Raw genomic sequence first — 72,089 nt, 5'->3', positions numbered from 1 at the left:
TGAGATAAGATTTGAACTCAAGTTTTCCTGACTCCAAGTCCAGTGCTTCATCCATCACATCATCAAGCTGCCTCTAAGATTTTTTTATACATGCGTTATCATAAATCATCAACGAACTTCCTTTTTTCTTGTTTGGGGTTCCAGGTTTCCTGGAAGTCTTTAGCATGTCCATTGGATGTTTCCTGTTTTCGTTGTTAGGTGCTTACCTTCTTTTCAGGCCATACATGTATTCTTAGTAGCATCTTTCATTTAATTTCTGATACCCAGTACCCTTTTCAATTTATTGTTTCACAATTTACTAAAATTTACATGTAAAAATCACAAACATTAATATTGAGTTCTAAGGTTTACTGAGAAGTTTGCAGTCATTATCTCATGTGAGGCTCACAAAAATCCTCTGGCATAAGTACTAGTTATTATTATTATTATTATTCCCATTTAATGGATGAAGAAACTGAGACTCAACAAGATTAATTGCTTTGTTCCTGGTCACAAGGCTAGGAAGTGCCTGAAGCAGAATTTGCACAGAGGTCTCCCTTGTTTTCTAATGCAAGAATCTACTCACCACCAGTGCAGTTTCACATTTGTCTCAGGCCTGAGAAGAATCCGAATGAGACATTTTACTGTATAATAAAGACCGAATTTTTAATCTTTTAGGTTAGACTATCAACGTCCCTTATTAGGGAAAGGAAAAAATATACGTGGATTTTTTATTCACACTTTTCAAAAGAGATTCCGATGAGCAGCATGTGCTAGAGGGACGTGCTGAATTTGAATGAATTTCTAAGGGATTCTCAGAAAACCATATGGTTGGTGAGGGAAACATTTGATGCTTTAAAAATGATGAATATGAAGAAGCCATAGAAATATGGGAAGAAACATAAATGGATGCCAAGGTAAACGTGTAAAAGAAACAATGGATGCTTTGGGAAGTCTCTTCCTAATCTAATGATTCTATGATATACACATGATTCTATAATATACTATACTATATACTATATATATATATATATATATATATATATACTGTATACTATAATATACACAATCAAACAAGGATAGTCTTTTATTAAGTGCCTACTATGTGCCGAGCACAATGATTGCAGTGATTTAAATAGAAAGAACAAAACATCAAAGCTGTAATTTGTGTAATTGTTATGGCCAAGTTTAGAACCAGAAAAGAAGTGAGAAAATAAACTTCCCTCTCTTTCGCGGAAGTGGGGAACAATGGGTGTGGAATATGTAGATATTGCCAGATGCAACTGATGGGATCCGTGGTTTTGCTGAACAGTTTTTCTCTTAGGTACACATTCTACAGAAGAATGCAAATAGAGTGGCATAGCGTTTGATAAATACAGAGAACTGTGTAAGATTGTAATATTTTTTAACACCTTATCTTCTGACTTATGATTGATACTGTGTATTGGCTCCAAGGCAGAAGAGCAGTAAAGGCTAGGAAATGGGGGTTAAGTGACCTTCCCAGGGTCACACAGCTGGGAAGTGTCTGAGACCAAATATGAACCCAGGATCTCCTGTCTCTCAGTCTCACTCTCAATCCACTGAACCATCTAGCTGCCTCAGAAACAAAAACTGCTTGGAAAAGCAGAAAAAATTCTGACAGAAATTAGTGTCAGGTTAACATCTCATACACAGAATACATCAAGACAAATTCCAAATGTATACATATCTTAGATTCATTATTCAACATGAATTTTTTCTGTTTTTTTTCCCCACACATATATGGAAGTTTTTTCTCTCTCTTTCTCTTTGACTCTGTCTCTCTATCTCTGTCCCTTTGTCTCTCATTCTCTCTTTCTCTCCCTCTCCCCTCTCTCTCTCTCTGTCTCTCTCCTTCGCTGTCTCTGTCTCTCTCTGTCTGTCTCTGTCTCTCTCTCTCTCTGTCTCTCTGTCTGTCTCTGTCTGTCTCTGTCTGTCTCTGTCTCTCTGTCTCTCTGTCTCTGTCTCTCTCTGTCTCTGTCTGTCTGTCTCTGTCTCTCTCTGTCTCTCTGTCTCTGTCTGTCTCTGTCTCTGTCTGTCTCTGTCTCTCTCTCTCTCTGTCTCTCTCTCTGTCTCTCTGTCTCTCTCTGTCTCTCTCTCTGTCTCTCTGTCTGTCTCTGTCTGTCTCTGTCTCTCTCTCTGTCTCTCTCTCTCTGTCTCTCTGTCTGTCTCTGTCTCTCTGTCTGTCTCTCTCTGTCTCTGTCTCTCTGTCTCTGTCTCTCTCTCTGTCTCTCTCTCTCTGTCTCTCTGTCTCTCTCTGTCTCTGTCTCTCTCTGTCTCTCTCTCTCTCTGTCTCTCTCTCTATCTCTCTGTCTCTCTCTGTCTCTCTCTCTGTCTCTGTCTCTCTCTCATTAGAATGAAAACAAAAGTATGAAATCCATGGTGTCATTAATGGTTGATTTGTTTAAATGGGATCAGGAGAGACAGTTGTGAATAGTAGATGTGATGCTTCTCCACACACCAGGATCATACATAACCCCTTGAGAACAAATAGTAACCACTGGTTTTGTGGCAGTGCCCAGTCCTCACCTGCTGGCATGGGAACAGATAGAATAAACTAGTCACCCTCAGCCTAGGACTAGATGAATGAATGAAGAACATTTACTAGCTCTTACCATATACCTGTCTTCAGGACTTCATATTCAAAGGAGGGACGCTACGCATAGAAGGTTTCAGCTGTAAGTCAGATGAAAAGATCCCATAGTCCTTAGGGTGCAGCAGTAAAACAGATCTTCGTTAATGATATTTACAGCAATAACAGCAGCCACAGAAGCAGTTACAAGGCACCTCTCTGCAGCATGGTGACTCAAAGGGCTGGGAAGGAAGCAGGACTGGTGGTCAGGGGCTGCTGTCATTTCCAGGGCTCCTGGTCTGATGTTTCAGGGTGACAGTTGGCCATCATTTGTTGTAGGTCATATTGAGAAAGGTGGAACCTCTTCTCCACAGTGAATTCTCCCTTCAGTGGCGGTTGGAGGGTAGGACCAGAAGTAGGAGGCTATGGATCTAGGGCTGGTTTGGAAGGCACCGCCATTCCCAGGGTTTGGAGGTTTAGGATCCTGAACTAGCTTGGCAGGATATGAAGGAAAGTGGTAGTCTGGGACTAATGGTGATACTTTGACTCGATTGGCACATGCTGCCTCCTCTCTTTTCCTCAGAGAAAGAGAGACTGGGGAGCACTGGGGTAAGTCCCTGCTAGCTCTCCAAATACCGACTGCACACATTTTTAAAAGCCTTTTCCTTCTGCCTTGGAATTGATACTAAGTATTGGTTCCAAGGCAGAAGAACCTCGTGTTAGGCAATTATAATTAAGTGACTTGCCCAAGGCCACAAAGCTAAGAAGTGTCTGAGGCCAGATTTGAATCTAGAACCTCCCATTTCTAGTTCTGGTTCTCTATCCACTGAACCACCTAGCTTCTCCCTGATCAATATATTTTTTAAAAGAACATAGAATGTCACCTGAATGGTTGACAACTCACCTGCTCAAAAAAAATCATCAAGTGGCTTCCTCTTCTCTTTAAGATATAATAATGATTCCTCAGCCCTGGTTCTAAAGTAGCTCCCACATACTTTTCCAAGCTTTCAAAATGTAATCCCTTTCATAAACTAAACATTTTAGTCAAATGGATCTACTACCTCTTCCCCTGAACTCAATTCCATCTCCCACTTCTGTTCCTTTGCATTGGCTTTCTCCCATGCCTGGAATTCATTCCCTCCTCACCTCTAACTTAGAATTCTTGGCTTCTCTCAAGGCTTAGCTCAGATCCCATCTATGTGAAGCCTCGCCAGTCACCACTGAGTACTCTCTCACTCCTCAGATTATCTTGTATTTGTTGATTGTGTGCAGAGTGGATGCTGCTGCTGAAGGAAGGCAAGCTCTCGGAGGGCAAAGTTTGTCTGGTTTTATTTTTGTAGCCCTAGGACCAGGAACAGCACCTTTGCCTACAGTAGGCTCTTAAATGCATTGACTAACACTGACATGAATTACTTCAATAGTGTCAGATAAAGAAGAAAAATGAAAGAGAATTATGAAGATGGAAGAATATTAAAATTGGATGTTATATGAGGAATAAAAGAAGACTAAATTCGTCCCTTTGTTGTTGTTCAGTCTTGCCCAATCTTGGTGATTCCATTTGGGAATTTCTTGGCAAAGATACTGGAGTGGTTTGCTATTTCCATCTTCATTTTACAGATGAGGAAACTGAGGCCAACAAGGTTAAAGATGACACAATAGTTAAAGTACCTGAATTTGAGTCAAGAAGACTCATCTTCCTGAGTTTAAATCTGGCCTCAGACACTTACTAGATGGGAGACCTTGGGCAGTTCACTTAAACCTGTTTGCCTCAGTTTCCTCTTCTGTAAAATGAGCTAGAGAAGGAAATACCAAACCACTCCAGGGTCTTTGCCAAGAAAACCCCAAATGGGGTCATGAATAATCAAGCATGACTAAAAAGACAACAAGAAATTCATCTCAACTAAACAGGGTCAATGTTAAATCATTGAGCTGTTGAGAAGAGTGAGATAATATCGAGATTCACATTGGATATCAAGCGTAAACAAAAAGTCAGAGGATGCTGGGATATTCCAGGGTACATCTGTCCAAACAAAGGAATAAAGGAGGCCCAAGCCATCCGGTGATCAGAGAAAAAGCTATCTCTTCTACTGCAGGTGCAGCAAATAAACATAATTAAAGTCATCCATGGGCCATGGCAAATGGACAGTGACCTTAGGCCATATTGAGTAACTGGATTAACCAGGGAAAAACAGTACTGGGAAAACCTTTATGTGACAAGAAGCAGGCCAAAAACAAATGTTCCCAATATGTAGCCATTTTAAAGTGGAAACAAGATTAGTTGTTCCTCATGAGATCTTAATATAATTTCCTTTGAATTCATTTCTAGCAGCAGTGATAAATTCTGCATGTAGGAAGATTTGATGATTTGGAACAAAGTGATGGATGAACTAAATGGATTTACTAGTACTTCTAACTATTATTATTAAATGAGAAGCAACTAGGGGGCAGAGTGGATAAGGCTTTGGAGTTCCATTCAGGAAGACTCCGAATCACATCATGCCTCGCACGCTTATCTGTTGTGTGACCCTGGACAGGTCTCTTAAACCTTGACCAATAATAACAATAATTGCTTTGTAGAATACACTAATAAGGCTTATAAAGAGCTCTGCTTTTATTTTCTCCTTTGACCCTCACACTGGTGGCCTATGGATGTGGTGAGAAGAGTATTATTCTACTTATCCTATCCCACTCTACCTGTGTGAATTGATATCCCTCACAGGGTGGTTTTAAGGTTCAAATGAAACAAAGCACTTAGTGGATTTTACAGAGGTCCTTAAAGAAGTTAAAATAAGTTTTTATCAGCTAATCTGTTTGTCTTTTTTGTTTATTTATTTTTGGTAAAACAATTGCCTCTCTCCACCTACCCTCATTACCTTCAATTTACTCTGAATATCTTGTATCTTGTATATTATACTTAGGTATGTACATGTTGTCCTTGATAAAATGTAAACTTCGTAGGGACAGGGATTGTTTCACTTTTTACTTTGTATCCCCAGGGACTATCATAATGCTTGTAACATGATGGGCGCCTAAGAATTGCTTGTCTATTGACTGTTGTAATTTAGAGGTTTAGAGAGTTGCCTGATGGCAGGGAGAGACTTTAAGAGTTGATACAGCCAGTACATAAACCAGCTAAGAAAAACCCAAGAGGCAGCTTCAAATCCAGATTCTGGCTGTCTCTAAATCAAAGGGTAGGGGGCAGCTGGGCAGCTCAGTGGATTGAAAGCCAGGCCTAGAGACAGGAGGCCCCAGGTTCAAATCTGATCTCAGACACTTCCCAGCTGTATGACCCTGGCCAAGTAATTTAACCCCCATTGCCTAGCCCTCGCCATTCTTCTGCCCTGGAACCAATACACAGTATTGATTCCAAAATGGAAGGTAAGGGTTTATTTAAAATAAATCAGTCAAAGAGTACCATACTGACTCTATATTCAATTCCACTCTCTATATAGTCTGATGAACTTCCTAAGAGCAAAGACTATCTTTTGCCTTTCTTTGTAGCCCTGGAACTTAGTACAGTGTCTGACACAGTGCTAAGCATTTTAATAATTTAATAAACATATTAGACATTTAATAAATATTGATGAAGATATTGTATATGATATATAACTGTATGGACAGGTCTTCCACAGCTAGACTGTAAGCTCTCTAAAAGCCAGAGGGTATTTTCGTTTATGGGTTTGTTTGGGTTTTTTGTATTCCCCTTGGGTAGCAAAGTGCCTGGCACTTCTAGCATTGATTGATGATCTATATATTATCATAGTACTTAAGGAAAATGATTTTTTTCTCAAATATTCAGATGGCTACAATCTAGTTCTGGACCCAAAGTCATACAGTCAGTATGCATTTGTAAATCTGTTATTATGTAGTAGTCACTGTGTTAAGCACAAGGAATGCCAAGTAAGAATAAAACACACACACACACACACACACACACACACACACACACACACACCAGTTTTTGCCTTCAAGGAATTCTCAGCCAAATGAGAGGAGACAGTAAGTAAGCAATTAAGTTCCTTCCAGGTAGATATAGGCTAAATGTGAGGTATAACAAGAAAGATCCAGGTAGGTGGGGAATGGGAGAAAACCAAGAAAAGAATTCTTACAGAAGGTGAGATCTCAGTTGAATCTGTATTTTTAAAAATTTTTATTTAATTAATCAATTTAGAACATTATTCCTTGGTTACAAAAATCATATTCTTTCCCTCCCCTCTGTATGATTGAAAATCTGTTACCCTAAAAGAGAACCACATGTCCCAAGAGCCAACTGACTTCCTATCATTATGTACTTCCTGTAGACAGAGGATAAAAGGTGTGGGCTTTGGAGGTTCCCTCTCTTGGATATAGAATCAGCATTGATGGTGGTGAGTGGGGATGACTAAAAAATGGCTAACCAGCCATGGGCATGTGGTCTTTATTTTGTATCTTCTTTATTCCTTGATTTCTAATGATCTTTAATAAATCTCTTAAAATATAATATTATTATTGAGATTTAATTTTAACTTTTATACCTCCCCCTACCCTTTCCTATAACCAACGTGCAATCCCACTGGGTTTTACATGTGTCCTTGGTCAAAACCTTTTTCCATGTTGTTGATGTTTACACTAGGATGATCATTTAGAGTCTACATCCCCAATCATATCCCCATCAACCCATGTGATCAGGCAGTTGTTTTTCTACTCCCATAGTTCTTCCTTTGGATGTGGATACTGTTCTTTCTTTTAAATCCCTCCGAGTTGTTCAGGATCACTGTACTGCCACTAATAGAGAAGTCCATTACATTCGATTGTGCCACAGGTATGAGTCTCTGTGTACAATGTTCTCCTGGTTCTGCTCCTTTCACTCTGCATCAGTTCCTAGAGGTTGTACCAGTTCACATGGAATTCCTCCAGTTCATTATTCTTTTGAGCACAATAGTATTCCATCATCAACAGATACCACAATTTGTTCAGCCATCCCCCAATTGGAGAGCAGCCTCTCGTTTCCCATTTTTTTTTGCCACCACATCTCAGTTGAATCTTGAAGGAATCCAGGGAAGCCAAATAGTCCAGATGAAGATAGATAGTATTCAAGGTAGGGGAGACAGTCAATGGAAGTCTACTCAGTATTCTGGGTTCAGCCAGCTTCACCTGAATTCCTTCACCAGAATAAGGAACCAGCTTTTCTGAGAAGATTGGAATCAATGTTGTCCTTGGAGACTGAGACCCAAGTCCAAGGAGAAAGGCAAAGTTCATGGGGACTCTTGTTGGTATGAAGGAATCCAGGATTTGAACAATAATGACTCTTTCAGGGACGCACATAAAAATAGTCATATTTAGGGAAGGGGAAGATACTAAAAAGCCAGGAAAGGCAGAGGTTTTGGAAAGCAGTCATGGTTTTGAAAGAGTAAAAGAGTTGATTAAATATAGGGTAGAATGGCATATGCCCATGTGAGAATTAAAATTAATATACAATAATTCAACTATTATATTTATAAGATTTATTAAAATTAAAACGAGTTAAAAGGGAGCTAACTAACTCCAGCGTCAGTCTCCATAAAAAGGAGAAAAAGGGAGGAATCCCAGAAAGTTATAAGCAGTTATAAATTATATGGAGAGAGGAGAGGAATTCTGGGAAATACTGAAGGACTTCTTGGAGATGAAGTCCAAGGGTTCAAAATTCTAATTAATGCACCAGCCTCCCCTGAAGCTGTAGACCAGGGGTCCCCAAACTGTTTACACAGGGGCCCAGTTCACTGTCCGTCAGTCTGTTGGAGGGAGGGACTATAAAAACCTAATCCTAACCCTAACTGTAACCCTAACTGGGCAGCAGTATACGCAGTGCAGAATCCCCTCCCCCAGATCACCGCTCACCATGCTGACATCTTTCATTGTGCCGCCACATAATCTTTTTGTTCTAAGGCACCATGCAAAGGATTATATCACCAGAAGTAGTACTGTACGTGAGCAACGCCCCACTTTGCAGTGCACTGACCACCAATGAAAGAGGTGCCCCTTCTGGAAGTGCAGTGGGGGCTGGATACATGGCCTCAGGGGGCCGCATGTGGCCCGAGAGCCATAGTTTGGAGACCCCTGCTGTAGACACTGATAAAGTGAAGGCAATGACTACCCAGTTGAAGAAGTAAAAACTATCCTTGCTAAGTTTTGCGAATGCTATGCAAATAAATTGTTTCTTTGAGAAAAGGAAAAAATGAAAAAATACACGGAGTTGAGAGGAGGAGGTGACAGAAAAAACAGGCTGATGGCTGATGTCACTGGTCACAGCTCATGGAGAGGAAGAAATAATAAGAAAATTGGAAAGGAAGGAAGGGCTTCAAAAGCCAAATGGAAGATTTTCTATTTGATCCTGAAGGTGAAAGGAAGCCACTGGCATTTGTTGAGTGAGGAAAGAGGGGTGGGGAGTCAGTGGTAAAGACAGATGTGAATTTTAGGAAGAGTAGAAAATATGCTGGAGCAGGGAGAGACTTGAGGCAGAAAGACCAACTGCAAACCTGCTGAAAGTGTTCAGAGGAGAGAAAAAAGGCTCAGAAGATGAAAATCCCTAAGAAGCAATTGTTGATTTGATGTAATGAAATATCTTAACATTCAGAGCTACCCAATCGTGAAATGGGCTGTCCCGGGAAGTAACCCATTGCTACTCATTAGAGGTCTACAAACAAAAATCAGATCACTATATGTTGGCTTGGTTGAAGTGGGGATCCTTATGTATTAGAATAGACAACCCTTGAATTAAAAAAAAATTTTTTTATAAATCCTTACCTTCTGCCAGAGTATTGGTTCCAAGGTAGAAGAGTGGTAAGGACTAGACTTGCCCAGGGTCACACAGCTAGGAAGTATCTGAGGCCAAATTTGAACCTGGGGCCTCCCGTCTCTAGACCTGGCTCTCAATCCACTGAGCCACCCAGCTGCCCGCCAGCCCTTGAAATTTTAGGATTCTATGATGCACAGGAAACAATCCTGAAGGTCTTTTCTGTGGGATTATGTTTTAGGTGAAACAATGTTAAAAAAAAAAAGGCTTTTTGGTAATAATGCCAGTGATAAAACATAGTGGGACCGGACAATCAGGTTCCAGAATGTTTTCATAGTTAAAAGGAATGTGAATTTATGGCAGCACTTTTATGGTAGCAAAAATCTAGGAACAAAGCAGATGCTTATCATTTGGGGAACAGCTGAATAAATTGTGGTACATGAATGCAATGAAACATTACTGTGCCTTAAGCAACTATGAATATGAAGAATAAAGAGAAGTATGAGAAAATCTACATGAATTGATGAAGAGTGAAGTAAGCAGATCCAGGAAAACAATATACACAAAGATTACCCCAATGTAAATGAAAAGAAGGGCAACCACAGAACCATCAAAGCTGAATGCCATAAACAACTTGTTTAAGTGTAGTCCCAAAGAATTATGAGATGATTCCAACTCTCAGCTTTTCTTCAGATGTGGGGGAACACATACCGCACACACAGTCACATTTTTTTGATTCATTGATAGATTTTTATGGAACCTTTTCCCTCTTATTTTTTAATTCATTTTTAGAAGAGACGATTCTCTGAGAGGGATAGTAAAAAGGGCTGTAGTGCCAAAAAAAAAAAGTAATATTAATGCAAAGATATCAATGAAAGTTTTATTTAACAACTAAAAGAAATGTGTTTTTTTGCATCATCATGAACTGCATTCTTCTAAGGAAAGGCATATTGAAAGAAAATATGTATTGAATCTTGCCCACTTAGGTATCCAATAAATGCCTGACAAATGAACAGGCATTGTTGTCCCTAGTAAACCACTGTAATTTAGTTGGGGGAAGGAAACTGGAGACATGCTAAATCCTAAGAAATCTGTCCATCTTTCAGAAAAAGCTGGAAAGACATACGTGAACAGATGCAAAGTGGAATAAGCAGAATCAGGAGAACACTGTACAAAGCAATAACAATATCATATAATGATCAACTGTGAAAGACTTTACTCTCAGCAATGCAGCGATCTGACAATTCTCAAGGACTTATGATGGGGAATGCTATCCACCTTCAGAGAAAGAACTGTGGGAGTCAGAATGCAGATCAAAGTATACTGTTTTTCACATTAGTTTATTTATGTCTTTATTTTGGAGTTTGGGCTTTATATAGATATTTCTCATAGCAATAACCAATATGGAAATGGGTTTTGCATGATAACATGTAATAACCCAGGTCAAATTACTTATGATCTCTGAGGGGGGAAGGAAGGGAGGCAATTTGGATCTTATAATTTTGAAAAATGTGTATTGAAAATTGTTGTTATATGTAATTGGGAAAATAAAATATCTTTTAAAAAAAGAAATCCATTCACTCTTTCTGAGTGATCACTACAACTTACTGGAGTCTATAAATCACCTCTAGTCTTTGAAATAACTAGCTTCAAATGTCCTCTGTTTACAAATTGGTTTTAGTTGGGGTTTTTTTTAATCCTTTTCCATCTTAAAATCAACACTGTAAATTGGTTCCAGGGCAGAAGAGCACTAGGGGCAAGACAATGGATGTTAAGTGACATGTCCAGGGTCACACAGCTAAGAAGTATTTGAGGTCATATTTGAACCTAGGACCTCCTGCCTCTAAGGCATGGCTCTCCATCCATTGAGCCACCTAGTGCCCCCAATTTTAGCTTTTTTTGACAGAGCCACAGATAGAGCTCTTCCATCTAGTGTTTAACTCTCCCAATCCCTCCAGACTCATTTCACATTGCTTCCCTTCACACATTTTATGCTCCAGCCAAGCTAGAGCAAGCTTGTAAAGCTGTTCCTTGATTTGGCATTCCATCCTCTTTGCCTTTGAAAAAGCTGTCCTCTCTGCCTGGAATGTATGCCCTCTTTATCTCTGCCTCCAAAAATTCTTATCTTCCTCCAAGTCTCAACTCAGATGCTATCCATTCTTCCAAGGAGCCTACCCTGACGTCCCAGATGGCAGATGCTCTCCCTCTCAAAGCCATCTTCTTGTACTTATTTGTCTACACTTGTATCTCCCCAGTAGGACCAGAGAGACTACTTTGTTTGTGTTGTTACATTCATATCACCTAGCACAGAACCTTAAGTCAATCAGCACGTTACTATTAAGTAACTTCTATGTACTCTGGGGATACAAATGCAAAGAACAAAACAATCCCTACCTCCAAGGAGCTCTTACGCTATTGGAGAGGGAAAGCAAGTACACATATAAGTATATAAGGAAAATAAAGGCAAAGTTGTTCAATGCAAGTTAACTTGGAAAGAAGGGAGGTGCTTAGAGTTGGGAGAAGCTACTGTTGAAGGAAGAGAAGGATTCTGTTAGGCAGGGGTAAGGGCATTCACTGGGGTGGCCAGTGCAAAATCTCAGAGATGGAGGACATGTCTTGTGTCACAAGAAAGAGAAAACCGTGTTCACTGGATTGCAAAGTACAGGAGGAAGAACAATATACAATGATGCTGGAAAGAGATTGAAGCTAGGTTAGGAAGGTCTTTGAAAGTAAAACAGAGTACATTTGTACATAGGGAGCACTTAGTCAATGTTTGTTCAGTTTAATTGAGTCTACTTTTTTTTGTAGATTTAAGGTGGCTCCATTTGGTAGACCAGTTTGGTCAATGACCTCTGTTACTTTTTTTAATTTGGAAATTTTTATTTAATTAATTAATTTAGAACATTTTTCCATGGTTACAAGATTCATGTTCTTTCCCTCCCTCCCCCATTCCTCTACCATAGCCGACAGGCAATTCCACTGGGTTTTACATGTATCATTGATCAAGACCATTTCCATATTATTGATATTTGCACAAGGGTGATTGTTTAGACCAGCGGTTCTAAACCTCTCAATTTGTAGCGATGAGAATACATAATAACATATCAGGTATTTACATTCCGAATCATAACTAGCAAAATTACAGTTTTGAAGTAACCACCAAAATGATTTTTTGGTTTGGGGTCACTGTAACATGAGGAACTGTATTGCGGGGTCACAGCATTAGAAAGGTTGAGAACCACTGGTCTAGAGTCTACATCCCCAATCATATCCCCATCGACCCATGTGATCTAGCAGTTGTCTCTCTTCTGTGTTTCTGCTCCCACGGTTCTTCCTCTGGATGTGCATAGTGTTCTTTCTTATAAGTCCCTCAGAATTGTCCTGGATCGTTGCATTGCTGCTAGTAGAGAAGTTCATTACATTAGACTGTACCACAGTGTATCAGTCTCTGTGTACAGTGTTCTCCTGGTCCTGCTCCTTTCACTTTGCATCAATTCCTGGAGGAATGACCTCCATTATTGAAATATTAGTCTAGTTGGAATCTTCTATTTATGAATATTTGTTGATCTATTCATTATTATGGTTGATCAATACAATTTTTAAAACTTTCTGTCTTTGTAACATCTCTAAGAGAGAAGGGAAAGGGCAAGACAAATGAGATTAAGTGTCTTACCTAAGATCATATAGCTAGGAAATATCTGAGGTCAGATTTGAACCCAGGTTCTTCTGACTTCAGGCCTGGCACTATATCCTCTATGCTATCTAGCTGTCCTCTTAAAATGCATTAAAAAACCCCAACAGTCTTAGAATTAATATTGTGTGTTGGTTCCAAGGAAATAGAATGGCAAGAGCTAGGCAACTGGGGTTAAATGACTTGTCCAGGGTCATGTTTGAACCCAGAACCTTCCATCTCTAGACCTAGCTCTCAATCAACTGAGACAATTAGCTGACCCCCATAATAGATTCTTAACAACTGTTTCTAAAATATTCTCAGGATCCTCATATTATTCTTGATTCATTTTCTAACATATTAATCAATCAGGCACATCTTAGACACATTATTATTTCTATTACTCTAATTTTATGTTAGGCAAGATGACCCGTTTCATTGCTAAACACGATGGTTGTTTTACAAAGTAATGTAAATACTTTATGAGCAGACCTGCCATAGAAGTAAGCCCTCAGCTTTGCAGTTGAGGAAAGAGAAGGGCTTTTCAGTCTTAGTGCTACAGCCTGAGCCCCAGACAGCTGTATTGAATGACTCAATCAATCAAAGGTGTTAACTGGCTGCAAACAAGACCTTAATGAATTTGGGAAGAGTGATCCCTGGATTATTGGGAGCTTTGATCATTGGATTAAGACAGATGATGCAACACAGGAAATGTAAGTGGCTGAAGGAAGCAGCTAGGCCACTGGGACTGTGTTTAACAGCAAGCCAATTGGGAATCATACATTCTAGCAGCAATAAAATGAGCTTTGGTTGAACCCATTGGTGAAAGTCTCTTGAGAAGGAACTGAACTGGTTTGGGGGAAACGCCTGAGATTTCCTCCTGTCCTCCGTCCCATCTCTGACCTGGTTACCTTGTGAACTTCAAAAGAGAAGAAGTTCTGAGCTATCCACTAGATGGAGGAGTAGCAAAGAGAAGAGTCAGGAGCTGAGGACAACCTAGATGTCTAAGGAGTAGCAGCTGCATCAAAGGGGAACTTCACTAAGGGAAGACAAGACTACCAGTAACCAAGAGCTGTAAATTGATCCTTCTTTACGCCATGTACATTCTCTGATCTTGAACCCCACTCACCAAGGATTTTAGGTGGGCAAAGAAAAGAATGTGCCCCTGTTTTGAGAAAATGTTTCTGTAACAACTGTGTTTGCTATTCCTGCTTAATAAATACCTTTCCTAAAAGCTTATTAACTGTGGCTAATAATCTATAGATGAGGTTGTGACAGCACTAGAAACTAATCCCTTGGGTTATTCCTAGTATGGGAAGGGAGAAGTGGTTACCCACATCCTAGGGTCTTGGAGTAGGGTATTATAGGTGCAGCATGGATTATTCCCTTTATCTTACATTCTGCCATCTCATACAGTGGGAGGGCCTTTTCTTAACATGGTATTTAATTTAAAAAAAAATTATCACCTACTATGTGCCAGGCATTTTGCTAGACAAAGAGAAATAGTCCCTCTGATCAAAGAGCTTAAGTTCAAGTTGCGGTAAAACTGTAGTGGTTTGGGAAACATGTTGGATGCCTTTATTGTTAAATTTCTGGTGTCATATTGAATAAGTTAGCAATTTTGGGCTCTTTTGTCTAGAGCTGGAATATCCCTTGGAGGTTACTTAATCAATCAATCAATCAATCCATTAATAAAAATAATTCTTTAAGTCCTTACTATGTGCCAGGCAATGAGCCATATTCTTTTTGTTTTTTAAACCCTTACCTTCCATCTTAGAATATCAATACTGGGTATTAGTTCTAAAGCAGAAGAGTGGTAAGGGCGAGGCAATGGGGGTTAAGCGACTTGCCCAGGGTCACACAGCTGGGAAATGTCTGAGGCCAGATTTGAACCCAGGACCTCCCTTCTCTGGGCCTGATTCCCAATCCACTGAGCCACTCAGCTGCCCCCGCCATATTATTTTAATAAAAAGACAAGAATGAAATAGTGTGTCTTCCAGGACTTTCCAGGCCCAGAAAGGTTAAATGTCTAAGGTCACATAGGTAATGCTATCTTTCTGAGTTCAAATCTGGCCTCATACACTTACTAGATGGGTGATCCTGGGCAAGTCCCTTATCTCTATTTGCCTCAGTTTCCTCATCGATAAAATGATCTGGAGAAGGAAATGGCAAACCATTCCAGTATCTCTGCCAAGAAAAGCTCAAAAGATGTCAAGGAAGAGTCCGACACACCTGAAAATGTCTTGAAGCATCAGAGACAGAAGCTTAATCCCATCCCACTCCCACCCAGATGCAGAGCCAGTGCCATTTCTGCTCTACTACAAGAGTCTAACTATGCTTCATGCTTCTACGAGGCCAGATGAATGTTGGAATCAGGACCCACAAAACAGCAAATACATTTATTGCCTTTATGTTTCTGCCTGCATTGAGATATGACTTTAATATTTTCTCTGCCTGAACTTTAATGGTTTTGTTAGTTCTTTTTTAAAAATTTCTATCTGGCTGATGCTTCTCAAATGTAGGAAGATGCATATTTATGGGCTGCCCAGTTTATACTCTATTTGACATTTATTGATTATTAAATAATCCATGCAGAGTAGGCATACTACTTATATTTGGCCCCTTTATATACAATATATGATATGATGTCATATAGAGAGATCATATCATGTTAGTGTCTATTTGTATATCTTCACTCTGATTTTTGGTAATTGTCAATGTTTATATCCTTTGGAGCTGGCAAGGGCCAGGGGAGCTACTGGCCCAAAGAGTAGGTCTCATCCTGGGCCAGACTATTTTCTTTATTTTTTTTTTAACTTTACCTTCTGTCTTGGAGTCAATACTGTGTATTGGCTCCAAGGCAGAAGAATGGTAAGGGCTAGGCAATGGGGGTCAAGTGACTTGCCCAGGGTCACACAACTGGGAAGTGTCTGAGGCCAGATTTGAACCCAGGACCTCCTGTCTCTAGGCCTGACTATCAATCCACTGAGACAACCAGCTGCCCCCCTAACCTATTTTCTTAGCTTGAAGGTCTTATAAAAACAGGCCATGGACTGGATTTGACCCACAGCTAGCGATATACACAGCATCCTATCATATATGATATGTAAAGGAACCAAATACAAGTAGTAGAAGGTCATTTCCGCCATTGCACCATGCTAGATAGAGTGCTGGAGCCAGAGTCAGGAAGACACAAGTTCAAAGCCAATGACTTCTACTTGTTAGATATGCCACTATAGGAAAATCAGACCTTCAGTCTCCACCTCTGTAAAATGGGAATAACATCTGTGATCTCTATCATAGACTTCTTATAAGGTTCAAGTGCTATAAAGACCATCGAAAACTTTCAAGTCATGTACTTGTCAATTATCATTGTATCCAGGAACAGTAATACTATACGGTTATCCATAGAGAAGGTCTTAGCTCTTCTCAGCAATAAAATGATCTAAGACAATTCCTAAGGACTAAAGATGACAAATGCTACCCACCTCCAGAGAAAGAACTGATGGTGGCTGAAAGCAGATGGAAGTATACTTTTTTACTTCGCTTTTCTTGTTTCGTGGTGGTGGTTTTTAATGGGGGGTTGCTCTATGTTTTCAGTCACATGACATCTGCTTTGCATGACTGCACATGTATGACCTATATCAACTTGCTAGTGGGAAGGAGAATTTGGAACGCCAACATTTTTGAATTGTTATCATCATCATAATTTTCTGAAGGTCACTTTCTCCTACTAGCTAGAGTCACAAATACAATTGGGTATGCCTGAAAGAATGACCCTGAGGAGAAGATCCAGGTCCCAACATCAGAAACAGGGAGAGCATTATTGGCCCAGAAATTCACTCTTGTCCAGTCAGTCCAGCGCTAGGTGGACGGCAAGGGCTCAGGTCCCAGGGGATCTGGTCAGAGGAGAGTCTGGGGAGGATTGCTGGGCAAGTCATTCAACCCCAGATGCCTAGCCCTTACCACTCTTCTGAATTACAAAGAATGGTATCAATTCTAAGACAGAAGGTAAGAGTTAAAAAACAAAAAACAAATATTATCTCACTTTGCTATTATTATTCTCATTTTATGATTGAGAAACTGAGGCAAAAGGGGTTGACAGGACTTGCCCAAGGTCACCTAGATAGTATCTGAGGCAGGATTTGAACTTAGCACTGAACCCAGACTCATAAGTCTAGCCACTGTGCCCCTTAATAGCTGCCTTTAACATATACTTTATGTGACTATGAAAAGTCATAACCTCTTAGTTCCCTGAGCAAACAGAGAGGACTCCATCAGCAAAACAGGTGCTTATTTGTCTTGAAACAGGAAGTTTGACACCAGGAATTCTCTAAAGCACTGATATCTCAGGTTCAATTACAAAAACAAACAAACAAACAAACAAACAAACAAACAAAAAACCACCCTCAAGAGACAGCTAACTGGCTCTGTGGATTGAGAGCCAGTCACAAAGACAAGGGGACGTGGGTTCAAATCTGGCCTCAGCCACTTCCCAGCTGTGTGACCCTGGGCAAGCCACTTGACCCCCATTGCCTTGCCCTTACCACGCTTCTGCCTTGGAACCAATACACAGTATTGACTCTACAACAGAAGGTAAGGGTTGTTGTTTTAATCCTTGAACTCATGGCATTTTGCCTAGTGGGTTCCCAGATTGGTTTTCTTTTTCTTTGGTATCAGTAGCCTTTCACTGACTGTCCCCACCAAGACTTAGAAACTCCCACATCTCTTTAGAGGACATGGTTAGTAGCCACTCCTCCTCACAGCTTTTCATAAAGACCTTGTTGCATCATTTGATGAAAAAATGAATTAAATCCCAGTCTGGACCAGAGAGGATTACTAAGCAGATGGGTCAGAAGTAGTCTTTGCTCTATATTTATTACTTGTTGTAATCTGAGTTTCATTAGGAGGGAAGAACTGCACTGTGACATGGATACCTTTCCATTTAACCATCCAACAAACATTTTTTATGGATCAACTCATATACAGTAGGCATGGTAGAAACAAAATAGTTCTACTTAAGGGGTTTACATTCTATTAGGGGGAGACAAAATGTATCCAGAAAATTACATGAAAATGTATATATGCAATAATTGTTGGATTGCAGTCAATTCCATGGAGCTTGCAACTTAGGAACCCTGATTGCTTCTGGCAAGCCTCTGTCCTTGCTTGGGGTGATGAATCAAACCCTTTATTGGTTCTTTGGTCCCTTGATGGCAGCAAAGATGTCTAGAATTAAGACATTTGGTTACTGAGCCAGGAAGAGCTTTCCATTCAACTTTAGAAAGACACCTTCCATTCTTTCCTCTTCTCTCCAGAGCAAGAAGCATGAAAGACTTTCTCTCCTAGAAGTCCCATGAGGGGGTAGATGGGTAGGTGCTATACTCCTGGCAGTATTGGGGATATGATCCATGAACCAAGCATGTGTCTTACCTAAACAAGTCTGATCCTAGATCTTGGCATTCTGACTGCCTCTTGTAATCCTTAAAATTTCTTAGACTTATGAATGTTGGAAATTTCCCCATTGGGAAATTTCATACTTGAAAAAATTTTCTACTGATAGTAAGAACTCTATTGAAATATGAAACTCCTTGGCATGGGAGGATCCTTCTCCTCCCTACTTATGACTACTTTAGGACAGAAACCTTTTGCTAAACAATGGAAAGGGCTTTGACCTATGCTTAAACATAGAACAGGAAGCTCTTTGAGTCATGATTGATTTTAGAATTGATACAACAGAGATACTTGGAATGACAGAACCAGGTCTTGGAAACTACAATCTCCACCCTACTCAGAGTAACAGGATTTAGGAAGGGCTGCAGCAAAGACCAAGATTTAATTATTTGAGAATATGACCTTCAACAGACATGTGCAAAGGTGACAGACCTCTGGGTGGTCCTGGGTTAAGCTAGAGCCACCATTGGCACAGGGGAGACATCGACAGTGATTGGTAGATGTGAGAACTGAGGGGAGGGAACTTAGATTGTTTGCTTAAAGATAGAGGAGAGTTTTTGCTCTGAAGGAGGTCTGAGAGGAGAGAGGTCCTGGAGGGAGAGTTCCTGGAGAGGTCTGGAAGGAGGCTGTGGAAGGAGAACTCAGGAGGAGTCAGGAGGAGGATTCTCTGGAAACATTTCTTGAAAGGAGGCTCTCTTGAAGGTGGAGCCTGAGGTTGGCATGAGAAGCCTTACCTAGAAAGATCTTGGGTGAGTGATGAAACTAACTGACTGATTTATCTCTTAGGACTGAGGTCTAGGCCTTATTGGCTTGAGGTCCTTCATTTTTATTCCTTTCTTACTTTCTCTCTTTTTCTATTGATTAATCAGTGTATTATAAATTAAATTTCTCTATAAAACCCAGTTGGCTTGGGCATATTTGTAAAATGGGAATACATTCCCTGGTGACCATCTTATATTTATATAAACCCAAGACATAGTAGAAAACATATTTCAGCGGTCATAATTGATATATATATATATATTTCCCTTGCTCCCAAACATTTCAATTATCACAGTTTATGGCTCTCACTCTCTTATCTACAACTATTTAATGCTGAAAACTATTTTAAATCTAACACTCTTGAAATAAACATTTCTAGCTGTAGAGGCAGTCTTTTTTTTTTAAACCCTTATCTTCTTCCTTAGAATCAATACTATCCAAGGCAGAAGAATGGTAAGGACTAGGTCAGTGATGGGCAACCTTTTGAGCTTGGTGTGTCAAAATTCACCAAAAAAACGAGCATAACTCAGGTGGTGTGTCACTTCAAGAAAAAAACCATAATTTTGCAATATTTGTCATTTAAATAACAAAAATGTATAATTGTAACATATAACTGTATTTAATAAACAAAAACCTAATTATTTAACTTACCTGCTTAGTGACTTCTTTGTTCATCTGTCAGTAGTTTTCTTTTGTTAGTCTTGATAGTATTTAACTTGTGTGGGATGAGAGGGAGGGAGAAATTCTTTAACCAACCTGCCTATTAGTGACTTTCTTGTTGCTATATTTCATTGACTAAGTCTTCAATTGAAGGTTGGTATTTTGTACACTTCAAGCCCAAGCAAGCGCTGCTAACTTCATCTGTCAATCTGTTCCTTTTGTTGGTTTTGATATTATTTAACTTTGAGAATAAGGTCTCACTAAAGTACATAGAGGGGAAAATTGTGAGTAAATCCATTGCTGTATTTTTCAGGGTGCTAAAAGTGTCTGGTAATTGGTGCCAGACACTCCTCCATTGCATGTGAGCTGGATCCCTGCCCAGTCTTCCTCTGGCCTGGCCCCGCCCCACCCCTCCCCAGCTAGCTGGCCCAGGGCACCTCAAGAGCAGCGGCTGCCTCCTGCCAGCCTGCCTGCTCACAAGCTCCTCCTCCCCACCCCCAAGGAAGCCCCATGTGCCCCAACCACCTGGTGCATACTGCCCACCACTCACCCCCACCCCCTGGTCAGGGTGTGGAGCAGCCCTTCCCCCAAGGCAGGGTTGGGGCCAGGGCCACAGCTATGGGTATGTGGCTCCCTGGGCAGCTCCCAGGCCTGGAGGTGCACTGAGCCCACATGAAGCCGCGTATTATCGAAAATGGCTTTGTGTAACAGTGCTGACACACATGTCATAGGTTCACCATCACGGGGCCAGGCAATAGGGGTTAAATGACTTACCCAGGGTCGGTCACAAAGCTAGGAAGTATGTGAGACCAGATTCAATCCTAGTACCTTCCATCTCTAGGCCTTGTTAGGGTTAGGGTTACTGAGCTACCCGGCTGCCCCCCTTAGTGGCAGTCTTGAGAGTTCAAGAGGTCCTTCTGCTAGATCTAATTGGCAGTGAGAGCAGTGTTCTTCAATTATATCTTTCTCAAAGAAGATAACCAAACCCTGACCAGAAGACATGGACCTGGCAGAAAACGTTAAGACAATGCAGAGCCCAGATAAAGGTGAAAGGCCAGTTCAACAGTTCCACCAAATGCTTGATTGCTTGATGTTTGAAGTTAGCCTCCTGGGAAAATATAATATAACAGTCATTATTAGTTATTGCTGATTGTTTAAATCTGTTTATATATGGCTGTGAATCTCTAGTACTAAGCATTTCTTTTTTAAAAATTTTATTTAATTGATTAATTAAGAAAATTTTCTAAGCATTTCTTTTGTGTGGAAGGAATAAATAGCTGTCCTCTATCTGATTTACACTGTGTTGACTACCTTTATTCTCCCCTGTTTGGAGAGACTAGTGTGAAAAGGAAATAAGACTGACAGTTTGTGGGGGAATATTATACTAGACATGAACCAAATCCAAGCTTTGAGTAACTTTTTCCTGGGTCTCAGGAGTGAGGCTATAAAGAACCAGAGAGTTCCATAAAACAAAACAAAACAAAAACAAACAAGCCTAAACTCTCCCTTGAGAAGCTGGGATTCCCCAGGAATGAACCTTGCCTGTTCCAGGAATTTGACATATTCATCGATCCATTGCTAAAGAGGGGCCTCTGAGCAGAGGAGCAAGTAATCACAACAGTAGATACTTATTTGTTTTGTTACAAATACGAGATACTATGAAGTTATTTCAAGACAGAGAGCCTGAATTGTGTTTTGAAGGAAACCAGGGAGTCTATGAAATAGAGGTGACAAAGGGTGTATATTCCAACCACGGAGGACAGCTTTTGAAAATCATGGAGGTGAGAGAATGCTATCAGTGGGGAACAGCAAATTGTCTGGTTTAATGAGAATAGGGAGTACATGAATAACAACAACAATCATAGTAATATTTGAATCTAGAAAGAGAAATGAAAGCCAGATTATGGAGGTTCTCAATTCCTGACTGAAGAATTCCTTTTACTTTATCATAGAAGCAATAGGGAGTCACTGAGTCTTTTGGGTAGAAAAATCACTTGGACAAATCTATGTTTTAGGATTATCAGCTTGTCCATTGTATATAATTCTGGTTTGTAGCCTAAAGATGACCAGTGCACAACTGGAATTCTGGAAGATCTATGTCCTCCTGAAAAACTGGAGAATCAAGAAAATTAAATAATAATGATGATGTAGATGGTCTTTGTGAGCTAGGAGTTAATGACCCTTTTTTTAAAGATGGAGGAGCAGAAAAACTAGCTATTTGTCCCAGGAGATAATTGTTGATTAATCAAAATCTAAATGCAGCATCCACTACTTTTAACCTCATCTAAAGAGCAGGATCATTACTCTAGACCTAGAAGGGATTCTAGAGTTCAGGATCTCTACTCCAAACTTTTTACTTTGCAGAAAAAGGAATTGGAACACACAGATCAGATCCCTTATTCAGCTCCATACAAGGAATCAATAATAGAGCCCAAAACTCAACTTGGGCCTTCTTTTGCTTGTTTTTTACATTTACGTTTATCTATTTCTGTGTTTGTTTGTTTCATTAAAATAACCAATTAACTCCCTCCTACTCCTCCCCTCATTAGAGAAGGCATCATTTGAACTGATGCATAGGAAATGAAGCAGATCCATAAAAACAATATGTACAATGACTATAATAATGAAGATGAAAGGAACACAACTTGGAATGCAAGAATTGTGATTGTCCTTGACACCTTAACTCTGGAAAAGGAATGGCTAAACCTTCTCCTCAAAGAGAAGGGAGAATCCAGATGTGGAATGTTGGGTATATTTGTGGCCCACATAGGTTAGGTTCATGTCCAAATAGGAGGGCAGTTGGGTAGCTCAGTAGATTGAGAGCCAGGCCTAGAGATGGGAGGTCCTGGGTTCAAGTCTAGCCTCAGACACTTCCCAGCTGTGTGACCCTGGGCAAGTCACTTGACCCCCATTGTCTAATCCTTACTATTCTTCTGCTTTAGTACCAAAACATAGTATTGATTCTAAGACAGAAGGTAGGGGTTTAAAAAAAATAGGATAGACCAAAAGGGGCTCTCAATAATCTCAACTTCACCTAGAGAGGGTGTGATATTGCCCAGTATCTCCAGTGTGGCAGGCAAGAAATCAGGGATTTAACAAGTCCCCTTAATAGATCTGTTTCTTCTCGCCGTCTTTCCCTCTCTCCCAAGTCCTTTCCTTCAAGATAGTCTGGAATCACAGCTGGTGACTCTCAAATCTGAAAGCCAGAAGAATATTTCTTTTCCCAAGTATTTCCCAACTCTGTCCCTTACACAGTCAGAGCGTCAAGTACACATTCTCTGTCCCGGGGAGGGGAGCTTCCACACATCAACCAGGCTTTAACCACAGGTTGCAGGAATGGTGCTGATGCTATCAGAAGTGGTTGCTAGGTTGGATGAATCAAGTGTGTCCAAAGGAAGGGTCACGGAATGGGGGAAGAGGGAGCATTTAGTGTATACCCCCAATGGCTCTGAAATCAAAATGAAAGGCACCAGTTACTATTTTAAAAGAGCAAGAACCCCGATAAGAGAGAAAAATCATTCTATATGAACTTACGTCATTCTCTTAAGTAATTGAGCTGAGAAAGAAAAAAGCTGCTGCCAGAAGAATTAACCAAGAAATTTTGAGAAATCTTTCTGAGAAACGCTTCTAGAAAATGAAATAAACATCACCAATATGAATCGAATCTGCCCAGGAGTGAACTAAAAGATAATTAAAATGCATTCCTGTTCATTTCAGAGAAATATTCCAGCTAGTGAAAGAAGCATCAGGACTTTGTCACTTCCATTTCTAAACTGCTCTCCCTTTTATCCAACTTGAATACAGCAACAGTGACAGGTGAGAGCAAAGAGGAAATTACTTACTGAGTAATAGAGGCAGCATGAAACGGAGAGTCAGAAGACATGCTTTTGGGTATCAGTTCCACTTTACTACATGTCCTTGGACAAGTCACTTCTCCCTGACCTCCAGTTAAACCTTCCTTTATTTGTAAAATGAGGAAGTTGGGCCATATTGTCTCTAAGCTCCCTGCCAACTTTAAATCTATGATACTCCTATACAGAAATATGATGGTAAACATTTAACAATCAGATATCAAAAATAAAAAACCCGAAACATATACAATTTTAAGTTCAATTTGCATTATTAATAACATTTTCTGTATTACTTTCCTTAGCCTAGACAATCAATAAAATAATAAATCAAATCCAGATTTGTAACATTTGGCTCTTTCCAAGGTATTAAATGCTCACACTGAAAATTTAACAACTGGAACTCACCAGCTGATTGTAATGGGCTCCAGAATATCCCTGCAAGCGTGAAATGTTCTAATTCACTGGGATAGTGTAAGAAAATCTGCTTCATAAAGTATTATATAAATGTGGATGTGAATAGGCTAAAGATTTACAAAAGAAGAATTTGTACTCAAAAAGCAATGATATCAGAAAAGAGTATGACCCGAAGGAAAAAAAGATGGAAAAATTAGGTAACAAGAGCAGAGAACATCAGGTGAATAGTCTGTGTGTTCCTTTAGTGTTAAGAGAACATAAAGAAAGCCTCTGGCACATTGGATGAGCCCCTCTGTGATCAGTTTATGGGAGAATATGGGCAATATTTACATAGGATAGATGTGCTTTGTACCTTTCTCTAAGACTCTGATAAAAATCTTAACTAGCCCTGGGCCAAGAGAGACCCTAGAAAGGAATTCCACTGGAAATATCCTGCCAAGTCAGCATGAAGGAAATGAAGGAAATACATAAGTGAAATCACAAATTCATTGGAAAATTTTTTACTAGTCAATCAACCAACATGTTTTCAGAGCCAAACACAGAGCTAACTCTGGGAATAAGGTGAGAAAGCAAAGGTGAAACAATTCCTGCTTTCAGGGAGTTTATAGTCTAACCAAATAAGACAACATCTTCATGTATAAGTATATAAATAATAATGTTGTTCATCCTTTGTTTTGAAAGCAGTCCAATGGCACCATCTTGACTGGCTCATGAAAATTAAATTCAAGGGAAGCAGGGTTGCATAAAGTAGCCTCCCTCTCTCTTCCAGAATCATCCAAGTCCAGTGGCAAGACAAAAGTCAGGAAGACTGGCAATGGCCCTGGATACAGTAGCTGACCTCTCCGTCTTAGAGGTCTAACCAAACTCCAGTGCTCCCCAGCGCTTATTTCTGCTACCTTCGTGGCCATTGGAACAAATTGTTCTCCTCTGCCCATTCCATTGGGAGAAGTCTTCAATGGTGGGGAAAGCCATCCGCCTAACTCACCACTGGGTTAAAGGCTTGTTGGTTATCCTCAACCTGGTTTAGCCCATGTGCCAAGATGGCTTTACTGAGGGGTGGGGGATGTGGCCACTCTGCGTGAGTGCCAGGGCTTCTCGGAGCTCTGGGTGAGAGTTGAGTGAAGGGTGGACACCAAAGGCAGATAAGCAGCCCTGAAAGGGGCTCAGCAAGTCCTTCCACCAGAGGCGTTAGTCCTTCTGGAATGCTCCATATACCAGGCATGTGTCACATGTGCAAATAATATGTACAAATGAATCAAAGGTAGCTATGAGGGGAAGAGCTTTCATGCCTGGGGGGATTAGGAAAGGCTTCGGGCAAAACTTTCTCCTTTTAATAAGTAATTTTAACATTCAAAAGTGGACAACCATCAACAGATATGAACATTTCCTGATGCGAAGGACGGGAAAAAAGATTGCACTTAAAATGAAGAACCTACCGCATATGGCTTCTAGTTATTTATCAATTAAGTTCAGCGTCTTATATGGGTGAGCCTTCTGGTGGTCCCCAATCATTTACAATAGCAACATCAAAAATCACTGATCACAGATCACTATAACAAATATAATAGGGGGAAACTAGATTGAGAACCAGGCCTAGAGATGGGAGGTTCAAATGTGGCCTTGGACACTTTCTAGCTGTGTGACCCTGGGCAAGTCACTTAACCCCCATTGCCTAGCCCTACTGCTCTTTTGTCTTGGATTCAATATTTAGTACTGATTCTAAGACAGAAGGTAAGGGCTATAAATGTATATATGTTAATTATTATAATATATATATAATAATGAAAAGGCTTGAAATATTGTGAGAATGACCAAAATGTCACATGGAGCATGTGCTGTTGGAAAAATGGCGCCAAAGAGACTCACTTAATGCCGGGTTGCCACAAACCTTCAAAATATAAAAAACAGTATCTGTAAAGTGCAATAAAATAAAGGTCAATAAAATGAGGTGTGCTGTACACAGCAGAGGCAACATGATGGGTGTAGTGGACAGTCACACGCCTTATAGCCAGGGATACTTGGGTTGTAGTCCCACTTCTGACACATACTGTCTATATGACCCTGGGCAAGTCATTGAATTTCTCTGTTCTCTGCATCAGGAGAATTTCTTCATCTGGAAGTTCTCTGTTCAATGAAATCACATATGCAGATCATACCCTGATTCAAGATAAATGCACAGGGATGGAGACTGGGAAGGGGCATTAACAGTTAGAATCCAGCAATGCCTTTTGTAGGAAGTGGCATTTAAGACACTCTATGACAGGAGTGAAGGGTTCCAAGAAACAAAGGTAAGAAGGGATAGCATTCCAGGAGTGAAGGGGAGAGAGAGAGAGAGACAGAGACAGAGAGAGACAGAGAGAGACAGAGAGACAGAGACACAGACACAGACAGAGACAGAGAGAGACAGAGACATAGACAGAGACAGACAGAGACAGAGACAGAGAGAGACAGAGACACAGACAGAGAGACAGAGACACAGACAGAGACAGAGTCAGAGACAGAGAAAGAGAGAGAGACAGAGAGAGGAGAGAGAGACAGAGAGACAGAGACACAAGCAGAGACAGAGACAGAGAGAGACAGAGACAGAGACAGAGAGAGACAGAGAAAGAGAGAGAGACAGAGACAGAGACAGAAAGACAGAGACAGAGACAGAGAGAGACAGAGAAAGAGAGAGAGAGACAGAGAGGAAGAGAGAGACAGAGACAGAGAGAGGAGAGAGAGACAGAGAGAGACAGAGACAAGAGACAGAGAGAGAACAAGGTAGATTCCCAATGACAGTGAAGATACCATTTGACTAGAATCTCCTTTAAATACTATCCAGTATAAAGTTTTTCCTTTAGTATGTTATTGTAGCATTTTTTCCTGAATGTTCTCCACATTTGAGGGATAAAAACATTTAGCCACTTTTTAAAAAAGACTTCTGAAAAATGACAAGACTCCACTTAAATGGCACTTCTTTCAAATGAAGCACCATAGCCTCCATTCTGTAATTGCCTAGATGCTCCATTGCAATTAAACATGCAAATCCCTTGCCCTTTGTTTCCCATCATCCCTGGTAAGGATGAGCTTTTCCAATCTGCTGCCTTTGCATCCATTTAGGCTAATGATGATGATGCTTATAAACCCTTCCTGTTCCACACCGCCTTTCATTCAGAAGAATCAGACCCCAAGGTGCTTTTCGGGCCCATGTTTGTAGTTTAATTCCATCTTTATGGAACTGTGACCATTGTGGGAGTCAAGGAAACCCATATTAACTTTTGCCAACTCTGGGGCATAAACAATACATTAAGAAAGCAAATGGCAAGTAATTCACCCAACTGAAAAAATGAAGGGAATTTATGAAAACCAAAACATTCAAAGAAAAACAGTTCTGACTGGAGCTGGTTTAGCTAAAGGTTTCGATGAATAAAAGTCGACCCAACCCAGTGCTGATTGCTGGGACCTCTGATGTCTGTGCATAGTGTTTGGGTAGTGACTCAACAGGAAGAGAGGATGAGTATAGCCCACTCAGTTACTGGCACCAGCTCCTCTTATCTTTCAGTAATCCCACAGGACATGAAAATCAACACCCTGTACTCTTAAACTTGAACCACCTTCCCCTTGGGGTCAAATCCTTGCCATTTTCAGCTGCTCTTGTGCTGTAATGGAGCCACTCCCATTGGCTTCCTGCCCTGGAAATGCCAGCCAATCTAGGGTCTGATCATCCATCTGCTTTGATGTGTCTCTACAGTGGGCATTTCCCCAGGCTGCCTCTGTGGTATAAGAGAGAACTCCATGGCAACTTCTCTCCAGTATTATTTTTTATGACTACAAGGGAGAACAGAAAATGGGCCTCAGTTTCCTCATTTATAAATTGATGAGGTTGAACTAAATGGTCCATTCCAGCTCCAACAGTCTACTAGGAAAACATCAGGAAGATTGGAAACATATGCCAAGTTTGCCTGGTATTGAGGGCCTGACACAATGTGAAATCATTTCTTGCTGCTGCTACTGTGTGAATACAATCAGCCAGCTAAGGTAGTTTTCATTCCCCTTTAGGAACCCTATGAAAATTTAGTATAGTTTAGATCATCATAGTATCTGTGAGAGGCGCTGTAGCATCATCATCCTTTTCATTGCTAACATTTATATATCATTGTTTTATTGTTACCCCAATTTTACAGATGCAGAAACTGAAGTTGGCAGAATTTACCTGACTACTAAGTGTCTGGAACAGGATTCAAACTCAAATTTCCTGGCCTCCAAGTCCACTAAGTCAATCTCCATGAGATTTCCCCTCTTGGCTGTGCTTCTGACTTACCAGTCTTCCACACTATGCCTCATCTGCAGTCTCACCCATGCATCCATTATCCCCTTTAACCTTCACACCCTAGAGCTATGTTGGCAAACCTATGGCATGAGTGCCAGAGAAGGATGCTCCTCTCCCCCTCTCCATGCATGCCTGAGGACATTTTTCACTTCACCCACCCCTCTGCCCAGCAGCCTAATGGGAGTACTTCATCTTAATCCCTCCCCTGCCTGGAGAAAGGGGATGGCTCACATGTGGTATGAGAGTACAGTTTGGGCATTCAGTCTCTAAAGGTTAGCCATCACTGCCCTAGAGCATATTTTGCTGTGCCATTCCTTTTTTTTCCCCCACTTAAGCTTCTTCTGGTGTCTCCATTTTGAGGAGGGATCCAGATTGCCTGACCTTCATTCCTCTCCCAGCTGTGCATCTAATTTTCTGCACATACACACTGCATCCCTACACTGATCACTCTTGACTTCCATTCCCTTCCTCCTTTCCATTTGTGTGTTTCTTTCCCTCCTTAGATGGTAAGCTCCTTGAAGACAGGAACTGCCCTTCTTTTTCCCTATACTTTTATTCCTACCACTTAGTGCAGGGCATAGCTTAATGTTTGTTGTCTTGTCAGAGTCAAGAAGACCTCAGTTCAAATATTACCTCTTATACATGAGGCTGTGTGATTCTGGGCAAGACATAATCTCTCAGTGCCCCCAAGTGATCATTTAAGACAGTGGTTCACTTTTTGGCATCATGTATGTCCAAACTGGGCATCATATCCTGGGAAAAACACTGGTCAACTAAAGAATAGTGAAGTGACATTTGAGGGTAACTTTGAAGGAATTAGGAGTATTTAGGCTAGAGAAAAAAGGCAGGAGAATATCATAGAGGTTCCACAAGGACAGATTTGGGTACTGAGTGACAAAAAGCTTCCCAATAATAAGTGCTATCCCAAAAAGGAATGGGTAGACAGCCCTAGAAATGAGCAGATTCCACCATTGCAAAGTTCTTGGAACAAAGAATGGGTGATCGCTCACTAGATATTTTGGAGAAGGGAATGTTTTCCAAGTAGAAGTTGGGCTAGATTGCCACTCACCTCTCCCCCAATCTGGAAACTGAGCTCTAGATGATGGTACCTTGTGCATCCCAGAGGAGCTGTTAAAGAGATCAAAGTCTTATTTTGGTGACTGGGAATTTCCACACTGTGCATACCTTGTACAATAATTCACAGAAAGCAACCAAGCAGAAAGGTCAACCTAATTCTTTCTGCGTTAAAACTGACCCCAAAAGGAAAGACTTCTGTGCTTCCCCTTTTCATCACACCCCAGTTGCTGAGGCTGACAGGTGGCAAAGATTTCCCACTCCCGGTTTCCACCCACTACTACCGGAGTGAGGAGGTGAGGGAATCTTCTCTTGTGGTCTGACCCCTGCTTCAGAGGCAGCAGTGGCAGGGGCCAGGGTTCAAGGGAATCAGCTGCCAAGGATACCCCAGTCCAACCTGAGTTAAGATATGTTTTCACCTTAAAGGATTGACTTAAATATTATAGTATATAACAGATTTGAACTTACAACAAAAACCACACATTTATATATTAACTCTTTATTTTAGGTTAAACTCCAATTTACATGGAATGCCCCTAGCTCTGAGGGGCACAGAATATGAGAATCCCAGAACTTTCAAGATGGAAGGGAGCTCAACCATTCTGAATGGCAATTTGGAACTATGCCCAAAGGGTGCTAAAAGATTGTCCGTCCTTTGATCTAGCTGCTGGGTTTATACCTCAAAGATATCATAGGGGGAAAGACTTGTACAAAAATATTTTTAGCCACACTGTTTGTGGTGGAAAAATTGGAAAATGAGGGGCTGCCCTCTAATTGGAGAATGACTGAACAAATTGTGGTATTTGTTGGTGATGGAATACTATTGTGCTAAAAGGAATAATGAACTGGAGGGATTCCCTGTGAACTGGAACGACCTCCAGGAAGTGATGCAGAGTGAAAAGAGCAGAACCAGGAGAACATTCTACACAGAGACAGATACACTGTGGCACAATTGAATGTAATGGACTTTTCTCTTCATCATTCTGTATTCATCAGTGCAATGATCCAGGACAATTCTGAGGGACTTATGAGAAATTCACATCCAGAGAAAGAACTGTGGAAGTAGAAACACAGAAGAAAAACAACTGCTTGATCACATGGTTCAATGGGGACATGACTGGGAATGTAGACTCTAAAAGATAATCCTAGGGTAAATATCAACAATATGGAACTAGGTCTCTATCAGTGCCGCATGTAAAACCTGGTGGAATTGAGTTTTGGCTACAAGAGGGGGGTGAGAGGAGGGGAGGGAAAGAACATGAATCTTGTAACCATGGGAAAATATTCTAAATTAATTAATTAAATAAAATTTCCCAAATTAAAACAAAAGGAAGGGAGTTCAAAATAGTGCAATCCAACTTATACCAGAAAGGAAATCCTTGCCCAATGAAATAATCATTCAACTAGCTTTTGTTAAGTACCTATGATGGAAGAGCCACTGTGCTAAGCTCTGAAGATACAGAGAAAAAAGTGAAATGTTTCCTGCCCACAAGGAGCTTATATACCTATAGGATCTAGTCTTTATTTAAACTTCTTGGAAGAGGAGGAATCCACCACCTCTGAAATGAATCTCTACCCCTTTTTGGATAGCTCTAATTGTTAAGTTTTTCCTCAAGTCAAGACTTATTTTTCCTCTTTGCAGCTTCCACACATTGGTTGCTGGTTCTGCCTTCTGAGGTCAAATTGAACAAGTTAAAATTTTCCCATGTCAGCCTTTCAAACATCTGAACACAGATAGTCTTCTCTTCTCCATGTTAAATCTATGGTGCCTTCAACAAATCCCCAACCAATTCAATGCTGACTTGGCAGGATAATTCCAGTGGAGTTCCTCCCTAGGGTCTATCTTGGCCCAGGGCTATTTAACATTTTTATCAGAGACTTAGAGAAGGGTACAAAGCACACGCTCATTAAAATTTCAGATGATACATAGGAAGAAGTAACTCCTTCTAGCCTCTTATGTCATGGAATCAAGGCCTTTCACCATCTTGATTGCTCTCTTCCAGACATTCTCCAACTTATCAATTTCATTCCAAAACAATGGTGCCCAGAATGGTCTGTCAATAAACATAAATTAAGTATCTCCCCTGTTAGGCACTGTGTCAGAATTGAGAATACAAAAAGAAGCAAAACAAAACAAAGCAAAACAGTCCTTGCCCTCAAGGTGCTCAAAATCTAATAAAGATAGTAAGAAGAAGAAAAAAAGCTATGTACAAATAAGCTCTATGCAAGATAAATAGGAAGAAAATAAGAAAAACACTAGAATTATGCGGGGTTAGAAAAGGCTTCTTGTAGGAAGTGAGATTTTCCTTGAGACATAAAGGAAGCCAGGAATGCCAGGAAGTAGAAATAAAGAAAAAGAACACACCAGTCATGAGGGAGAGCCAGAGACAATGCCCAGGAATATAGAGATGGAGTGCCTTGTTTGTGAGACTATTGTCACAGGATGGAGGAGTTCATGACAGGAAGTAAAGTATAAGATGCCTAGAAAGTTTTGTGGGGGGTTGATTATGAATAGAACCCAATACTCCAGATGTATTATATCCAAGGCAAAGTACACTCTGCTTCTCTTAATGGAACTCAAGGTTACATTACTATTTTGACTTCCACAATATACTGTTTACTCATGTTGAGCTCACTCTAAGTTTGTTTTTAGAATTCTACACCTCAACCATATTATGATCATGAAGTTGAATTTTTGCACCCAAGTGTAAGATTTTACATTTATCCCTATTGCATTCCATCTTACTGTAATCAACCTAAAGATTTAGTTTGTCAAAAACTTTTTGGATCCTTATTTATCCATCTGGTTAGCCATCCCTTCCAGTCCTAAGTCAACTGCAAATTCAATTAGCATGTCATTTGTGTGAGCTTTTACCTGAGTCATTGATAAAAAGGTTAGTAGCACAGGGCTAGAACAGACCTGAGAGGCATTTCATTGGAGATCTCTTGCCATGTTACCATTGACTTTTTTTAAAAAAAATATTTACTTTCTCTCTTAGAAGTGAAAACAAGTATCGGTTCCAATGCAATGGGAGTTAAGTGACTTGCCCAGGATCACACAGCTAGGAAGATTTGAACCCAGGACCTTCTGTCTCCAGGCCTGGCTCTTAACCCACTAAGCTCCCTAGCTGCCCCCATTACCATTGACTCTGCATCTAGTCATTCCATCTGTTCCTCAACTCTCTTATCTTTTCCAAAAAGGTATGTGATCATTTACCAAATGTTTCATTAAAATCCAAGTTTACCACATCTACAGAACTCTGTTTATTTAGCAATTTAGTAACTCCATCAAAAAGGGAAATGAGATTATCTGGCATCACTTGTTCTGGGTGAGACCTTGGCAGCTCTTTGAAATCACATCTCTTTTCTGATGTTCACTATCTATCGATTAATAAATGTTCACTAGCCATCTCTTTATCTAATTTCTGCCAATTTAGATTTTTCTCAACGATTAAAGTCGAGTTCACTGCACTATACAGTGGCTAGTTAATTCTCTTTTTTTTATGTTTTAACCAAGCCAATTTTGAAAAAGAAAGGGTGTTTTAGGTCTTTTTTGAAGGGGCAGGGTACCAATATTAGTAAGTTCCTATCGAATTGCTCTCTTATAATGGTGTCTCAGTTCCTCCATTTCTGCTGATGTGTTAGAAGGTCTAGAAAGCACTGGAGCCAACACTGGGAGCTTAATTGAGATTGCTGCTGTGATAATTTACCAACTCTCTGGACAAGTGACCATTAGCTTCTTGGGTCAATGATAAAGAGCGAAGGGGTCGTGGGAAATGTTTGTCAATGGGCACAAGCTCTAGCTAGACATGCTGGAAATGCTAGAATAGCTAAATTGATCTGGATAAAAAATGATGGATAAATGATGAATAAATCAGTGAAGACCAATCCACATTACTAGGTAAACAATTTAAATAACAGTAAGCCCCAAACAATAGATCCATAATATTCTGTTTTGAAGGGCCATAAATCTCTATCCTATCCTTGTCATTTACCCACTGTATGGTTTGGGGCAAATGACAGGGAGGTAAAATGGGGCAATTGGATTTAGAATCTGTAGAGACTTATAATCATAAAAAATGTGCTCAACTTCCCTGGACACCAATGCTACCTTGAAGCTGGTTCAAGGACCTCGAGTTTGAATCCTTCTGTCTATGCTTAACTGCATAACTGGGGATGAGTCACCTAGCCTCTTCAATCCTCAATCTCTACATCTATAAACAGGGACATTATGTAGAGGGCTTAGTTTATAGGGTTTTCATGAGAGGATGGAATAGGATATGGTATAGAATCATTCCGTAAACATTACAGCCCCCATGTAAACATTGGCTACTATTTTTTTTAACCTCTCTCCACCTCAGTTTTCTATGCTATATAATAAAGAGAGGCCTTGCTCACCCAGCATGTGAAGACTGCTTCGGCTGAACAGACAGAAGAAACCAATAAGAAGGTTCAACGGCTAGGGGGCAGCTGGGTAGCCCAGTGTGTTGAGAGCTAGGCCTAGAGACGGGAGGTCCTAGGTTCAAATCTGACCTCAGCCACTTCCTAGCTGTGTGACCCTGGGCAAGTCACTTGACCCCCATTGCCTAGCCCTTACCATTCTTCTGCCTCGGAGCCAATACACAGTATTGACTCCAAGATGGAAGGTAAGGGTTTAAAAAAAAAAAGAAGGTTCAACGGCTGAGATGGCAACGCAGCAAAGCACTGTGGAGTGCTCAGGGCGTGTTGGAGCACAAAAGACAACACAGCCATCCAATGCAGCTGAGGAAGTCTCCAGGTGTAATGACTTTTCGTGCCACTGGACCCAGGCTTCCAACGCCGAGAGAGTGGGACTGTCTCTGTGCATCGATTTTTCCACTTAAATCTCCTTTACGCACAAGTGTCTTTGTGCACACTCATCTATCATAGATGAAAGAGCACAAAGACAATCGTCATCCTCAGTTACCGAGAGACTACTACTATAATGAAGAGATATGACTAAATTATCTCTAGGGTCCCTCTGACTCTAATACCGTTAGTCATCAAAGGAATTTAAAGTAGCACCAAATTCTCTACCCTTTTTACCTTAAACTATGGCTGACTTCTAGGACCATAGAGGAAATGGTGTAGAGGATAGAGATATAGACTTGGAGTTAGAAAATGTTGGGACTGAATCCCATGTCAGACACTTTCTACTGTATGACCTTAGACAAATCACTTGAACTCTCTTTGCCTCCCTTTCCTCATTTGTAAAATGAGGGGGTTGGGCTTGACCTCTAAAATCCCTTCCAGTTCTACATCTACAATAGATAAGGAAATCTCAAAGACCATCTACTTCAAACCTAGAGGACTCCCTAGAGGACGTTGACTTTTCAAGGCACCTTCACATCAGTGTTTTTCACTTGGTGTCCTAGCTATAGTAGCAACATAGCATCAGAAATTTCTTGGTTTACCTATCTGGAAAATGGGGCTAATAACATTTACCTTCCTTAACTCAATGAATCACATGTAACAATACATGGGTAAGAATGGTTAATCATTAAATGATTAAGAATTAAAATAATTATTCCTACCTTCAAAAGTAAGGTATGATTAATAACTCCATGAGAGAGGCAGGACCAAGGATTCTTTTCCCCATGTTCTATATTCCTCCACTTACTGCCTGTATAAGCTTCAGCATATCAATTCACCTCTATGGGCCTCAGTTTCTTCACTTGAAAAATAAAAGGGTTGGACTCAATAGACTCTAAAGACCTCTAGCTCTATATAAGTGCTACTTTGATCTTAAAATGAGGAACCTGATTTATCTAACATTGACTATTTGGTCAGTAACAGAAATAGGTCTAGAACTCAGATCTCCTCACCTCCTCCCTCTAGGCTCTGTAAACCTCAAAATTTCCTCAGACTTATGAATGTTGGACATTTTCCCCATTGGGGAATCTTCTACTTAAAAAAATTCCCTAGCAGATAGTGAGAATTCTACTTGAATGTGAGGGCTCCTTGCCTTGGGAATATCCCTACTCCACCCTACCTAGGACTGCTTTAGGACAGAAAGCTCCTTGAGAACAATGAAAAGTGCTTTGACCCATGCTTATGGAAGGGACAGGAAGTTCTTTGAGTCATGACTATTTTAGAATTGATACAATGGGATACTAAGTACCTATAAAGATGGGGCAACTTGTAAATTACTTAAACCTAAAAGGGTGATAACTTATTCAGAGGTTTTTTCTTAATGAAATTTGTCGACACAGCAGCATTTTTTTCTGACTTACTAAAGAGATTAAAACCACTCAGCTGTGAATTTAAAATGGGCGGTCCTTTAGAAACATCTACAGTGATTGGTAGATGTAAGGACTTAGGGGAGGTGACATAGGAGATTTTGCCCTTAAAAATAAGAGCTCAGAGAAGAGCTGGTGCTGATTCTGAGGGAGCTCATTTTGAGAAGACTCATTCTGAGGTTCTCGATTTCTGACTCATTCTGAAGGAGAGTTCCTTGAGGAGCTCCTCTGAGGGGCTCTGTCCCTCTGGGGTAGGAGCTCTGGAGACTCTTGAGAGAGGCCCTCACCAAACAATCTCTGGCTGGAAGACTCTTTGAGGAAGGACGCTGGCCTGGTGTCATTAGAATTCCTTACTTAGACAGATCTTATGTTGAGTTATAAAAAACTGACTGATTTCTCTTTTAAGACTCAGGTCTAGGCCATATTGGCTTGAGGCTCTTCATACTTATTCCTTTCTTACTCTCTCTCTCTTTCTTTGATTACTCATTGTATTGTTAATTAAAATCTCTATAAAACCCAATTGACTTGGGTATTTGAATAATTGGGAATATTTCCCTGGAGACCACCTTATATTTGATTTTAAACCCAAGACACTGTAGTGAAACATATTTCTGCGGTCAAATTTACTCACCCTCTCTTATATCTATCACAATTTATATCTTCTACTATTTTAATAACTACAGTTTAAGACCTCAACCATTTTAAATCTCACAGCTCTTCCCACTTTGCCATACTACCCCATTCAGAAAGTAAATGCACCAAATCCTTTCCCAAATGGAAACTTATGTTGTCCTTGTATCAGAGCAAATGTTATCTGAGGAGTAAAGATTAGACTCCCTAATATCCATCCCTCTGGTTTTGCTAGTGGTAACACCTTCAATGAGAGTCGACTTGGCATGGTAGATAGAGAGCTGGCCTTGAAGTCAGGAGGAGCTGGTTGTGTCATCTAACCTCTCAGTTCTCTAAGCAACTCTAAAGCAAAGAAAGTGCAGATCGGGGTGGATAGAGGGGCTTTCCTCACTTGGGAACTGCCTATACTGATGAAGCCATAAGTCTAGTCCCTATTTATTTTCCTCAGTGCATAGGCATGTGGTACAGTGAACAGCAGATTGGCTTTGAAATCAGGAATATCTGGGTTCAAGTCCCATCTTCATGAGTCTGTAAGTGATCCTCCAAAACAAGGAACAACCTTTCTTGTGTTCTAGATACTCTTGGCAATCTGTCGAAGCCTGCAGACTCTCTTCTCAGCATAATATTTTTATTTTTTTCCCCAAATTACATGTAAAATTTTTTTATGTTTATTTTTTTTGGAAAATTTTATTTAGTCAATTTAGAACATTATTCCTTGGTTACAAGAATCATATTCTTTCTACTGGGTTTTACATGTGTCCTTAGTCAAAACCTATTTCCATGATGTTGATGTTCACACTAGGGTGATCATTTAGAGTCTCCATTCCCAATCATATCCCCCTCTACCCATGTGATGGAGCAGTTGTTTTTCTTCTGTGTTTCTGCTCCCACTGTTCTTTCTCTGGATGTGGAGAGCTTCTTTCTCATAAGTCCCTCATAATTATCCTGGGTCATTGCATCACTGTTAGCAGAGAAGTTCATTACATTCAATTGTACCACAGTGTATCAATCTCTGTATTTATTGTTCTCCTGGTTCTGCTCCTTTCGCTCTGCATCACTTCCTGGAGGTTGTTCCAGTCTCCATGGAATTCCTCCACTTTATTATTCCTTTGAGCACAATAGTATTCCATCACCAACATAGACCACAATTTGTTCAGCCATTCCCCAACTGGAGGGCATCCCCTCATTTCCAATTTTTCAGCATAATATGTTTAAAGAATTGAAAGAAATATAATTTCACCTAGAGAATGGTGAACATAAAATTATAAATTTTTTCTCCACCCAATTTCATGGACACCCTGGAAATGATCCCTGGTAAGAATATATGTTCTAAGAATATCAGTCACAAATCTGCATCAATGGAGGAAATTTTCATGATGGGAATTCCCCACACTTATGAAGCCATTCAAATGCCCCCAATAAGAATGGTTTGGGGAGGGGTAAATATTCCAATTCTTTTTTATTTGAAGTAAAGTGAGAAGATTTTACCAAGCATTAAAACATCAGATATTGCCACGGGACAGTCTACTTCTCTCTCCTAATGGTGTTCTGGGGGAATTCAGTTCAGATTGCATTTTCTTCTCTCTTCCCAGTTTCTGCCACAGGAGGGAACGACAGTTTGCTTTTTGGATTAGCCCACCTGCCTCGCTTTGGCCTGTACTGCCTCCAGCCCCTGCAGAGGCTCCAGCTGGGATGCCAGGGTTGTCCAGCTCACAAGATCAAGTTACAGTCAAGACAAAAAACCACTGGCTGACTGATGACATTTAAAACTAAAAAAAAAAAAAATCTCTCCTCATTGCTGCTAGTAAAGGGCCCCACATAGCTTTGTTGTGTATTTTGTCTCCAGGAAGGGTTGGTCCTTTATTCTCCACCGTATGGGTTGCAAAGACAGAATGAGAAATAAACTTTCTATTGCCCTCTTTGCAGCAGATCAGTCCAGACCTTTCCAAGTAAAGGTTCAGCTTTTAAAGTCTTCTAGCCTATATTAAAGGATAGAGGTGGGAAGGAGGAAGGCAGCATCCACAAAATCCCAGGGTGTGAATGATGCTGGGACCCTCAAATTAAATCTCTCTTGCTGAAACATCTTCTTGTTTTATTTATTCAGCCCAGAGTACACAAGCTACATTCCCATCCATTTTCTGCTGTGACATAGCATGCAGGCCAGATGTAGCCTAGACACACGGGCAGCAGCAATTTTTATTTGGTGTGCATTGTCTCATTGCATTTTAATTACATTCACCCTTTGGTGACTAAGCACGAGTAGAATATTAATGTCCTTCCAAAGGTTCCAAAAGAGATGGGGGGGATTGTAATCTCCCAATCCCTTCTGTTTTCCTAAAAGATTAATTCAACTGTTTGGCATCCTACAACACACTGATAGATTCCTGATTTGTCTCTTTAAAAAATTCAAAAGACACCCCATTTGGAGTATTTACAAATTTTCGTCTTTTGGAACGGTGCCATGAAATATATATTTTGTTTCCTGGCAGCTTCCCCCGGAGAATTACACAATTGACTTCTGTATGAATGCAAACAACAAAGGCAGGAGTAAAAGAATAAAGCAGGGGGTGATCATGAAAACTCTTTGCTCTGACGAAGCAATGAGGATCCAATCCACTCCCATTTCAGAAGAGATTTCCAGTGAATTGTCCTAAAACAGGTTCTCGTCAAGTGTTTCTACTCGACATGGTCGCACCCTTGACCCGGAGAGTTGAGGAATAGGAAAGACTTCCCCTCCTTCCCTTCCTTCTCCAGCTCCTGGAGGAGACTCTATTTATGCTTCTTCTTGCAGGACAGCCCATTCCTGATGGGGAAATATCTTCTCTGTACTCGAGTCAATTGCCCATTATCCTGTTACTCGACCACAATGAGATACTTTACATTTAAGACGCGTTCTTTTTCAGAAAAGAGGCAATTAGTGGAGTAATTCTACACAAATTAAGTGACAAGTTCTATTATGTGGATATTGACAGGGGAAAAAAACCAGCAAAATGCTCTGAAGAATGTCTTTGTTCGAACAGCAGGTCACATTTTGGAAGAGCGCATCCCACTGCGATATTCTTATGGCTTTCTTGCTGACGTGGCGTGTTTGTTGTAGGAAGGCAGCCGTGTTCGTGTATCCATTTCTTCATGTTATGCGCTTGTTTTAAACACTTTAATAAGTCTAATAAATCAAATTCCCTTCTAGAGAATTCCCTAAAAGCTTTTGCTTCCCCTTTACCTTCCTTCTTATTCACAGGATTATTGCCAAGGCTCAGACTAGATCGTGTATGGGAAACAGCTTTGAAAACTTCAGACTGTACCTTGTTGATCATAAAGTGTTATTTCATTTCAGGTGATTAACTGAGAAACAAAGCATTCCCTCTCTCTGCTATTGTTAGTGCCTAATAAGTGCTCTGATGGGAGGCTTCAGGCTTCCCTGGGAGAAAACCCGCTAAGGAACATCTCCATTTAAAAGATGGATCGGAAGAGGAAGGTTGCCCTTTGGGTCCTCTTTGGCACTTATCATTTGAACTCCATCTTGGCGGTTCTCTAGTTTAGCTATTATTTAATTCATCCAAACAGTTCTGGGAAGATTCCACTCCCCCCCTTCCTGGGAATGTGTCTGCGACAGTGAAAATTCTCTCGCTTCTGTCAGTTGGAGCGAGTTTGGCTAGACAAAGCAGAGTAACTTCAGCTCCCTTTACTAGAAAACAGGACGCCTAGAAAGCTATAGTTCAGTAGTACCCAAAATGTCCCAGAAGCCTCCGCCTGCTGCTCTCCATTGCAAATCTTTTATGAAGCTAAGTTTCCATTCAGGCTTCATTCCATTGACAACACTTAATTAACTGCCATATCCTGTCTGGCATAAATCTAGAATGCTCATGATAGAATACAAAGACAAACATCAATTTCCTTTGTAAAATGTTACCCAAAAAATTCTTGTTAAGAATAGCAGTAGATTCTAAATCCAACGCCATCAACAGAACCGACACAAAGAACATTACGAAAAAACAAAAGTGCTTGACAAGTTGGTGCTCTGTGAGATACTAAAAATGGATCACATTTCAAACAACATTCCCGTTTTTCAAAGGAAGTGTGCATGCACACTCTTCATAACACACTTAACAGAAGAGCAGACAACTAACGTTTCTTTGCTACGAATACAACAGCCATTTGAATAGATCTGCCCATTCCTTGAAAGCCTCTATGGTGTCATATCAACATGTCTTATTTTTTAAAGTCAAATCTTGATTTTCCACATTAATAGAGAGAAAATAATGTGGACGATTCAAAGGCAATTTCATTATCTTGGGATTGGAGGGGGAGGAGGGGTTGCTCTCTTCTGAAGCTATGGGTATGTCTGACTTTCTGGATGTCAGACTAAAAAATGAAGCCACACGAGGGAGACCAGACTCGACAGGTCTGGAAGCTGCCCACTTTTCCAGTATGCCAACTCTCATTTATTTGTTTCCCATCATCTAGTCTGGTTTGGGATCAGATGTCTCTTAGGATGATGCGATGCATCCGCGTAAGGAAAGGGGCACTTTCTAAGGGTTTCCCTGGAGCATGGATGGCAATCAAATGTTTGGAGCAGAGATTGAATGGAGAACAAATGGACCATAGGTCTAATGCATGAATGGTCCTTAGTGGCCAACGAGTCCAACCGCTGCATTTTACAGATAAGGGAACAGAGGTCCAGAGAGGTGATGTCTTGTCTAAGGTCATACAGAGAAAGGGAACACAAAGCCAGAATTCAGACTCAAGGTCTCTACACAGCCTGCTCTTTCCACTGTACCATGTAGCTTCTCGATCAACAGCTATTGATACTAGTAGTCAAGAATCAGAATTAAAAACAACAACAAATAACTCTCCCCACCCACACACCCAGGGAAAGCCCAAGTGAGTGAATTAATATGATCATAAACTTTTTTTCAAAAAATATGGTAATCAGCTACTCTAGTTCCTTCTTCCTAAGATATAAAGCACAAAGAAATAAGCTTTTCTAGGACCACAGATTTAGAGCTATAAGGAATCTCAAGGGTCATCTAGACAACAGCAGTCATTTAATAGATAAGGAAACTGAAGACCACACATATAGAAAGCAGCCGAGTTGGAATACTGAATTGGTGTCTGATGTAGGAAGGAAATTCTTCGAGTGTCCAGCGCCTTTGGAAATCAGGAAGTTTACCAAACTGGATTTGGGAGCTCTTTACCTGGATGCCTCTAAGGCTGAATCTGTGCACCCAGCAGCAAAATCATTATAGAACCATAACTTTTGATTGAACCAATCAGCCACCATCTGCCTACCCAACTGTGGGATTGGCAGGGCCCCAGAAGGAATATTCCTGCTCCAATCAAACAGAGAGGAGGCCGCCAGTATGTAAGGGTTTGATTGAAAGGCAGAAATGGACCTCGCCAGCAATAAATCAGTCCCCAAAGGTGTAGACAGCGTTAGAATAGTCAGTCTGGGATGATTTAGAGGGAATTCTTCCCAAAGACAAACACATGAATTTAAGGCCACTGTGTGGTTTCTTTGTGCCCAGTGGCTTTAAACTAGCTGATGCAGAAGAGAACCAGACTAAGAGATGAATAAATATCCCAGCTGTAGCTTTGGTGGCATTTATGCCTAATCTGATTCTGTCCTTGAGGAGGTAGAAACCTTTGCCTAAATTTCTCCATGTGCCAGATAAATAGAACAATATGATTCCTGCCCCGCCCCACCCCACCCCACCCCCCAACCTAGATGTCTTTTTTCCCCTTTGTCCCCCTAACTGTAATGAGTAATCAATAATGATTACATTAATGGTCCCTTTGGATAAGCAAATCATTCACAATTCATCAACTGTCTGCCATTTGAGTCTGGATTTTGAAAGAAAATTAGGTCTAATTGTATTTCCTCTCTTAAAATCTCCCAAATGAGAAAAATATTGAGAATGGAAAGCCACATGAATTCCAAACTGAAATCCATATGGTTACTAGAGATCTCTCCCCTCTCACAATTTCTCCCTCCTCCCTGCTACCAGTCTTTACCATAACGCTACAATTTCATCATCAGTGTAAATGTCAGAAGATCGCTTTGTAGGAAGCCAGGGCAATTGAAATGAGTTCCTGATGGCTTTTTCACATGAAGAAGCAATCTATTGGCTCCTGCCTGACAATATTCTACATCTGCATGTTGTAGACTTATTATATCTGTACTTTTCAAGACATTTACAAGAGAACTTGAAATTTGCCTGACATACATTATGTGATTAAACAGGAACTTTTCCAAGAGCCAATGGGCAGTGAGAAGGGCTCTGAATGTTAGACCCGGAACCAGATCCAAGGGATCGGATTAGACAACTGATCCTTACTGCCTTATCAATTCAGGCTAGTCTCTTGGCCTCAGCTTCTCCAGGTTAAAAAAATGACAAAGGGCACCTAGAATTCAGTTATCAATGATTTGTACCAACTCCCAGTTTCATTCACTCTGAAGGAGGAAGTCTAGCCTGCCATTTGTTGTAGTGGACTGGGGCTGAATGTTCATTGGTCCTAAATTGGGGCTCCCAAAGAGACTTTCTGAAGCTCACCTATCCAAATACTTTGGTTCTTCTCTACTATCGAGACTGGTCATATAACTAGTTCAATTCAACAAACATTTAGTAAACAGTTACTATATATAAAGTCAAAGATAGCATGATATAGTAGACATGACTTTGAAGTCTCACTTTTTAAATTTAACTCTTACCTTCTATCTTAGAGTCAATACTGTGTATTGGTTCCAAGGCAGAAGAGTGATAATGAAAAAGAAAGTGACTTTCCCAGGGTCATACGGCTAGAGTATCTGAGATCAAATTTGAATTCAGAACCTCCCATCTCTAGGTCTGGCTCTCAATCCACTGAACCATCTAGCTGCCTCCGGGAGTCCCATATCTAATATCTACCAGCTAAGAGACTACTCCCTATGACTAAATTGCAGAGACTGTTCTTCATAAGGGAGAGGAAGAGTTCTTCATTGGGAGCCACCTAAACTGATAAAATCACAGATCCAGGACTCAGTCACATCAAAAATATTACAAGACATTGTAGAAGGTTCTGGAGATTAAAAAGCAAAAACAAAATAATAACTAACAACATTTCTATTTTGTTAGTTTCGATTTTGCAAAGTACTGTTGATATGTTTTTCTCATTTTTTAATCCTTATATCAACCCTAAGAACTAGGAATCAAATTAGTAAGTATCCATTTTTTTTTAAACCCTTACCTTCTGTCTTGGAATCAATACTATATATTGATTAGGCAATAAGGGTTAAGTGATTTGCCCAGGGTCACACAGCTAGGAGGTGTTTGAGATCAGATTTGAACCCAGGACCTCCCATCTCTGAACCTGACTCTCAATCCACTGAGCCACCTAGCTGCCCCCATAAACATCTTTAAATTTATAAATATAATTTTATATTATTTATAATATTTACAATTTATTATTTATTTGTTACATTAAAGTTCCCAGTTACCTTCCTCTCTCCCTCCCTTTCCCACATTAGAGAAAGCAGCATTTGACAAAAAGATATATGTGTATATAAAACTATAACTTACTTGTTTTTAGTTATCAGTTCTCTGGAAGTGAACATATATACATTATTTTTCAATCAATATTTCTGTTGCCTTAGATAATGTTCTCTGGGTTCTGTTCATGTTCCTCTTCATCATTTTATGGAGGTCTTTCCATAAAAAATTAACCCATTCATTTTTTCTTACATCATAGTAGTATTCCATCACAATCATATGCCACGACTTGAAACACCATCTATTTAGTAAACTCTAGTTTTAGTAAACTTTAGTAAACACCATCTATGTGCCAGGCACTGTGCTAAGTGTTGGGGATACAAAAGAAGCAAGAGACAATCCTTGCCCTCAAGGAGCTTATAATCTAATGCAGTAGACAACATACAAGCAAACAGGCTAGATGGAGGGTAAATTAGAAATAATCAACAGAAGGAAGGCACTGGAACTGAAGGGGATCAGGAAAGGCTTCTCTCTGCCCCACAAAGCACTCCAATCTCATCCCTCCATCATTTTCCTAAGACTGCTCCTGATACCTAGCATGCCATTCTTCCCTCTCTATCCCTGTTTCATTCCTATCCATCTTTTTCTTTGTTTTATTCCTACCCATCTTTTAAACTCCAACTCAAGTATACCCTCTTCAATTAAAGTTTTAATCCTCAAATTCATCTGTATTTTAGAACTTTCTAATGTATTCATTCTGTGATATTTTAAACCATAGTTACCTTTGTTTCTGTCTCATCCCCTTAATAGATTGCTTGTGGAAAGAGACAGTGTCATCTTAAAATTGTTTTTCCCACAGTGCTCAGCAAAGTGTTCTGCACAGAGTTGGTTTTAGAGGTGGTAGTGATTAAGGGAACCCCTCTTTATTTGGGTGGAAGTTCCAAAGAAAAATGGATCCCCTTCTTTAGATAATTCCCAGGCAGAGTAGCTATGGGATACCACACAACTAGATACAATCTCTAATGCACTTAGCTGAGCAAGTCACTTAAGGCTGTTTGGATCCCATCACCATCATCATCATCATCTTATATGCTTTCTCTCAGTTCAATAGCACCAACAAAACAAAACTAGAATGGGACAAATGGGGCTTTGTCACAGGGCATAGACAATCAAGATGTTAGGATAACTGAATCATAGATATAGAGCTGAAAGAGAGCTCTACAAGGCTACCACCCAAGGTGGGGGGATAGACACATTCTTCTCCATGGAGACCATTGTGCCAGAGCCCCTTGGGATCCTTCACTAGCTTCAGTTACCATGTGGCATTTTTGGTTTAACTGGACCCATCTCTTGAGGAAAGAGGTGACCCATCTCCTAACAAGATGGTACCCATGGACTATATTCTTTTTTTTTTCCCCAAACCCTTACTTTTCATCTTAGAGTCAATATTGTGTATTAGTTCTAAAGAAGAGTGATAAAGGCTAGGATATAGGAGTTAAGTGACTTGCCCAGAGTTACACAGCTAGGAAGTGTCTGAGGCCAGATTTGAACCCAGGACCTCCCATCTCTAGACCTGATTATCTACTGAGCCACTTACTGCCCCCCCCACCCCAGATTATACGCTTTAGCTACTATCCTAAGCTCTCCAATTGTTTTTGTTCTAGGGGAAAAAAAAGTTATCTGAGGCAGTTGGGTGAAATAGTGGATAGATGACTAGAATGTTGGACTTGGAGTCAGGAAGACCTGCGTTTGAACTGGCTTAGACCCTTATTAGTTATGATTTAATTTCTCTCAACCTCAGCTTTATCATTTCTAAAATGGGAATAATGATATTATTTGTCTCCCTAGGTTATTGTAAGGATCATTGAGTCAGTATAGGAAAGCACTTCACAAAACTTAAAACACTATGTAATTATTAGCTATTATTACTAATTGTTGTTATTTTTTACAGCTGTGGCCCAGGCTGCCAGACCATTTGGGGAATTCAAAGAAAGTCGTGACTGCATTACGGCTGCCAGAGTCCCACATTGGATCCAAGGGAAAAAAGATGGCTCCTTAGCAGAAGAATCGGACTCCCTAGAGTCTTTCTTCGCTATCATTCTTCAGTGCCTTTCCCCGGCATATCCTTCCTTTCTTTATCTGAAAGGGGCGGCTGGGATGTGGGCTCTACAGCCTGTGACTGCCAGTACTGGCAGGTGGTCAGGGCTTGTGCCGCCCCAAATTGGCAACCCATTAAAAAACACCACCACACGGCCCGGGGGCAGCCGCCCCCTTTGATGGCATTTCAGTGGGGAGGTAGAGCTGGCCCCACCACCACCACCTGCTTCCCTCCAGTGGAGCTGGCCATCATTTTGGGAAAGCCATGGGAGGAAATGGTCTTTGTCTCATTGGCCTTCTCTGCAAGTTCAGCGACAGCTGAGAAATGTCTCCTGGGCAGCAGCAGCTGGAGCCACTGACCGAAAGAGAGATGATGCATCTGAGCAGCCCCGAAGGAATGGCAGGCCATTGGTCTTCATGGCCCCGTGTGTACAGAGACGGGGAAACACCAGGAGAGATAAATGGCCTCGGTGTGTACTGACCAGGGAGGAAGAAAATGAGAGGAACGAAATGGCTAAGAAACAGGGGGACGGGTACAGTAGCTCCACCTGGCATTCTGGTCCTTTGGTGGGTTCTGGACCTCTTTGGCAGGATGTGGAAGCCTATAGACCCCTTCCCCAAATTGTGTGTGTGGGGGGTTTAAACTCTTCCCTTCCCTTCCATTTTAGAATAAAGACAGAGACTCCTTCCCCAAATTGTGGGGAGGGGGGTTAAACTCTTCCCTTCCCTTCCATTTTAGAATAAAGACAGTTATTGGTGCCAAGGCAGAAGAGCGATAAAGGCTGGGAAATGGGGATTAAGTGATTTGTCCAAGTGCACATAGCTATGAAGTGTCTGAGGTCAGATTTGAACCCAGGACTTCCCATCTCTACCACTGGCTCTCAATCCACTGAACCATCCAGTATCCCCCCCCCCCCATCATGTTTTAAATTCATAAGACAACGTTCAGAAGATTACAAAGGAAGCCAATTATATTGAAATACAGTGATAAAATATTTTATATAACAAGTCTGAAGACTGCAGGTCTACACTTACCTATTTCTCAATTTCAGAATTCTAGAACAGGAAGGAACATCAGAGGTCACCTACTTCAACCATCATTTTATAGGAGAGTTAATGAAAGCCTAAATAGATTAAGTGACCTGGACCAGGCAGGAAACATCAGAGGTGGGATTTGAACCAAGACTCTGGGGCCATTAATCTTTCCACACTAAGCTAAATTCATTCCAGCTCTGAATCAATAAGTTTTTGACTTTCTGAGGATCTCACCAGCAATATGTGTCATTAATATGTGAACTCAGGTCTTCTTAGTGCTAATCAATCAAAAGGAATTTTTATTAAGCACCTAATATACAATCAAATGCTGACACCTATTCCCCTCAACCCAGCCAATCCTTTAAGAAATTTGGGGGTGGGGAAGTCCTTGGGTGACTCTGTAGATAGAGAGCTAGGCCTGGAGATGGGAAGTCCTAGGTTCAAATCTGACCTCAGACACTTCCTAGATGTATGACCTTGGGCAAGTCACTTTACCCCAGTTGCCCAGCCCTTATAGTTCTATCTTGGAACCCCTGTTTCATATTGACTCTAAAACAGAAGGTAAGGGTTTAAAAAGAAAGAAAGAATTTGTGTGTTTTCAAGCAAAGTTTCAAAATGAAGAACTTGTAGTTTTTTTTATGTTATTGGCAAAGAAAATAGCACCCTGATGTACCTCAAGCCATCCTATAACATATAAAAAATGTATCCACAGCCCACTTTGTGCCTGGAAAAAGCAAGAAGTAATGGGTCCCAGGATAATCCTGAGGGATTTATGAGAAAGAATGCTATCCACATCCAGAGAAAGAACTGTGGGAACAGAAAAGCAGAAGAAAAACATGATCGATCAAGTGCTTCAATGGCCATGATTGTGGATTTTGGCTTTAAATGACCACTCTATTGCAAATATTAATAATATGGAAATAGGTTTTGAATAATGATACATGTATAATGTGGTGGAATTGCTCGTCAGCTCTGGGAGGGAGAGGGAAGAGGGAAGGGAAAGAACATGAATCATGTAACCATGGAAAAATATTTTAATAAATAATTTTTAATGCAAAAAAATGTATCCACCCTCCTAACTCAAGGATTGTTGTTATTGGGTCATTTCAGTTGTGTCTGACTCTTTGTAATACTATTTACAGTTTTCTTTGCAGAGATACTGGAGTGCTTTGCTATTTCCTTTTCCAGTTCATTTTACAGATGAGCAAACTGAGGTAGATAGGGTTTAGTGACTTGCCCAGGGTCACACAGCTAGGAAGAGTCTGAGGCCAAATTTGAACTCATAAAGTTGAGTCTTCCTGATTCTAGATCTGTCACTTTTTCCATTGTACCACCTAGCTGTCATAGCTCAGGGATGATGTATCATCAGACCTTGGAATGAGTTGTCTTTCCTTGAATTTTGTAAGGATCTACACATAAGAGTGTATGGATTGTTTGGGCTTCCAATGGGAAACAAGCTAGTGGTCAAGTCGTCTTTGTCATCCTCTTGGCTGCTCGCTGCTTCTTCTGCTTGTTTATCCCCCTCCTCCTTGGGACACACAGTAATCCCAGTTGGCCTTCTGCGGATTTGTTCAGGATCCTGCAACAAATTCTCCTGAGAGTTATGCAGTGGGAAAGGGAGATTCTTTAGGTCCAGCCCACTAGCTCACCCAGTGGGGAGATGGTAGCCTCCTATTAATGTGTCTTCTTACATAGGATCATAGCTTTAGAGATGGATGGAACCTTAGAGGCCATTGAGTTCAGTCCCTTCATTTTACAGATGAGAAAAGTGAGGGCTGGAAAGAGTAATTGATTTTGTCAGATTCAAGCAACTAGCAAGTGTCTGAGACTGAACTTGAATCCACACCTTCCTGATTCCAAGTTCTGAACACTCTCTGCTATTCCATGATGCCATATTTATAAAGAGAAATGTCAAACTGAAAGGGAATCACCTGGGCCAACCTTCTCATTTTATAGATCATAAAACTGAGTCCTGGGAAGGAGAGAGAGAGTGGCATGACTTGCCCAGGGTCATGCAATAAATATAAAATCAAATTGAGATAATATATATAAAGTACTTGGCAAATATTAAAGCACCGTATAAATACTAGCTATTATCATCATCACCAGTGTCATCAGCATCGTCATCATCAATGATATCATTGTCATCACCTTTATATATCTGGTGCAATATTTGAACCCAGGTCATGCTAGCTCCAGGTCCATGTTTCCTCTCATAAATTTAAAATTGGAGTCTGTGATCTTAAATGTGATCTTATTTTGGCTAATTATTTTCCTTAATGTTTTTATGATAAAAAGCCAGATAGGTTTTATTCAGGGGTAGATAAGTGAGAGACCATAGTTGTAGGAAAGGACACAGTCAATTATCTCTATGAAAATTTTGTTATCATTCAGTCATTTCAGACCCCATGTAACATTTCCTTGGCAAAGATCCTAGAGTGGTTTGCCATTTCCTTCTCTACTTCATTTTATAGATAAGGAAACCAAGGTAAACAGAGTGAAATGACTTGACCAAGGTCACAGGAAGTGTCTGAGGTCAAATTTTAACTCATGAAGCTGAGTCTTCCCAACTCTAGGACAATGCTATAGCCACTAAGCCATCATCTTTTCTGCCCTCCATGAAAATATATCTATTTTAAATGATCAATATTTGTTTGGTTTGTTTTCTTGGAAATTTTTATTTAGTTAATTTAGAATATTTTCCCATGGTTACAAGAATCATTCTCTTTGCCTCCCTTCCCCCAAGCCCCTTCTGTAGCTGACACACAATTCCACTGGGTTTTACATGTGAATGATCAGTATTTGTGAGGAAAAGCATTGCATGACAGATAGGATGCTAGGAGACCTGGGTTCTAGTCCTGCTTTGGACACTGACTGTGTGATGATGAGCATGTCACTTGACATCCTGCGAGCCTCTAGTAACTCTATAGGGATATAAGTTATATAAGTTACAAACAGCACAGAGAGAGATAATTCCCACAATAAGAAAAATCACAGGTCAATGACATGCCTTTTCAAAAAAAAAAACACCCACCTTATCTTCCATCTTAGAATCAATATTATGTATTGGTTCCAAGGCAAGAGAATGGTAAGGGCTAGTCTATGGGAGTTAAGTGACTTGCCAGGGTCACCCAGCTAGGAAGTATCTAAAGTGAGATTTGAACTCAGCACTTCCCATCCCTAGTCTGGCTCTCAATTTACTGAGTCACCTAGCTGTTCCTTTTAAAGGAAATATGTATACAGATGTGGGCACAAGAGAGATACAGAATACATTGCAAGGACTGGATTCTGCAAGAAAAACATATGCAGGAAGTAAAAGGAACTTTGGCTGACATTGGGGGACGGGACTGGAATCTCCAGCCAAGAAAAGCAGGGAGACAGTTGCAAAGAGGTTCTTATCCCTTCTGAACTGAGAGGAGGAAGAGCAACTTTGCTGAGCTTATCCTGTTATAATCCTTCAATTCATCTGGAGAGACCCAGAGCCATCTTTCCTCATAAATGGTGGATAGAGACTTTTTCCCTTTGGGGAAGGCAAGAGACTATCCATATAGAAGATTTCCCATCCATATCTTCAAAACTACATCTCCATATCAAGAATTACACCAGTCAGACTCCACAATAGTCTTCAGGGACCCAGGTCCCCAGACCTAAGCCCTCATCCACTGAAGGGATTTAGGGTGAAATCAGAATTAGGGACTTCCTGTTTTCCCTCTTTCCCTAACCTACCAATCCTAAGTTTCTAGATAATAAATAGATCTTTTAACTTAAAGAAGAACTAAACATCTCATTCTTCAATTGTACTGAGGGGATCAAAGACAATAATCATCCAGAGAAGAGAAAGAAAACAGAGATTGAAGGGAATTTCTTCTTACCCTTTCAGCTCTGGACAGAGATCCAATTTCATTTTCTCTGAGGCTGCTCTGTCTGGGAGAAGAAGTGGTATTTCTCTTTATCCTCTTTATCTGTTCCCTCCCTCTCAGAGACCTGTCAAGTTTTGGTTCCTGATCCCCCTCTAGTACAGAGAGCAAGACTTAAAGAAATATAAGCAACTGTGTCTTAATGAAGTAGCATCCAGTTCTTGGGTGAAGTCATTGCTTTTTGCAAAGGGGGCAGCTGAGAGGTACTTTTGAGAAGATCCTGGAGATAGTATCTGCCTCTGAGTTAGAAAAGTATAGGTAAAAGACTGCAGCTAAAAGGAATGGGTTGGCCAGGAGTAGCTTGGATCAGAAGCTATGGTGCAAGTCTGATCCAATCATCTCTACTTCTTTATACCAACTTCCCTATTCCAAAGAAAAGTTGGGAATCTTGTTCTCTGCTGAAAGGAGGAAGAATCATTAGTCAAAAGTGGTAAGATGCCCAGTGTGCACACATCTAGGGATGGGCAATCTGCAGTGAGCAGAGCTGGTACATCTCAGAGAGGCGATATTAAATTGAACATTCACCATCATTTTCTTCTCCATTTCTGATTCACTCTGTGTTGGCTACTGGTTCAATATCAGCCATGAACCTAGAGAGAGAGAAACACTCGTGACACCTCCACCCACCACAAGCATAGAACAAGGAGAGTCGAGCCAACAGCAAACAGCACAGGAACTGTTGTTACTTCCCACACTCTGCTGGTCTCTTCCCTACTGCCCCAGTCAGTTATATCACCACCAAATAATGTCTTCCTCACTGCCCCCATCCTATGCTATCTAACATTAGCTGATCTCTGGTCAATTCTACTCTTGCTCAACTCTCTAAGATTCTCAGATACTCAGCTGAAATGTAGGAAACATTAACTACTCTACTTGCCACCATGGTGGAAGGCAGTTCCCTTCTTCATGCTATGTGATAGTACCTGGATTCACTCTCTACCTCCCAACCCTGTAACACCTCTGGGAAAACCAAAGGGTTTGGCCCTGTCCCCAAGATGCTAGAAAGTAGTACTGGGGAAGAGATGGTTATCATGTACATTTAAAAAATTAGCTTCATTTCTATGTGTATAAAATTAAATTCATACTATTCATAAGTGGGAGAGGAAGATCGTTTGAAAACCTCAAATACTGAAAGCTGATAATGTTCTCTGGTTTCCCTGGTTTTGAGGCCAGCTTTTTGACCCCTATGTCATACCGATTCTCCCAAGTCTAATAGGAGAATCAGTGCTGGATCTCCACAGTGGAAAAACATACTGGACTGGAAGTTGGATGATATGGTCATTGGGTTTAGTTCTGCCATTAACTGCCTGTGTAAGACTTTGGGCAAATCCTCTTCACCTCTGGGGGCTTCAGTTTCATTGCAAAGTTAGGGGGTTGCACCAAATGATCTCTAAGATATCTTGCAAGTGTGGAAATAAGAGGCTGAACACAACTTAGCAACACAAGTGTTGAAGTAGTTTAATGAAGATTTTGTTAACTGGTGAACAATTCCTTCCTTTACTTCCTTCCTTCTTCCATTCCTTCCTTCCTTCCTTCCTTCCTTCCTTCCTTCCTTCCTTCCTTCCTTCCTTCCTTCCTTCCTTCCATCTTTCCTTCCTTCCTTCCTTCCTTCCATCTTTCCTTCCTTCCTTCCTTCCTTGATTCAATAGCACAAAACCCAATTCCTACATTCCTTCTCATTACTCTCCTCAATCTCATTCTACATAATTATCAAAATCTTGTTTTTGAATTATAGCATACATCAAATTAAGAAACAAACCAAAAAATTATCAAAATCTTCTACTTGTTCCCCAATTTCACCATTCCATCCCCTCCTTCCAATTCTTTGCACAGGCTGCCTATCATGCCATCTTCCTGACCTCTGCCTCTCATAATCTTAACTTCTTTCAGGACTCCATTCATATACTCTTTCTAGTGGAAAGACTGTCTTGACAATTAATTCTTAGTGTTTTTTGGGCCCAGATGATCATACATTTACTTATCTACAGTCATACAACCCAACAGATAGAGTTCTGGGTCTGGAGTCAAGAAGTTCTGAGCCTCAGACACTCATCAGCTTTGTGACCCTGGGCAAGGGATTCAACTGGTTTGCCTCATTTTCCTTATCTGTAAAAAGGGGATAATAATAGCACCTACCTCACAGGATTATTATACAGATCCAACATAAATGAGTTAACGCAATGTTTGGCACACAGAGCATCTTTTATAAATGCTTGTTTCCTTCTTATTCATTTTGCAAATGCTGTGTCCTGTTGAGTAGAATATAAACTCTTTTGGGTCAGGAACCCTCTTTCATTTTATATTTGTATCCCCAAACAGAGCCTTGCTTGAAGGGTATTAATAAATGGTTGTTGAATTGGGTTGGATTGAATTGAGTGGAATTCTTCTGGCATTACCTGCTGCAGCTGGAGGGCACAGTTCCAACAATACGGTCCTTGTCACATCCTAGAGTTTTATATTTGCCCATATTTTACATACCCTGATGGATACGACTTATTTTCCCTCATCTCTCTTACTACATCCCACTAAAGATTGGCCCTAAATCTCAAAAAGAGTCATTGAATCATAGGGAGAAGTGAGATGGTATTTAACTCAACCTAGTGTGGAAGAGGGTGTTTAATACAATATAATAAAATCCAGTAACATTCCATTGATCCAAGACACATGTTTCTCAATTTGACTTACACTATAATTCAAAAACATTCTCTTCTCCTGAAATACCTTTCAGAGACTTATAGGAATTAGTAGTAGCTTTTTAAAAAAAATTCAATATTTGCTCTCAATGGCCTTTAATTTCAAGGGTTAGCCACTGACAGCTACAAGTTAAATGACCTTTATGTCTCTGCTACATCACTAAGTGATATGTGGTGATTATTTAATGTTGTTTTATTAACTTCATTTTACTGAGTACCAATTTTGAGTTACATGTCCTTGAAAATAATAAAATAGCATTACTTTAAAATGTATTTGCCTGTATTCAATAGAGTTCAGTCTTCTCCCTGAAGTTGAATTTTAGCACCTTCATGATTTAATAGAACCCCACTTGTTCTTTCTACTCAGAATGCTTAGTGTATGGAGAATACTGAGCTTCCTTCCTTCCTTCCTTCCATCTTTCCTTCCTTCCTTCCTTCCTTCCTTCCTTCCTTCCTTCCTTCCTTCCTTCCTTCCTTCCTTCCTTTCTCTCTTTCCTTTTCCCTTCTTTCTTGAAAACCTGCCATCTTAGTATTAATTCTAAGACAAAATGGAAAGGGCTAGGCAACTGAGGTTAAGTGACTCAGATAGGAACCCAGGATCTCTCATCTCTAGGCTTGACTCTCTTTCCACTGAGTCACTAACTGCCCCTGGAGTATATACGCTTCTAGACTCTGATCAGTTGTCACTTCTTTGAAGGGAACAATGTCCTTGAATGATACAGAGGATGGTGGTTGTTGTGTTGTGACAAGTGCTATCCCAGTGGAGATTGCTCTGGGACAACACTTCAGGCCAAGGTCTCTTCACTTATGGTTCCTCTTGACTGTTGGACTTAGAAAAAAGAGAATGAAAACTATGACCACGGAAGGGGATTGTATTTTATATTGTTGCTATCTGCTACAGGTGTTTTCTTCAAATCTAATTAAAACTACTTTGTTTGGGGTCATATCTTATATGACAAGAAGACTTAAGTGACTGGTTAACAATCAGCTGAATCCAAAAGAGAGATCTCCTGGGAGGAGGGCTGAGCCATCATAAAATCTCTCTCTCTCCTTTTTAAACCCTTACTTTCTGTCTTAGTAACAACTCTAAGGCAGAAGAGCTAGGCAAATGGGGTTGAGTGACTTGCCCAGAGTCACATGAATCTAGGTACTGAGTGGTCTGAAGATATACAAATTGCTTACCATTGCCAGGAAAGGGGAGGAAAAGGAGGGAGGGAGACAATTTGGATCTCATCAGTTTAGAAAACATATACAGAAAATTGTTACTTCATGTATTGGGAAAATAATTTTTCAAAGAACCCATAGATTTTCCATGAACCCCTAAAGAACTTATTACATGTAGTGCACATTTACATTTAGAAAAACAATGGTTGCATTGCAAGCAGCAAGATGGAGCTAAGAAAGCATTGGCCCTGAAGTCAGAATCCCTTGATTCAAATTTCACCTCAGATACTTATGGCCATGAGCAACTATATATAAACTTTTGAGAAATGTCTTTATCTGTAAAATGGGTATGACAGCCCTTATTCTACTATAATAATGCTTTCCCAGGATTTCTGTGAGAAATGTAAACTCTTATTACAATGGGGAATCATGTAAATTTCCACATTGGCCATGACAACATTCTGGAATGAAGCCTTCACGCTCATAAGATTTTCTCCCAACCTAAAAGGAATTCTTTATCCCCTTCTTGTGGTTGGGCAAAGGCTATAAGTTATAGGTCAATAGGTTAATGCCATTCTTTCCACTGTGTTCCTTAACTAGATTACAGAGCAGAATGAAAACATCTACCCAGAGTATTAACTTTCTCCAACCCCATCAATAAATCCGAACTAAAATAATGAATCTTGGGACCACGTGCAGTAATGTCAGCATGTTCCCGGGCCTGTAGCAGCTTGAAGTATTGCCTAGCTCAGGGCCTTTTTGAATCTTGTTTTCTTCATCCTAGGAGACGATGCCAGTCCTGTCTGTGCCCGTGAAGGCTGGAGGCTATGAGCACATCACACGTTTGGCCCACTGCTAACCCCACTTCTTACCGTTGACTGTACTTTCCACTTGATAAATAATTGAAAATGGAGCATAGGATGCCTAGACCAGACGTCCCCTGGAGGTTAGGAAGAGAATCAAGGGGCTGGGGGTGGGGGAGGTGGAAATGATGACTGAATGATGAACTCTGTGAAAGGTTTGCTCGTCAGCTTGAATAATTATGGACAGATGGGTAGACCTCCAATGAAAGCAGTGTCCATTTATCAATTTATTTGTGGAAACGGTCGAATTGTACTCAACTGGAACCATAGAGGGCATTTGTTCATGTAACAGCCACAGCTAGCCTGACATCGGTAGACAATGGTCCTTGATAAGCAATAGTCGCTGGTCCCTAAAAATAGGTATCTACAGCAGTGTCAGGGACCACTTTGGGTATTTCCCATTGGCTCAGGCAGTTGGGAGATCTGAGACTGGAGGAAGGGGGGTGAAAGTTGGAGGGAGAAAAAGTAGAAAATAGGCAAGACAAGAGATAAAGTTTCAGCTGCATAAGATTGTAAGACACTAATAACCAGCTTGGGGGAGGGAAGGGAGTGGAATAGGTACTTTTAAGTTTGTTCTGCATTGTTATCATTTACTCATCACTTTCTTGCGTGTAGATAACTAAGAGAACAATAAATCAAGCCCTCATTTGTAGCCTCTGCCAATTTCTGTGTAATTGGTCACACTGAAAATTTAACAACTGGCTCTTGCAAGCCAATTTGAAAAGCAGACACTGTTTTTAAGTGGGCTTCAACAGAGAATTAGTAACCAGATGAGGTACACGTGGTGTTCAGGGATGACTTGCACCTCTGGTGTGAGGGTTTGTTGAGTCTCTTTCAGGGCTGCTCCTCCACCTTACACCCAACTCTCACATGTAGGTCCAAGAAGCTGTAGTTCACGCAGCAACCACATCCTGTTAAAACCGTCTTAGCAGATGGACTAAATCAGGTTGAGCGGAACCAACCAGCTTCAGATCCATTGGTGAGTTAGGGGAGTATCTACCCCAGGCACGTAAAGACCTCCTTGAGGGGAATGGTTGGATGAGAACAATTTGTTCCAATGGCCATCGAGGAGTAAAGGCAGGTTCTATGGAATACTTAGAGCTTGGTCAGATATCAAAGACTCCAAGGTCATCCACTGCACCCTGGCTTTGGTCTCACCACTGGACTTTGATGACTCTGGAAGAGAGAGTGACACTGATGACATTGTGCAACTCTGCCTCGCTTAAATCCAATTCATGTGTAAGCCAAGATATCAGTCATCCTGTGATCTGACCGGTCCTTTTCGAAAGCAAAGGACAAACAACAACAATAACCAGATGTAGCATCTCTACAACCAGAAGGTTGAGGCTGGCTGGTCAACCACTTAAACTAAGGAATTCTGACCCACAGAAGGATTAGTTTGATTGGGTGTCAGTACCAAGTCCAGCATCAGTGTGAAGAACCGCCAGAGGTAGGTAGGACCAAGCTCCCTAAGGGGGGGACCAGACTGGAAGTGGAATGGGTCAAACCTCCCAAGCCAATCAATAGTGGATCAGGCTATGAGGGGCCATTGAAGTTTTGGTGGAGAGGAAAATGGAGAAGAGGAGGAGAAAGTGGAGTGAGGGGAGAAAGGGAAGGCAGGCAGAGACAGATTTCACTTAAAAGCAAGCAAATTAGGCAAGCAAACAGAAGTTAAAGGCCAGACTTAATCGAGGAAAAGAAATAAATATAAAGACCGAACAGTTCACATGATCATAGAAATATATCTATTAAATAACATGAGGTCATCCCCATAAATGAAAGTCAGCTTCAGTGTTTGGTTCTATGTTGTTGTGAAGCAGAAATTAAAAGAAGGGAGCTCGCGTCTCTGCTAAGAGGTTATCTTCTAAAATCCCTATTGTCTTTGTCATGGATGGGCTCAATTTATAGGGAAAGGACATGATGATGATAGCATAAAGAATACCAGAAGGCTTTCTACCCTTTGCTGGGCAATTCAGAGATGGAAAACCTCTGCAAAGAACTCTCCATCCTGAATATATAGATTCGCTGTTCAATTGTTTCAGTCATATTTGACTCTGTGACTCCATTTGGGTTTTTTGCAAAGAGATTAGCGTGTTTCACCACTTCTTCCTCCAGATCATTTTACAGATGAGGAAACTGAGGCCAACAGAGTTAAAAAACTTGCCCAAGGTCACACAGCTAGTAAGTGTCTGAGGTCAGATTCGAACTCAGGAAGAGGAATCTTCCTGACCCCAGGTAGAGTACTCTATCCACTTCACCACCTAGCTGCCTCTCCTGGGAAATCTGAAAATCTCTCACCTGCTTTGAGACTCATCTGAGTCCTCTTTACTTCCCTGGAGTGATGAGTGCAACTGGACCATTTTTGTCTCCAGGGCTTCATGCTTAGACATTCAGCCTTTCATATAAAAATTCAGGCTCAAAAAATTTTTTTTCCAGCCTGGAAACAGATTTTCCCCTTTTGTAGAAGTTTCTGTTTCTCTTCGGAGTTGTGTTCCTTGACTGCCTCAGCACTTCAAGCCTCCAAAGTGCCTCTTACCTTCAAATAGTGTTTGTTAAGGTTGGACCCAGGACTTGCCCCTTTCTTTTATTCTCCTTCCATCGCCTCAAAGATGTCTTTCACTGCATTTTGAGCCCCTTCTAATATATGGGGAAGATTTGACAGTTATATAGCCCTTCGCATGCAATGCTTTACATGAATTCAATTGGCCAATCAATAAGGATTTCCTGGGTGTCTGGGATGTACCAGGCACTGGGATATAAAGGCAAAAAGATACAATCTCTACCCTTGAGGAACTAACATTACACTGAAGCCTCACTCTGAGGTCAGTGCTATTATTAGGCCCATTTTAGAGATGAGGAAACTAAATCTGACACAAGTTAAATGGCTTATTCAAGGTCACACACCTAGATTTGAACCTAGATCTTCCTGACTCTGAGAAAAAAACTCTAACCACTAAATCATGATGCCTCTCTTGTACTTATGTTTATCTGGCTCCTTTCCATAATAATAGTTAAACATTTACTAGAATCTACTATGCAGGCTCTATGTTGAATACTTTTTCATTATTATCTTATTTCATCCTCACAACAACCCTGAGAGAAAGATATTGATATTATACCCATTTTATACACGAGAAAACTGAGGCAGAAAAAGGTGATATGACTTTCCCAGAGTCACACAGCTAGTAACTGTTGGAGGCTGGATTTGCACTTGGGACTTCTTAACTCCCTGCCCACTATATCCCCTATTTGCCTTCTACCACCTTTTTGGATATAGATCATTTTAATTCTTCGGGAGTGGCCATGTTTCATGATTCAAAGCCACAAGGATAGAATGCTGGACATGGAGTCAGGAGATATAACTTTAAATTTTACCACAGACAGTTTAATACCAATTAGATCCCTTGGGGCTCCCTAATACCTTTAGGATCCAATACAAAATCCTTTGGTTCTTAAAGCCCTCTAAAAACTGTGCATCTTCCTGTCTTTTCTTAAAAAAAAAACCAACAACTTATTTTCCATCTTGGAATAAATACCAAGTACTAGTTTTAAAGCAGAAAAGTGATAAGGGCTAGGCAATGGGGGTTAAGTGACTTGCCCAGGGGCACACAGCTATTTGAACCCAGGACCTCCCATCTCTCAGTCTGGTTTTCTGCCCACTGAACCACCCAGATGCCCCATGTCTTTTCAGTCTTCCTCACACTCTACTTCCCTCTTTATGGTCTGTGATGCAGGGACACTGACCTTCAACCCAATAGTCCATCTCCCCTCTCAGCTGTCCCAAGACCCAGTGTGCTCTGACTCCTCATCTCTGACTTTCCAGACTCAGTTCAAATCCTACTTTCTGCAGGAGATATTTTCTCTCCTACCCCCCAAACTCATTTATCTTGAATAAATCTTGTATAGACATAAGTATATGGTGTCCCCCGTGAGACTGGGAGGTCCTTGAGGGCAGGATTCATACTCATAATTTTCTTTATACCCTTACTGAATGGTGTGCTGGACATTAATAAATTCTGGTTGACTGACTAACAGGCTTACTAACTAATCATAATCCTGAGTCCCTTATCCTCCCTCATAGGGTTACTCTGAGGAAAAAATGAAATAATATGTGTAAAGCATTATATAAATGCTAGCTAATATTATTGCATGGATAATGATACCTAAAGAAATGAGCTTTTGCTAGATAATTCAAAGGACTACAGAATTTTTCTAATTCTATCCAACCCAAACTTTCCCCCCAGCCAAATTCTAAACCTAGCTCATTGTAGATCTTGTCCAATATGTTTCTAATATACATGTGTTTATATGTACTCATAAATCCTCCATACTCTAATTTGGTGGGTTTTCCATCTAACTACTTATGATAATCTGAGTACTATGCATTTTCCATCTACTCCATTTTTCCATTGTGGATGGTTGGCAAGTGGTTTGTGTTTGTTTGTTTGTTTTTTACCTTATTGTGAATTTCACTGAGGAAGTTTGGCAGTATCCTACAGCTAAGTGCAATGAATACCATTCACATTTGGGAAACTTCAACATGAATTAAGGAATCTTGTTTGAACTGGGACAGCTAAGCAGTGCAGTGGATAGAGCACCAGGGCTGGAGTCAGGAAGACAAATATATCTTATTTCAAATTTGACCTCAGACACTTATTAGATAAGTCACTTGACTCTGTTTCCCTCAGTTTCTTTATCTACAAAATGAGCTGGAGAAGGAAGTAGCAAACCATTCAACTATCTTTGCCAAGAAACCCTCAAATGGGGTCATGAAAAATTGGACAAAACTGAAAATGACTGAACAATAATAATGAATCACTCTAACTCTGGTTAAAGTCATCTTCCATGCTACTAGCAAACACCAAAGATGAGCGTTATGTCTCCAATTTTTATGTTTTACTTGATGGCAATAACAAAAATCAGTTAAACAAAGTTATCACTATAAACACTTCTTTTTTTTAAACCTTTTCCTTCTGTCTTAGAGTCAATACTGTGTGTTGTGTGAGTGGTAAGGGCTAGGCAGTGGGGGTTAAATGACTTGCCTAGAGTCACACAGCTAGGAAATGTCTGAGGCCAGATTTGAACCTAGAACCTCCCATCTCTAGGCCTGGCTCTCAATCCACTGAGCTACCCAGCTGCCACCTACTATAAATACTTCTTATAGTTTTTTTAAACCTTTATCTTCCATCTTAAAAATCAATACGATATATTAGTTCCAAGGCAGAAAAGTGATTAGAGGTAGGCAATGGGAGTTAAGTGACTTGCCCAGGGACACACAGCTAAAAGTGTCTGAGATCATATTTGAACTCAAGATCTCCTATATCTAAGCCCAACTCTCTATTCACTGAGCCACTCAACTGCCTCTATACCTCACATGTTCTTAGAAAGTTTTAATGGTAGTTCTCAATATTTTGTAAGGCAAAATTGCCAGCAATCTTCCATCTTCCTGTTTCTACTTTGTCTTTAAATCTCTAGGATCTTATAAAATACCTTACACGTGGCAAAGAATTAGTAAATACTTCTTAAATTGAACTGTATAAAGATATTTGTATTTTTCTTCTCCTTCTTGATTCTTGAAAACCATAAGCTATTATTTCATTCATGTAGGTTCATTGGCTTATCATCATTGTAAACATTGCAAGATGAGATGACCAAGCATTCCATTAAATAATGTTTCCTGTCACCTTTGAACAAATGATGAAGTCAATTCCATCAATACTTTTTTTTTCTCTTTCAGAAGAGCCTATATGGCATCTTTCCATTGAAATGCAACTTCTCTATTTCTTATGGTTCCATTTTTATTAAGAATGTCAATATGGTTGTGGTATAGTCCTTTCACTAATGCATCAGTTATTATAAAAATATTAAACATTAAGAGGATCAGAAGTTGTTAAGCAAAGTCAAAATATCTCAGATTTCAAAAGGAATCCATGATAGAACGTTAATTCCTTTTATAAAATTCCTGAATATTAATCATCAGATCTTAACTCCCACTGGTAGTAGTCTCTCGGTAGCCAAGAATGACAATTGTCTTTGTGTGTTTTGCACAAAGACACTTGTGCATGAAGGAGATTTAAGTGGAAAAGTCAATGCACAGAGACAGTCCCACTACCTCGGCGTTGGAAGCCTGGGTCCAGTGGCACGAAAAGTGGTTACACCTGGAGACTTCCTCAGCTGCATTGGATGGCCGTGTTGTCTTTTGTGCTCCAACATGCCCTAAGCACTCCACAGTGCCTTACTGCGTCGCCCTCTCAGCTGTTGAACCTTCTTATTGGTTTCTTCCATCTGTTCAGCCGAAGCAGTCTTCACATGCTGGGTGAGCAAAGCCCTGGTTCACCAGGAGTCGATGACCCAATGGCTACCCTCACAAGGTTTAGCCAGCCTGTTGAAGCCGTTGCCCAGGGTGTGGCCGCTGCTGCATGCTAGCAGCTACTAGGAGCCACAAGTGAGAGCTGGGTGTCAGGTGGGGGTCAGTGGCTGGAGAGCTGCCCTAGGAGGGCACGACAAGCCCTCCGTACCAGAGATACTACCCCTCCCTGAGCACCCCATACACCAGGGAAACTCACTGCCTCCCAAGGCAGCCCAACCTTCTTTGGTTTAGTGTCAATCATTTGGAACTTCTGCCTTATTCTGAGATGAAATCTCTCCCCTCTTCAATATCAACCCATTGCTGTTGGTTCTGCCCTGAAGGGTCAAGCAAAAGAAGTCCTAGGAATATATTAAATAAATAGATATCTAAGAAAGTTATTTGTGTATTTCCAACAAAATCCCCATGTTCAATATCCCCATTTCTTTCAAATGATGTCATAGTCTCCAATCCCTTTACCAATCTCGTCATTTTTTTCTAAAAGGAAAGGAAGAAAGGAAGAAAGGAAGGAAGAAAGGAAGCAAGGAAGCAAGGAAGCAAGGAAGCAAGGAAGCAAGGAAGCAAGGAAGCAAGGAAGGAAGGAAACATTTGCTAAGTATGTCCTATGTGCCAGGAACTGTGCTAAACACTTTACAAACATTAATTCACTCAATCCTCACAAGAACATTGGGAGGTAGGCGCTATTATTTTCCCCATTTGACAGTTGGGGAAGTGGGCAAAAAGAGGTTGTGACCTTCCTAGGATCACGAAATGTATAAGTGTGAGAGGTCGGATTTGAACATAGGTCTTCCTGATCCTAGACCCAGTGCTCCTAGCCACCTCTAGATGAAAACAGTGATGAAAGGGGTAACAACAAAATGTACTGAACATGATTTGGGTTATTCATTATTCTTATGAAACAAGGTGTCACCTCCTTTGATTTAGGGGAAGTACTTTCTTTAGGGTGTACCCTATTCTGATGCAATCATATATTTATTATGTTCCTGCTCACTCTGAAATTGACTGCAGGGGATTTTTATTGTATTATTACTTTTGCTTCTGAAAACTTGTCAGAGCGAATGAACCTGAGGTTTGGCACCTAGTTTGAAAAGAACACACTCTGGTTTATCAAAAAATCAATGTACAGCTTTTCCTGAAACATCTGCTACTCCTTTGCAGTTATATAGAACTAAAGAATTTCCATGGTCCATATGGGATGAGAGAATGAAACATCAAACCTGAAATTGAAAAAAAAATTAAATCACACAAATCCTAGACTTGGTAATGTATGCTTGCTGGAATCAAGCAAAGTCCTACATATCTAGCAAGGAAGTAAATTTTCTTTTCTATGATCATCTGGCTGCTAACACTGAATTCTTTTATTCCACAAAACTGAAAGACGTCTGAATTTGAATTATGAAGGCATCATATCATGGAGGATGGGACACCGTTTTGTATTGTTGTTGATTTCCTGAGTCAACATGGCTGAAGGAGAACTAGATTATCTTGTCATCAGTATTCTAGCAATTGAAGTCACAGTGGTCCTCAAAAAGTATGCATGCCATTTATGAGGATGTCCATACTCAAAACTCTTTCCCTTGGTAGAATACACCAAGCTTTGAACTTCATTGGCATACATTTTAAGAACATAGGGTTACCTTTATTTTACCTATATGGGAAAGGGCTAACATATGTCAATTAGGCAAAACCCTGAATCATCAAAAAATGAAATAGCTCTGAGTTTGCCTCTATTCAAAAAGTCTTCAAGCAGAGGTTAGATGATGACTTGTCAGGTATGCTGTGAGGATTCATTTAAGAGGATGGCTTGGACTGGATGATCACTGAGGCTTCTTTCAACTCTAAATTCTGAAGGGAAGTTCAACCCTTGCCTTGATTAGAAGAGACAAGGCTTGAGTGAGGAGGAGAACGAACATAAATAAAGAAGCTAGGCTGAGTCTACAGAATATGGAAGCGAAGGCTTTGAGACCAATGGGAAGAACAATTTCTAGTACAGGGATTTGGGACTAATAAGCTTATAAGAAAACAGGAAACCCAAATGCCAGGAGCGCCAGGGAGCTGATCATTTGCCTACCTCAACCTGATTGTTCAAAACGTCAGCCTTTTATCATAGCTACTTGCTATTTCAGTTTCATGGCATAGTGCTAGTCTAGGTGTCAGACATACAACAATGAGGTCAGCACAATGACTCTGGGGACCTTCAGTTTGGTAGGAGCTTAATCCCTCTGCTCTCTCCCATTTTACACCAGAGCCTCCCAAATACTGAGCTAGCTCTGGCAAGGCATACAGGGACCTCATCATCTATGTGGACATCCCTGGAAAATATACTGCCGAGATAAGTGGACTTTTCCACAGAATTCAAAATTTCTCCATTTGCTATAATGGATGATTCTGCCTGGCGAGATGAGGTAGTGGACACTTAGGTCCTTTCTCAAACTAAATTGCCAAGCATTCAGACTCCATTGCAGAAAGATAGACTCCTATGGCCACGTTGTTTGAATGCCAAATGTACATTTATAGAGAAGTTACAAAAGGCAAATGCTCTCATAAAGGTCAGAAGAAGTGATAAAAGGACACTCTCAAGGTCTCTTTGAAGAATTGTAGTATTGATTGTAAGACAGAGACACCAGCAGAGGCCCATCTTGCATGGTGTGCCCACATCAAAGAAAGTATGGTGCTCCATGAGCAAAGCAGAATTGCTGGAGCTCAAAAGAAATGTGAGATGAGCAAATTTGGAGGCATCTCCACTCCAAATGTTCACATGGGCTATTTGTGTCTAAAGCTTAAAGTATTTCAAGCTGATCTTGGTCTGATCGGCCACAGCTGGACACATCATACATTGACCTTGACATAGGGATATCATTTGGTCCTCTTCGAGTAGGAAAGACAACCTCCGACCCACAGCTACTTGCATACTCTGCCCCTACCCAACACTGAGTCTGCCAAGCCCTCCCCAGTCATCTCTCCTCTCAGAAGTCCTTCCTTGACCTTCAAGTCATGGTTTATTGGATAGCAAGAAAGGATCCCATACCAGTTTTCAGGTCATGCACACTGCATACACGTTACCAGGTCTTCTGTGTAGGTCTACGTTCCTGTGCGCATTTGAGGTGAGTAGACAGCCCAACAGCCTCAAACACTGGTTGTAGGAGAGGACTTGGAAGTTAAATGTGTTTAAAGAAGAATCTTTGAGCTTCTCTCATTTGTGTTGAACAGTGTATTTAAAAGCTTTTTATGTTCTTTCTAGTTGCAAGTTAGTTAACATTAAAATAACAATACTCAGTTTCCTTTTGATTTAATCCTTTCCTGAGTTTAGTACTCTTGTCTTTATTTTTACTACTAGAAAGGGGTGACTTCTGCTCCTTCATCCTCTGTTCAGGAAAAAGAGTCAATAACTCCATATCCCAGGAAATAAAAGGGAAACTTTTTTTTTAATATATTTTATTTGATCATTTCCAAGCATTATTCGTTAAAGACATAGATCATTTTCTTTTCCTCCCCCTCCCCCCCCATAGCCGACGCGTAAGTCCACTGGGCATTAGATGTTTTCTTGATTTGAACCCATTGCTTTGTTGGTAGTATTTGCACTAGAGTGTTCATTTAGAGTCTATCCTCTGTCATGTCCCCTCAACCTCTGTATTCAGGCAGTTGCTTTTTCTTGGTGTTTCCACTCCCATAGTTTATCCTTTGCTTATGAATGGTGTTTTTTTCTCCTGGGTCCCTGCAAGTTGTTCAGGGACATTACACCACCACTAATTGAGAAGTCCATTACGTTCGATTATACCACAGTGTATTAGTCTCTGTGTACAATGTTCTCCTGGTTCTGCTCCTCTCGCTCTGCATCACTTCCTGGAGGTTGTTCCAGTCTCCATGGAACTCCTCCACTTTATTATTCCTTTTAGCACAATAGTATTCCATCACCAACATATACCACAGTTTGTTCAGCCATTCCCCAATTGATGGGCATCCCCTCATTTTAAAAGGGAAACTCTTAAATGATCTGATGGAAGGGAGCAGTGGGAGGAAGCAGAGGTTCCAAGACTCAGACCATAGAAAGTGTTGGTTCTAGATCACTGGCAAAGGAATTCTCCCATCGCTAGAGGTCTATAGACAGAGATTGCATTCTATTTTTTCAGGATGTAAAGAGAGGCACACTTAGACCAGGGGCTAGACCCAATGCATTAAAGCCTCTGGTTCTAATATGGTACCTTATATGCCTGAGTACACAATAAAAATTCTATGGTCTCTCTTTTGCGGTTCATCATTCTTTTAAAATCTCAATCAGCACACATGAAGCACATTTTGTGCCGTAAGAAGATGGATGACCATTTCTTAGAACGTTGTAGAAGCAATTCATGCTTTGGGTAAGGTTGGGAACAGATAACCTTCCAAATTGGAGATTCTTTGATTCTGTGACGGTAGTATAACTACTCTATGGAATAGGAAGGCAACAGCTATTGTCATTAATCCTGACAAGAGTACTAACCTGTGTCCTCCTTGGAAGCGTTCTGTAGCCAGCTTCTAAGAGCTAACCTATTCCAGACTTCTGGGCTGCCTTTCCTATACTACTCCCTATGCTGAAAGGCTAGCTCTATTGTGAGATCCATAGCAAGAAACCCAAGGAAGATCTCGTCATGGTAGAAAAGTAGTACATCTACCTAGGGCAGCCAGCTGCCTGGATGGAGTGCCCAGTGTGCCTGGGTTTCTAGTCCTCTGAGTTGTATACAAAGGGAAGGGCATAGTTATTTCTATAACATTTACAATGTGTCAGGAATTCTACAAAGTGCTTTACAAGTACAATCTCATTTGATCCTCACAACAACCCTTTGAGTTCGATGTTGTTATTATCCCCCTTTTACAGCTGAAGAAGATGAGAAAGCTAGGGGTTAAAGCGACTTTCCTGGAATTATACAGCTAGTATCTGAGATCTTCCCAAATCTAGGTAGGGCACTCTATTCATTGTGCCACCTAGATACCTCAATGTCTGTCCTTCATGGACCTTCATGGTCCTAAGATACAGCATCCTCTATAGGACTCAGGTGGGTCATGTCAAAGGACCTGTAAAGATGGGTCCTTGATACCACCTCTTAATGCTTTTGTTAGGAGTCAAAAGACTGTGATACCCATTATATTTTCTACGTAAACTAAATCTATTCTTTATGTTCAGAGGTGCTTGACTTGGCTTTATAACCCAAAACAAACATTGCTTATGAATCATCATATATATGTGTGAAAAAATTCCACTGAATAATACTAAAATGTGATATTATTCCAGCTCCCTGAAAATACTTTATTTTACTGGGAAGCATTTTTAGGAGCAAACATTTAAAGCATAGATATACTTTCTTCAATCCTTCTATCTTTCACTATCTTCCAAAGTCTGCCCAAGCTCTTGTGTTGCTTCTATGACATTCTCAAACCATCACACTTTCTGTGGTTCCCAACTCCTTTTGCCTTCAATCTTTTCCAATAGGAGAGTCTTTTCAAATGAGTCCTGTCTTCTCATTATGTAGCCAAACTATTTAAGCTTCAACCAACAGCCCAGCATTTTACAGATGGACAAACCCAAATCACATTCTTCTATGAATCAGGCAGAAATAACAGATGCTAGAATTTTCTTCTGACTGTTTTCAAAATGGAGAAACAAACTTATATCTCATTGGCAATATCAATGCTCTCCAACCAAAGTCTGTCTAAAATAGACAAATGACTTAAAAATTTATCCTTTTTTTTTTTACGGTGAAATTTTCACTTTCCCCCCTAAGGTTTAAGGCTGATCCATATGCAAGGAAATCAAACTACTGGATCAGGATGATAAGTTATAATTATTTATGCATGTCGGAGACCAGAGTATGTCTGTCCTTCATCAATAACCATTTTCCATGATTCATTGAATGTCCCCTGACCCATGCCTAATGGTTCTCCCAATCCTCTGTGCAAAAGCAAAATAAAGACTGAAGACAGAACAGGGAAGCCTGCTGGAAAAATGCCATACTAAAAATTTGCATATTAGAAAATGAAATTTAAGAAGGATATTCTAGCATCAAAAGTGATACCGGATAATCTGAGAGCCCAATGGCTCTTTATTCTCTTTGACTTGAGTATTGCTGGAGATCTAACAATGGCAAGGCTTCATATTGAAGGTTGCTTCTTCCATAAAAAAGGGAGCCCTTTAAGAAACTTGTATTTTAATAGCATGTGCAGCTTAGCAATGTTTCACATAATCCCAGAGGACACGAGCTTCAACCGTCACACTTGCTTGCTTCTCTCCTTTTAAACAGTCGTTTAGGGGGGGAAAAAAACTCTCTGTGAAAATCTCTCTTGCTTCAACTGAAATTGGATCTCACTGTATGTGGCAAAAGAGAGCAGCAAATCATCGCATGCAGTCAAAGGAGGCAAAGTGTGGTTAAAAAGATGTGTTAATTTCATGTGCACATGTGGGGGGATGACTATCATTTTCTTAAAGCAGATTCCAGTAAGTTGATTAAAACATATTATGAGTATATATTAATATCTCAATGGAGGTTAAATAGCATCTCCTCCACTTGAGAGACTCACAAATGTGTATAGAACACAAGTAATTAAGATTATTAAATTATTGGGGCCAATATGCCACCTATGGGTGATCATTCTTTTTTATTTTATCATTCTTTATAAATAATCATTTCTGAACTATGGAAAAGGGAAGGATTTGGTTTTGTTTTTAAAAAGGAAATCTGTTGTAACCACTAGTCATCATTTCATTTTTATTTAATCAAAAGAAAGGTAATAAATACAGAGGAAACTATGGGATGTATATTTAAGTGGAAAATGTTATTGAAGATAGTCTAGGTTCCTTTTAAAAATTCATGGTTTTAATTCAATTCAAAAAACATGGCTTGAGTAACTATTCTAATATGTAGCATAATGGAGAGAGAGCTGGCTTTGAGGCCAGCAAGATCAGTTTTCTAGACCCATCTCTGAATACATTCTAGATCTGTGACTCAGAGCAAGTCATTTAATTTCTTCCTACTCTGAGCAAATTTTAAAGTCCATAAAGTGCAGAGAAGTTACCAACCTTCATTGGTAAAGGGATTTTCCCCACCAGGTAGTTCTCTATGACAAAAAAAAAATTACAGGTCCAAATTTCTATCTCCGTACTTGGCATTAAAAATATAAACATAGATTTGCCCCAAACTCTGCTCTCAAAGTGTTTGCAATCTAAGGGAGGAAATAAGTGCCCAAATGACTATAAAAGAAGGGAGAGTGAGATAAGAGCAGAGCTGAAGTCCAGGTGAAGTGCTACCAGAAATTTGGAGAGGGGGAAATCACTTCCACCTGGAGAAAGGTGGTGTTGACCTTGGCTATAAGGTTGAGTCTGGAAAATGAAGTAGATTGAGAATGGATTCATAGTTGGAGCCCCATTATAGATGGCGTTGAACATCATAGACAAGAGTTGATGCTTTGTAAGGTACACAATAGGACACCTCTTGGGACTTACGAAGAGAAAAGTGGTATTACCATTCTGATCCAATTAAAAATTAGAGGGAGAATGAATTAGAGGAATGCTACAAAAAAAGTAGTGTTGCTACTTTGGATGCTATTTCAGTCATCTAGAGGAGAGGAGGTAAAGGTCTGAACTAAGATTACAGCAGGAAGTATAGTAGGGAGGATTCAACCAATGAAGAAATATTGCTTGTTATAAGACAGGCATTATACTATAAAGTAGCAGGGATACAAAGTCAAATAACAGAGAATGCAGAGGTAAAAATAACCTGACTTGACTGCCAGTTTTAGTGTGAAGTAGGGAAGAGAAAAGGAAGACTCAAAGGTGACTCCAAAGTTCCATGTCTAGGACACTGAGAGAAGGGTGGGTCATGAAAAAGAATAGAAAAATAAAAGGAAGGATCAGATTTGGGAGGTGGTGGTAGGCAGAAGATAAGTTCAATAAGTGTAATTTTTCAGCAGGACATTTATAAGGAGATAACTAATAGGAACCTAGAAATAAGCTGGGATGCAGAAAATTTGGAACTAAAATGTTTTTAATGAATATTAAAATTTATTTTTACATGTAATTGGAAAAAATAAATATTTAGAAAAAACAAGAAGTATGGAGTTTTGCTTGATTATATTGGAAAGAGAAGACCGGACATTGGTCTGAGAAAGCTTGGTCATGCCCCTGATGGCCTTGAAAAGGCTTATCTCACCTGTTCATGCAGCCAATCCAAGAGTGAGTGGAGCAAGAAACTGGGGGGGGGGGGAGGATTGCTCTTTGCTTCCTAGAGGAAAGGAAAAGATTTTCTCTTCCCTCCTCCAGATTTCAATCAGCTATAACTTTGATATAAAGCTATTGTGACAAGCAGGAGATACCACCTTCATCCATCAGGGAGATAGTCAATAAATATTCAAGGCATTGTGCTAAGTGTTAAGGATACAAATGGGAGGACAAAAAAGAAATTCCTGCCTTCCAGGAACTTACAACCTTATGGGGGAGGGCAATACACAAAAGGAAGCTTAAAAGTATGTGAGGAAGGAAGATATCTAGGGTAAAATGAAGACCAGTTCAAAGGTGAACATAGGATGAGAAATGTGAGTCCTGGGGGTATTCTTTAAATGGAGCCTTTGGGAAGAGTTCTTTGCTCCTCCCTCCAGCCCTCCCATCAGAGGGAAAGAGGGTTCTGATAATATTGATGACTTGTAAGTACCAAGACTGATGCAATTTTCAAAAGATGAGAGAACAGAGATGCACAGCCTCCAGTTAGACACAGGCACTTGAGATAGAAGGTAGCTTCAAAGAATGGGATTTCTGGCAACAAAGAAGAGAGCTGTCTATGACCACAGGAAAGAACTAGCCCTGGCAACCAAGAGTTCACTATTGAGAAAAGTAGAATGTGGTAGTCCAAATTATCACCCCACCAAACTAAAATTCTGTGGCCGAAGGGAAACAGCAGGAAAATTCCACAAGGCACAGGACAGACTTTGAGGTCCTGTAGTATGTAATAATTAAAATAGTGGAAGTCATAAACTGTGGCAGATAAAAGAGTGGTTGGCTTAAATTGTGACCTCAGAAAATATAGTTTCAAGACAGTGTCTTGTTTTAAATCAAATATAAGGTGGTCACCAGGGGAAAATTCCCAAATATTAAATATACCCAAGTCAGCTAGCTAGATTTTATAGAGATTTTAATTAATACAAATGAGGAATTAATGAAAGGGAGAGAGAGAGAAAAAGGAAATAATGAGAAAAGGGCTAGACCAGCCTAGGCCAGCATGAGCCAGCCTAGGCTGAAAACCCTAAGAGAGAGATCAGTCAGTCTTTTATCAACTCACCACAAGATTTGTCCAAGCAAGATTCTAGTGTTCAGAGAGACACCAATTCAGCTCTGGCCAGCTCAATCTCCAGAGAGAGTTCTCTGAGACAGAGTTCCGAGAGAGAGTCCCCTACTCTCAGCTTATCATCTCCTTTTAAAGAGAAATTTCTCCTATGTCATCTCCCCTAAGTTCTCACATCTACCAATCACAGTAGACGTTTTCCAAAGGACAGACCATTCTTAATTCACACCTGAGTAGGCTAAACTTTTGAGTAATTCACACCTGAGTAGACTAAAATCTCTGAGTAATTTCTCACCTCTTTGTCCCTTGTAAGTCTACAAGTTGCCTGACCTTTATAGGTACTTAGCACCCTTTTGTATTAGATCTAAAAATGGGCCCAGGTTAAGGGTTTTTTGCCTTATTATAAGTATGGGTTAAGTACTTTTCATTTTTCAGCAAGGAGTTTACAACTTTATCTTCCCCTAAAGTATGCTTAAGTAGGGGTGGAGTAGAGTTCTCACATTCCTGACTAAGTCCCTTCATTGTTTAAAATGGGGAATGGTCTTAACCAAATCTTATGAAGTAGGGTCTGAGAATTTTTAAGATTTACAAGTACCAGAGACAGGAGCTGCCCTAGTCACATATATTCCTTAAAGAGGTACCCTACCACCATTATACTTAAGTGTGTGTCCATTCTTCCCATGGATGCTATGAGTATTTGTAAGACTAGGAGCTCCAGGGTTATGGAGGGAATATTTTATTGCTACTCTGCTTTCTACAGCTTATTCAATACTTCTGTTTT

Source organism: Monodelphis domestica, chromosome 7, assembly GCF_027887165.1.
Source record: "Monodelphis domestica isolate mMonDom1 chromosome 7, mMonDom1.pri, whole genome shotgun sequence".
Taxonomy (NCBI): Eukaryota; Metazoa; Chordata; class Mammalia; order Didelphimorphia; family Didelphidae; genus Monodelphis; species Monodelphis domestica.
Note: the sequence above shows the minus strand (reverse complement) of the source record.